Consider the following 67,111-nt stretch of genomic DNA (forward strand, 5'->3'; position numbering starts at 1 on the left):
CCGTCTCCTCTCTACAATTATCCCTAAACTTCGTTTGGCCCGGTTGTATCGGTCCTGGTCCATGATGTTTTCCATGCTGGCTCAAAGATGCTCACCAGCTCTTTGCAGTCCAGCTGTCTGAACTTGGCCTTGCAGCAATCAAACTAACTAGAAAACGTGTGATTCCTGCAGCTGAAGCTTTGCTTTGTACGCTGATGTGAAGGATTGCTCTGAATTGCTGGAGAATCTGCAATCTGGATTTAATTTGCTGAAACACGTTGACCAATCTGCAAGGATGAAGCTCTTTTATTAGAAAACCTTTGAACATTAGAAAGATATGAAAGATATGAAACTGCTGAAGACGAGAACAGTATGAAGCCATGAAGAATACATATATTCACAGTGAATATTCTTTCACGTGTTGAGTTCAGAGACACTCGCCATGAATTGCATAATATTTGCATAATGTGCGGCACAGTGTGGTGACATAAGCTCTGTCAGCGTGCCATCACACCTGATTACACACCTTCAACCGGCCGTCTGTTCTTGTGCACAAACATTCCTGAATGAAACGAGGACTGCTCTGACACACACACACACACACACACACAGAGACACACACACACACACACTCCTGACGGCCATGAGGCCACAAAGGCAGCATTCACTGAGCTCTGACCACATGTCAGAAATAAAAACCTGCAGCCATCCACAGTATTTTACATGTTCACTCAGATTATTGATTATGTGCCAGCAATACTGATAACAACAATAACAAGTCATAATGTGCAGCTGTCTTCCACAATTGTTTCTAAAGCGCCCCCTGGTGTATGGACGTCCTTTCTTTTCACAGAGTCGCTGACGTTTTATTCGGACATCCGGTCCAGAAGATGGCGACAAACGCATTTTACATTAAAACCAACGGCGATGCGCTTTTATTCTGAAGGACCGGAAGTGTAGTTGTTGTTGTTGTTTGCGGCACAGATGCTAGCCGGGCTAACGGAGCTAACACGGCTAACAGGGTCAATATGAGTGAATAACAGATGGCTGCGGACATTTGCGTGACGGTGAGTCCTTCGTCTGTGTCCGTGTCACCGGTTCGGTCTTTTGTTCGGTGGTTCCGTTCCTGTTTATTGATTTTACAGAGAAACTTCGCGCCAAACAAACACACTCCTGCGCCTGCTCAGTGCAGCAGTCTGCTGTGTTTTGTGTGTATCGTTAGCTTTAAGCTAACTCAGCGGACTGTCAGTTAATTTACAGTTTTCCCGCGGTCAGCGTGATGTCACTGTTCACACAGAGCCGTCTGTCATATGAAACCGTCTGTCTGGTAACTGAGGACTGTCTCTGCTGGGGTATCGATCGGAATCGATGGCTGATCTGATCTCTGTGTTCCAGAGGACGGAGAGGCGGCGTCCAGCAGAAGAAGACATTTGTCTTCTAGGGGTTACATGTCCGGGGGAGGATGGAGAGACGAGTGTCTTTAAACAGGATAGAAAGTCACAGACAGAAGACACCACTGAGGACAGACAGGAGGAGGACAGATTATGTGTCCCAGGTGACTTCAACACATAAAGTAAGCTGCAGACAGATGGAGGCGGGGACGTGCTTACACTGTCTGTCTCCTGCTCAGGTGAAGAGGCAGCAGATGCCATGGAGACAAAAGAGTCCAGTGATGACGATGAACTGGGACGTCTGGACATCGATTTGGACAGGAAGTCCAAACAGCACAACCTGACGTCCAGAAACGTCCGCGCCATCCTGCATGTGAGTAACACACACGTTTACTTGTGTGTGTGTGTGTGTCTCTGTCCTCTCTGTGTGACGTGTCTCTTGTGTCCAATGTCAGGAGGTGATTACACATGAGCATGTGGTGGCCATGATGAAGGCAGCCATCAGAGACACTCAGGACCTGCCCATGTTTGTGAGTCTGCCCGCCTCTGATCCTTCAGCCTGCTGTATCGCCCTGTTTCTGTCGGACGTTTTTCTGTAGTCCTTCATCTTGTCTGTCTCTCTGTCTGTCTTTCATCAGGAGCCAAAGATGACTCGGTCCAGACTGAAGCAGGCCGTGCAGCAGGGACAGGTGTCCTCAACCTCCCACAGTCCTCTCTGATTGATTTCTCTGATCAAGACATGTCTCTTTAACCTGTCCTGTCTTTTCTGGTTCCAGCCGCTGAACTGGAGTCTGTCAAAAGTGAACACGGTGAAGGTAAAGTCCTTCTGTCTGTCCCATCTGTCAGTCTGTTAGGACCGTCTGTCCCTTTTAGTTTTTTCTGTCCCCGAGTCTGTCTCACTGTCTGTCTCTTTGACCGACGGTCTCACCTGTAGCCTCCTCAGTTTGTTGACATTGACCTCGAGGAGGACGAAGACTCGTCTGATGAAGAGTATTGTCCAGATGAGGAAGAAGAGGAGGACACGGCCGAGGAGGTGAGCGTCAATACCGGCTTTTATTGTGAAACACTCACACAGGAACGTTCCTTTAATGACTGAGGCTCTGTGCAGACCCTCCTCAGTGACGGAGACAGCTTGGCTTCACCTCCCAGAATGCACCTCAAACCTCCAGTTGAAGGCCAGAAGACCAGCGTACAGGTGCTCTGACCTCTGACCCCAGCAGCTTGCCTGACCTTTGAGCTTTAGACTGACCCTTGGTTCATTGCCATCCTGTTTAGAAACCTCCAGGACAACTGGATGGACAGATGTTGTCCTCCTGTGCTCCTCAGCAGCTGCTCACTGCTCCTGCTGAGTCCTCCTTCCTGGAGAGGCTGAATGCTGTGGAGGAGGAGTTGGACTGCAGCCCCAGCTACACCTACAGCCAGGTAACACGGGCTGTCTCTCTGTCTCCTCCTGTCCGTCTCTGTCTGTCTCTGTCTCTTATCTTTCTGTTTGTCTCGCAGTCTCTGGACAGAAAACCAGATGATGATGACAATGGTGGTGAAAAAGGCTGTTTAGCATACCGCACACGCTCCAAACTCCGCCTGGATGACGTCCCACTGGGTCAGCTGGAGGCGGAGCTTCTGGCCCCTGACATCACTGCTGACATGTATGATCAGAGCGCCGTCCAGCAGGAGGAGGACCGTCATTGGACGAAGTGGCTGCAGGGACTCATGGCTCCTGACAACGAAGGTCAGATGTTTATTTTCCTCTTCCTGTTCAGAAAGTCTGATCCGGTTCTGATCAATATGATTGATGAGCAGACTTGAGGAGTTTGCTTAGAATTGATTATGTACCTTTGCTGAAGCTGGAAGTGTGGGTCTGTGTTTATTTCTGTCAGCTGACTCCACCTGTTGTTCTCTCAGATGAAGCCGACGATGACGACGACCCTGAGTATAACTTCCTGGACGATCTGGATGAACCCGACATGGAGGACTACAGGACGGACCGCGGCGTCCAGATCACCAGTAGGTCCCAGAGTGTTGGAGCTTCCAGACACTGATCATGTCATTATTACAGCTTCATCATCTCATCTCGATCAGCGCTCTGCTGCAGCCTCTCAGTGTGAACTTTCATTTTCTTTCAGAGAAGGAAGTGAACGAGCTGCTGGAGGAACTCTTTGATACGGTGAGTGTGATCGTTTGTTTGTTGATCATTAAACTTTAATTCGTTTTAAATAAGGATGTCCCGATCAGGTTTTTTTGCCCTCGAGTCCGAGTCCAAGTCATTGGATTTTGAGTAGATCCGTTGCACCAGCTCATCGAGGTCTCGAACCCAGGACCTCTCCACCAAAGGCAGCTGTCATACCCCTGCACTACAGGACACAGAGCCACCCTGCACCCAAGGCGTTGACTTTGACAGCCCTGATAAATATACATCCGAGTCCTGATCGGGAGGTAACGTCCGATCGAGTCTGAAGTGCGGGCCCGATTTCCGATCACGTGATCTGATCGGGGCATCCCTATTTAAAAGCTGGTTTTCAGGCTGACAGAATAAAAAGCTCATGTGTGCTGCTGTGTCGCAAATACACAACATGTGCAGAGCCGCTCGCTGATCTCTGTCTGATGTGCAGCTCCAAGAGGAGGATCTGGCCGCTGAGGAGGAGGAGGAGCGTGAGAAGGAGGAGCCCGCATCGCAGGCCGGACCCAAATTCAACGTCCCCAAGGCTTTACGGTAACACCCCGTGGACTGTGTGGAACACAGTTCAGACCTGATCACTCGGATATGAGAGGGTTTATGAGGATGATTGGCGTCGGGTGTATGAACATACTGAACAGGCTGTGGTCCTCCTGTTGGGACGGTGCAGCAGAGAAGTGCTGTGACTGTTTGGGTTAGGAGGAAGAGAATTCCCCTCCGCTGCTGCTTCTTCATTCAGAGCACATGAAGAAGAACCCAGCTGAGAAGGGACACTTTAGGCTGTGTTAACATATATGGATTTATTTCTATTGTGAGTGTCGATGTAAACGAGCAGCTGTTGTATGTATGATGTATGATGTGTGTATGCCGAGGGTTTCTGGTTCAGAGGAAACAGTGTTTTTTGTCCCACTCTGCCGCCCGTAGGTTCGAGGCGCCGTTAGCCAGCATGTTGACGGAGCGACGGCAGACGGTCAGGAAACAGTACGAAGCTCTTCAGCAGAGGAGAGCCCTGCAGGACACGACCAACCACCTCCGCAGAGACGCACCCGGCTCACCGCCAAACACCGTCACCTCCATCTTACTGCTGCCCAGCCCCGTCCTCCACCTGGACTACGCCCAGAAACTGCAGCTACAGCAGCAGGTGCAGCAGGTATGTAAGATGCACCGCAGGCTACAGGAGCTTTTCGTCTGTGACGGCAGCATCTCTGAACGTCTCTCTCTCTCTGTCAGCATGTGCAGCTGCTGACTCAGATCCACCTGCTGAGTCGCCGCATCAACGCCCTGAACCATGAAGCCGCCATCACCAAACACTACCTGGTCAGTGAACCACAACACAAACACTGAGTGCCTGATGTATGAGGCAAATACAGGCTACAACCGTGGTTCTTACCAGAGCAGGTTACCGTGGTAACCACTGTTTGGATAGACTGATAGGGAAGATATCCTCCGGGTGTGTTTGATTTGCCCGTGGGTGAAATAAACATCAGGTCTCCTCCTCTTCTCTACAGGAGGAGCTGCAGCAGTTTGCCAGTCGTCGGGAGGAGGTTGGTCTCCACAGCAGCTTCAGAGTGTGTAACCTGCAGGGGGCGCTGGATCTTCTGCAGGAGGTGGAGCAAAGAGAGGACCCTCCACCTGCTCCTCCCCCTCCTCCTGGCCCTGCGGCCTCCAGGCGCTGGCTCCCCAGGATGAGTCCTGCTACAAACAGTAAGGAGGAGAAATCAAACACTGGAAGTTCAACACCCGCCCCAGACTGTGACCGTGTTTGATGCTCTGTTCAGGCCTCGCCTTCCCTCTGCTGCCTGCTGACGCCGCCTGGCTGTTCGCCACCCGACCCGTCTTTCTCTACCCAGAACTCCTCCCCCTCTGCAGCCTGGACCCGGCTCTCCACAGCAGACACCAGAGGAGTGTTTACACAGCGGGAGAGGATGGGTAAGGATATACATAAAACCAGGGGAGAGACGACCGACAGGAACACGTACTGACATGTTGTTTCCCATGATGCCGCTGTGCAGGCTGATCGTCCTGGGTCTGAAGCACTTTGAGGGGGCAGTGCAGTCAGATCAGCTGATCAGCTCCTACCTGCTCTGTAAGCGCCGGTGGAACTTCAGGAAACACGTCAGAGAGCTGAGCGCTCCAAAAGCTCCGCACAACAACGTCATCAAGGTGACATCACAGTGACATCGGCAGCAGCTGTTACCATGTCTGACAGGTGCAGGTCAACGTTGTATGATCTTTATTTTTTCAGATGTTCCTGACACAGGGAGTCGCCCCCCCACTGCCACTGGCCTGCAGCAGAGTTCAGCCAACAGACCAGCGCCCCCCAGTGGACAGAAACATGTCCAGCATGCCAAACTGGCTCAAGGTCTGACAGACTGACCCTGATCAGGATCCAGTTCAGTGTAAAGCAGAACTGTAGTAACTCAGTCAAGTGGTTTGAAAGCGTTGTTTGAAGTTGAGATTGCAGTACCAGTCTTTTCCAGCAGGTGGTGCAGGAAACATGTGACACAACAATATTCATATATAGCAGTATAGGTCAATAGAAGGTTAACAAACCCATCACCAGCTGATAGATACCAGGCCACTGACAGGCTGTTGGTTGTGTCTCTGATGCTTTCAGAACAGTCAGCAGATGATCCAGACCACTCGGCTGGGCTCAGGTTTTTACCCACCCTCGCTCCCTTCAGGCTGCACGCTCAGGCTCCACCCCTCCTGGATCCCACCGTCATCCCGCCCACGCCCCGCCCCTCAGAGGCGCCTTTTCACGCTGGCCCACAACGCATCTCTGCTGCCTCTCGCCAAAGCCCCCGCAGACAGACAGCTGGACCGACAGGTGGACATCCAGCCAATCGGCTACGTGGCTCTTCCTTCTCCAGGTGTCACGTTACTCTCTGACTCCTCCTCTGTGTCAGGAGCACTACCATCAGCTCCGTCTCCGGTCTGCGGGGCCGAGCCATTGGCCGCCGCTCATCCCATCCCTGACATCATCCAGTCTTGCCTTCCTGTTGGCCAAAATGTGCAGCAGAACGTTCCTGGAGAACACCTCTCTCACCTCCCAGTCCTCTCTCTCCCCTCCCTGTCTGGCCCTAACACTTCAAATACCATGATGCCTTGCTCAGCTACCATGGTGAAGCCAGGATGCTTTCTCCTCCAGATGGTGTACACACCACAGGCTCCACCCACCGCTGTCTCCCAGCATGCTCTTGGGCATGAAATCCACAGATCGGACAAAGCGGAGCTGCAGGAGGCCAGCACAAAGTTACGGCCCAACTCTGAGGAGGACAGGCAGGTGGAGGAGGACAGGCAGGTGCAGGTGGAGGAGGACAGGCAGGTGGAGGAGGACAGGCAGGTGGAGGAGGAGAGCTCTCCTACTGCATCGACACTGAGCCCTCTGTCACCCTGTGCAGGGGAGGAGGATGAGGAGGAGTGTACTGTTGTTGGTGTCAATTTGAATGGAGGAGAAAACAATGGTGGAGAAGAGGAAGAGACGGGAGAGGGAGATGGTGCAGGTGGAGGTGGAGAGGAGGAGGCAGGTGGGGAAGGAAAGGAGGAGCAGGGCGGAGAAGGAGGGGAGGAGGAGGACAGACAGCGGGAGCATGGCGGAGGAGAGCGGGAGGAGGATGGAGACAAGGATAAAGATGAAGATCCGGACCGGCAGGGTGAGGAGGAGGAGGAAGAGGACTTTGATGACCTCACGCAGGATGAAGACGAGGAGGAAGTGATGTCATCAGCATCTGAAGAGTCAGTCCTGTCCGTCCCAGAGTTACAGGTAAACAGGAAGTCCACCAACAGGTGTCCTCCTCAGAAGTTACAGAGTCACTAAGAGTTTTTCTGACCTTTGACCTTTAGGAGACCATGAAGCAGCTGACCTGGCTGGCGGCGGAGCGGCAGCTCTGTGACTCGGAGGAGGATCACTCGCCAACCTCTCCGGGCTCTCAGGAGGAGGAAGAGGAGGAAGAGGAGGAGGGGCAGAAGGGTGAAGAGTCAGGAGAGGGGAGGAGCAGCAAGGCGGGGTTAGAGGAGGAGACGCCATCAGGAGAGGGGATGCCGCGAGGAGGAGGGAGGTGTCCTGGCCGAGGACGAGGTCAGAGCCGATGTCTCGGGTCACTTCCTGTCCTCTTTGTTTGATCACCATTTTTAACATGGTTGGTCTTCGTCCTCTCTGTCTCCGTCGTCTCCGTCATCTCCATCTCCGTCCTCTCCATCTCCATCCTCTCTGTCTCCGTCCTCTCCACCCTCTCTGTCTCCGTCCTCTCTGTCTCCGTCCTCCCTGTCTCCGTCCTCTCTACCCTCTCTATCTCCGTCATCTCCGTCTCCGTCCTCTCTGTTTCCATCCTCTCTGTCTCCGCCCTCTCTGTCTCCATCCTCTCTATCTTCGTCCTCTCTGTCTTCGTCCTCTCCACCCTCTCTGTCTCCGTCCTCTCTGTCTCCGTCCTCCCTGTCTTCGTCCTCTGTATCCTCTCTATCTCCGTCCTCCCTGTCTCCGTCCTCCCTGTCTCTGTCCTCCCTGTCCCTGCAGGCCGGAGCCGGCCTCATCGCGGCCTGCGGAGGAGTCGTCAGGAGCGACACAGTAAAGACGCTGCCAAACTGCTGCTGCTGTACGATGAGAACATTCTGGAGAACGACCCGCACAGAGAGAGCAAAGACGTGGCGTTCGCTCAGAGTTACCTCAGCAGGGTGAGACGCGTTGACGTCACAGAGGTTGGACATCAGACAGGACATCAGGTGGAGAGTGAGCTCAGGATGACGGGCTGTGTCTCTGTGTGCAGGTGCGCGAGGCGTTGCAGGACGTCCCCGGGCAGGTGGAGGAGTTTTTGTCTCTGCTGAATGAGTTCGAGCAGGTGGGAGAAGGAGAGGACGTGATGCTGCTGTTCAGGAAGCTGCACTGCATCCTGGGAAACCGGACCGACCTCCTCCGAGAGTTTGCCGCATTCCTGCACCCTGAGCAGGCGCTGCAGTGTGGACTGGTGAGCTGCTGCGCCGTCCGGGCCCGAGTCTTCCTCGATGCGGATCACAGGCGGTTCCATCCTACAGGTCTGTTCTTCATGTGTGTGTGTTTGTGCAGTTTCAGGAGCAGCAGGCGTTTGAACGCAGCCGCCGCTTCCTGCGCCAGTTAGAGATCAGTTTCGGAGACAATCCGACACATTATCAGAAGATCATCAAAGCTCTGCAGACCGGTCCAGACCTGAGTCCCACCAGCACCCATGAGGTAGGACTGGAGACCAGTCTAACCCTGATCCATACTGAAGACAATAGCATGGACTGACCATATGCAGAAACAAACACCGTCTGTGTTCCGGTTTTCAGCTGAAGGCTCAGATGGCCACGCTGCTCAAAGGCCATCCTCATCTACAAGCTGAATTCTGGGTATTCTTCGATGAACTCCGCCCACCTGCGGCCCGCCCCGGACAGTTTGAGGAAGCTCATTGGCCGGAGGAAGGAGGAGGTGGGTCAGATGGCGCAGAGGGCATCGGACAAGGCTCAGGAGGCGGGGCCAGTGGTGGCTTTGAGGAAGTGACACTGCCTGAGCTTGAAGAGGAGGAGGAGGGGCATAAAATCCAACCAATGACGAGCCGGCGGCAGAAGAGGAAGATGGACAGAAACTATAAGGTATGTAGAGCGCCTGAGAACTTTACAGTTATGGATCCCGTTCTGTAACAAGTTGGGATCGGTTAAATGTTCCCTCTGTTTGCAGGAATGTGGTTGGTCAGAAAAAGACTGGCCCTGCCTCTGCGGCGAGGCAAAGATACGCAGACACAGAAGGAAGGAATGCTCTCGCTGCCATGGCAACAAGGTGTGTCATCACATGGGGTCAGGTGGTGGAACAGGAACAGGTGGGGAGGTCTGTGAACAGCTGAGTCACTCCTCATTTTCCCCTTCAGTCTGCAGGAGGCGTGTCCAGGGCCACGAAGAGTCTGGACCCTCTCTACTCTCAGATACGCTCCACACATGACGAACCAGCTGACAAAGACCTGGATCTGAAGGGGGCCGACGACAGTCCTCAGCCAGGTGTGTGTCGCAGCCTTAAAGGAACAGACAGGTGTGTGTGTGTGTGTGTTTGAGTGTGTGTTTATTGTTTGTGTTGACAGATCGAAGCAGTGCATCATGGGAAGGCGCCTTCGCACTGACTGACGAGAAAGAGGAGGAGGAGGAGCTGGACGACGAAGAGGGCAACGAGGAGGAGGAGGAGAGGAAGAATAGCGAGAAGGAGCAGAGTCCAGCAGTGAAGAGGAGCAGGCGGGAGGAGGTGCCACAGCTGTCGTCTGTCTCCTCCGTCTCCTCCTCTCCCATGGTCTCCTCCACCTCCGTCTTCACCTCTTCACTGCTTACCTCCATTTTGTCTTCCACGGCCTCCGTCTGCTCCTCCTCCACCGTCACCACCTCCTCCGCTGCTCTCGCAGTGTGTCCCTCCTCCTCCTCCTCTGCTGCTCCTCGGCCCAGCCCTCCGCCGGATCTCCCCGTCTGCGCCAAGAACATTTCTCTGACAGCGAGTGGGGAGAAAGTGATCCTGTGGACCAGGTACTCCTCCTGCGGGCGCTCCTTCCGTCTCGTCTCTGCTCCTCTTCCTCAGCAGGATGAAGAGTTCTGACCGCTGTTTGTTTTTACAGAGAAGCTGATCGCGTCATCCTGATGAAGTGTCAGCAGGAAGGAGCCAATCAGAACACCTTCCAGGCCATCTCCATCCTGCTCGGCAATAAGACTCCCAGTGAGGTGATTGGCGGTCCGTTCGTTCGCTGGCCTGTGATTGGTCGGTTGTGTGTCTCTGTTTGACCTGTCCTCGTCTCTGCAGGTGTCTCGCAGGTTTCGTGATTTAATGCGTCTGTTTCGGACGGCAGCTCGCCAGACCAGCTCAGAGGACGAGACCCCGCCCACTGACACAGTACCAGCCAATGAGACAGAAGACTGATGTTAACCAATCAGAAGCAGTGAGAGTTATGTTTGAGGGCTTTTATTGTGAAAGCACTGTTAAGGTCACAGATGTGTTTACTGTCCCTGAAAATATGTAAATATAAAGTTTCAGATTATTTAAAATTTCTGTAAAAAATTTTTTTTTTTTTTACAATAAATCTGTTTCGATCAGATCTTGATCTCACAGAGCGGTGTCAGTGTTCAGACTTCTCTCTGATGCGGTTCAGTCTGGATCCTGGACTGAGAACCTGGTGTGTACCTGATCACACAGCAGGAACCAACTGAACCACAACGTTCAAGCACGGAAAACATGTAAATACCCATTAAAGTTTATCAGTCACACGACAGCAGCCTAATCATCAATAGTTCAGTGATCAATAACATCGCCAACAGTTAATAACTTCAGACTCTGAGGTGACCAAAGAGAATGCTTCCTGTTCTTTGAAGTTACAAAATAAAAGCACAGGTTTCATCTTAAAGTCAGTTTTCAGGTTCTGAGGTAAAGGTGTATCTACAGGTGAAGGGGGCGGGGCTACAGTAACAGACAGGGCGGGGTCATCCCATCGCTTTCTCCCCGGTCTCAGGATCGATGTCGTTGTCGAGCTCTGAAACAGGAAGGAGGACCTCATCAGCAGGAAGTGAAATGAAGACATTTTGAACAGGGTCCCAGACTCACCCATGCGTTCCTCGGCTCTGCTCGCCGGGTTCTGCTCGTTCAGCTGCCGGTTCTCTGCGGCAGGAGGGTCTTCCTCCATGTGAACGTCTGCCTCTGATTGGCCGGGAGAACACGAGCACTGGCACCTGGAAGCAGGTGGGAGGGACTCTGAGCAGACGATGCTGATTGGCTGGTCAGTTGTGGGGGGGCGGGCATCATTCCAGACTCGGCCAGCAGGAGAGGAGGCTGCTGATAACAAGTCTGTTCAACAGGAAACAGGAAGTGACGAAAGGTCAGAGGTCAGATTCTGTTCTGTGTGTGTGTTCCTGCTGCCACCTGTGAGCACACCTGGGACTCATCCACCAATCAAACTGCAGTAACAAACCACCTCAGGTCCTCCGCCAGCTCCCTGTGGTCCAGGCTGCAGACTCTGACAGACCCCCCGCCCTCCAGTCTGCTTCAGCTCTGAAGCAGGGGCTGCACCACCTTCTTCTTCAGCTGACATACAATCATCCACCCTCCAGGAAGCCACAGGCTGCCCTCCACCCGGCCGTCAGACCGGGCGCCGTGCTGCTGCTGCTTCTCTTCCTGTTTGATAAAACTTCACCTCAGGTAAAAGCAGCCGTGTGGAGACTTGTCTGTAAGGTCTGCACAGCTGCTGATGGAGGCGGTGTGTGGACGGTGTGTGGACGGTGTTCACCTGCTCCTCGGGTCAGAGGTTTGACCCGAGGAGCATTCTGGGAAACACTAGTGACACTTCAGTCTGAAGGTAAACACACACACAGGCTAACAACTTGACCTAACTTTATCTTAACTCTTTCTGAGCCGCCTGTGGACGCTACCAGCTCGCCTCAGGCTGGCTCGCAGTGTTTAAAGGTTAAACTGACCGTATGTCTGTCTGCGCAGCTTCCTGAACGGGCAGTTCTCTCGGAGGCGCAGCAGGCAGGACTTCCTCCTCACAGACTCCGACTCCATGCAGACCAGCGGCGGGGTAAGACGGGTCAGAACCGCCGTCCGTCCGGAACACTTCACTCAGCGAGCACGGACACACACACACAGCCTGCCAGCATCTACCTGCGACATCTCACACACCTGATCCTTCAAAATAAAAGCCCGTCTGTGAGGTGAGGTGAGGTGAGGGGAGAGGAGGGAGAAATGAAAAGCAAAAGCTGCGAACTTCCCCCTCACTGTTCCTGTTTCCTGATCAGCCTCTGAAAGCTGAAGTGAGAAACACTCACAGACCAACTTCATCTCAGTCAGCCTGAAGGGCCGAACGACGTTATTCATCCAATGGGAAATAAACCCTCATGTGCTGCCTGCAGGACTCGCCTGTCAGCGGTTAGGGTCATTACTTATTAACAATAGAACACGATAAACACGCATAAATGAAATCATTGCTGTTATAGAATGTGCATTATCAGAAAGAAAAACACATTTTCTTTTAATTTAGCCTAGATAAAAAAATCACATGCTTTTATTTTGAAGGCAGTGGGCTCTTCCTGTGTGGGGATCAGGCAGTTTGACCGGTTCAGCTGGAAAACCCGCTGCAGCTCCTCCTGAGGTCAACAGACTGATCAGTGATCAATACACACTGATCCAGAGTTCCAGTTTAAACTGTATTTAACTCACGCAAACAGATGTTTTAAAGAATAGTTTGTCATCATTTTTTTAAAACTTTTGTTCAGTTTTTATAATGATCGTCCCACACAAAGTGGAAAATGGGGACATTTCCTGTTTTATTGTGAAAGGGACATTATTATTCTACACAAACAAAGAAGAGAAGGTTCATATACACCGAACATAAAACTTTATTTATCATAAAACTGAATTTACAAAATATAAATTTTGAAAACAGGACCAACAGGAAGTAAAACAGGAAACAGGAAGTAGATCAGAGGTTTCAGCTTAAAGCAGCTACGACGATTAAAAAAAAAAAAAATTCACAGACCCCTTTTTTTTTTACAGCATTTTAACGTAAACTTTTTTTTACATTTTGTTTTTATTTGACCTTTAATTCTGTTTAATAAAAATAGAATTTAACTATACAAAGTCAATCACCACTTTTTTTACCTAATGTTATGGATTACTGATCAGCTCTCATCCCCAGAACCTCTGCCTGCCAGCAGGTGGCGTCACCTCCTCCTCAGGTGGAGGTGGGAGGCTGAAGATGGAGCCTGCGGACTCCACTGTGAAGATAAAGTACAAGTTTGCAACCATCATGGCGAGGCTCGGCAGGAAGGAGAGGCCGAAACCAAACCCACGGACGCTGCTGCCGAACGCTGCGGCGACCCAGTACACCAGCCTGGAAGGACAAAACAAACGCACCTTCAGATGATCGCGTTAAAGGTCCGATCATTCTGCTTTGTCGTTATTGATCAGTGTGAACTTCACCGTCCGAAGGCGAAGACGATGGTCAGCAGAGGGATGAGCTTCAGCTGCTGTTGGCTCAGGTACATCGCCATGACAACCAGCTGCAGGAAGTAGATCAGGAACAAGGAGACGGAGTCGGAAATAAAGCAACGGTGAACGGCGACATCATGAAGCTCCACCTCCTTCGTCTCATCATCCAACAGGGGCCGAAAGGCGCCGGACCTGAGTCGACTGACACCCAGAACCAGCCAACCTGAGACGGAGGAGACGCGTGAGAAAGGTCTTAAAAAGTGTGAAAGAACTTCGCTGGAGCTGGACTTACCGAGGATGATGGGCGCAGCCGCGAACACAGAGCAGCGCAGCGTGTAGACGAGCCTGTCGGGGCCGCTGTCCAACAGAGGGGCGTCGAAGGGCAGGAAGACATACCCCCCCCACACCAAGAAGGGGAAGAAGAGCGTCGACGTCGCCACGGAAACGCCCACCTTCAGGACATCTCTGCTGGGACCACACTGCCCACCTGAGACGGACAGAAAGACAGGCGAGGTGACAGGTGTAAACCCCGCCCACCTGAGACGGACAGGACACAGGGTTACTCACATCTGGCTGGAGGCGTCTCCTCGGGCCACTCGCTCTGGTAGCCATGGTGGTTGTAGTCATGAGGGACTCTTCTGGGACCCGGGAAAGGACTCTTTTCTGACTCCCTCTCCCAGAATCCCTCTCTGTCTCTGGGTGAGGGGGGGGAGGGGAGGACGGTCACTGCAGGACTGAACACCTGAGCAGCTTTCTCTGGCAGGTGGTTCTCCTGTGGCTCCTCCTCTTCCTCGCCCAGGTGCTTCCTCAGCCCCGCCTCCTCCTCCATTAGACCCCTCACCTCGTCTTCATATTCTCCTCCCCCTCTCCTCTCCCCCACTGCCTTCAGCTCTCGCTCACTTTCTGTCCTACTGGACGCATCACGGAGGGACGTGTCTGACTTGACGCTCATCCTGTCCCCTTTACCTGTCTGTCTGTCTCCGGGCCACAGGGTACTGAGCTCCATCATGGCGGAGCCCACCACTTCCTGTCCCTCAGCCTGCTTCATCTTTGTCCCCCCACTGTCCTCCACTGTGGTGCTGCCGGTGGCGGGCTGGGTGTTTTCAGTCAGCAGAGACATGTCTGTCAGGACGGAAGACAGAGGAGGAAGCATTAAATCCAGGTTCACAGTGAGACGCGGGACGTCCCTTCGTCCCTTTCGTCCAACACTCTGCAGACCTCAGGTTCATACAGCGTGATGAGGATGATGACGAGCACAGGTGCTGCCGCAGGGAGCAGGTAGCCCCGCCCACTGACCTGGTTTCAACATGGCGGCGAAACGTTTAACTAAATCTGAACATCTAAGTAAACTACAAATAAATGGTCTGTGACGTGTTAAACACCCGCGTCACTGCGCGCCAGCGCCACGGATCAATGTTCACATGCGACCTGATCAAACAGAAGACACCTGCTCAGTGCTAACATGCTACATGCTAACGCGCTGACGGAGCTGAGACTGAAACTAAACCATGAAAACACCCACCGTAAGGACGCCCTGATCCGGATCCAGGACCTGATTCTGGGCCTGACCCGCTTCTCTTCTCCTTTTTGTTGGTGTTGGTTCTTCTTCTTCTTCTTCTTCTGTTGTTGTTGTGAAACTTTCCGGAAGTTCAGCTCAGGTGTGGCACGTAAGGTGAGTTAAAGGGACAGTTCCTGATAAAGGGACGGTTTCGGTTAGCCGACAGTAAACAGGGAGCGATCCGATCCGCCCGTCATCAAACCGAGCTCTCAGGTACTCTGTGTGTGTGTGTGTGTGTGTGTCTGTGTGTGTGTGTGTGTGTGTGTGTGTGTGTGTGTGTGTGTGTGTGTGTGTGTGTTTTATTCCAACACGTAGCTCTGCTGTCAGTGTCAGGGTGAGGATGGACAGATGGACAGGCTGAGAGACAGAGGAAGAGGGGGTCGTTCTGATGAAGGTGAAACCCACCGTAATTTATTTAACTTTATTTAATGTTAATCAGAATCGTGTTTGTCGCCATGGAAGCGAAGAGGATTCACATTACTAGGAAAAAAATAAAATGTATAATTAACATGAAATAAGATAAAAACAAGTAGATAAAATAAGGTAAATAGATAAAATAAGGTCAAGTCAACAAGGTAAACGCTGTGATCTAAGAGTAAAGCTGTAAACTGACAGACGCACAATGAACAGAACAGAGCATGAGTGGTGGTTGTGATGGAACATAGACCCTGATGTGATAGAGTGTAACAGGTACCACATGGGTCGGTGAGGTGGTGCTGGTGTGCAAAGTACTGCAAGATGGAAGTATCAGTGCAGACAGTCATTGTGCAGTGACTGCACTAAAGTCATAGTGTGAAGTGAAGCAGAGCAGTGTGTGAATCACAGTCCAACAGTCCAACAGCCGAGGGGAAGATCTGTTCTTGTGGCGTGAGGTTCTGGTCCGAATGGACCGTAACCTCCTGCCTGAGGGGAGTGGCTCAGAGAGTCCGTGTCCAGGGTGAGAAGGGTCAGCTGTGATCCGAGTCCTGGAGACGTACAGGTCTTGGAGAGATGGCAGGCTGCAGCCGATCACCTTCTCAGCACCTTCCAAAGGTCTACGGTCATCTCCACTGTCTTCTGGGCATTCAGCTCCAGGTTGTTGTCAGCACACCAGGACACCAGACGGTCCACCTCCATCCTGTAGGCAAACTCATCCCCGTCTGAGATGAGTCCAATGAGGGTGGTGTCGTCAGCAAACTTAATCAGCTTGACAGACTGGAGGTGCAGCAGTTGGTGTACAGGGAGAAGAGCAGAGGGGAAAGTACACAGCCTTGGGGGATACCGGTGCTGATGGTCCTTGTTTCCGAGACATTCGTCCCCAGCCTCACATGCTGTCTCCTGTCTGTCAGGAGGTCAGTGATCCACCGGCAGATGGAGTCTGGAACATGCAGCAGGGACAGCTTGTCTTGGAGGAGAGCTGGGCGGATTGTGTTGAAAGCAGAGCTGAAGTCCACAAACAGGATCCTAGCATAGGTTCCTGGGGAGTCCAGATGCTGCAGGATGTAGTGAAGAGCCAGGTTGACAGCATCGTCCACAGATCTGTTAGCTCTGTAGGCGAACTGCAGGGGGTCCAGGAGGGGGGCCGTGATGGTCTTGAGGTGGGACAGTCCCAGGCGCTCAAAGGACTTCATGACTACAGACGTCAGTGCCACAGGTCTGTAGTCATTAAGACCAGTGATCCTTGGCTTCTTGGGAACTGGAACTACGGTGGAGGAAAGGGTCAAACGTTTGTGTATTTTCTTTTGATCATCATGTTAAAGTGTGTTGTTGTTGTTATTTGTGCTCTCGGTGTATTGTGTTATTGGTCTAATGTTTAATGTGAGTCTGCTGCTGAGCGTTCCGGTGCAGTACCCGGTGCTGTCAGCAGGGGGAGGTGTCGACTTTATTTCTCCCCCTCGGTGATCAGCAGGATGACTTCACTTCCTCGTGCGTGCGTGTGCGTGTGTGTGTGTGTGTTGTTCTGTTGTTGCGGGTTGTCATGGTGACAGCGGTGTCGGCCTGTACCAGCAGGCAGATGTGGACAGATGTTTCATTCAGCAGTCACAGGCTGCCTTTAACTGATCACTGTGTCAGGCGTCTGATCACAGATCGATGCTGCTCTGATCAGTGTTGATTGACAGCGAGGTGTCAATCAATGTGTAGCTCAAACATTTGATCTGAAGTCCAGCGGCGCTGACTCTGTGACGCTCCGGCGGCATTTCTGATCACTTTGTATCAGTTATTGATCTCTTATTGACAGGTTGTCCGGGCTTCTTTGTCCGTTTGGATGCTGCTGAAGGTTCGCTCCTTCTCTCGCCAGAGCACACCGCCTGAGCCCCAGGCGGGCGGTGTCTCTTCTCCGAGGTTCCACGTCACACGGCATCTGTTGGACCCCTCTCTGCCGGGTGGGCGGGGTTCATCGATCCGCACCGGATCGTTTATGTGCATCACCCACGTGACCCCCAGCAGCTCATTAATTGGCCGATGGGATCACGTGAGGCACTGACACGTTGTCATAGAGACCGTCTCCACCCAGCCTGCCGACGTGACCGTGCCGGTGTGGAGAACACGCGCCCCCCAACAGCTGTTATCGGGCTGGGCTTGAAGCACGAGCAGTGAGCGGATTGGCTGAGGCCCGCGGCAGCGGGCTGAGCTGTGATTGGTCAGAAGTACAGAACGGCGCTGTCAGTCAGGGAGAAGCCCCGCCCCCGGGCTCAGACTGCGGAGTGCTCTGGGAGCGGAACAAGCACTTTATTATTGGGATTATTACGGATTGATTACTGATTAGTTATTGATCGGTTGGGCTGTCAGGTGATCGGCTGATTCGTCGGAGGGGATGTCCCGACTGCTGGAGAGCAGAAGGCAGGACAGGATGAAGGAAATCAACATGAAGGTGAGTTCACCGGAAAACCCAGACCGAAACGGACTCACGAGCGCGTGCACGCTCACTTTAATAATCAATAAAGATAGATATGGATGAGCCGGTTCTGATCAGTGTGTGTGTGTGTGTGTGTGTGTGTGTGTGTGTCGGTCAGAAAGTGAGCAGAAGTCCGGGACTCCGGCTCACTTTGTTCCGCTTTGTCTTTTTTTTCCACATCTGGCTCCTCGAGCCGTTTGTTCCGCCACAGCGGCTTCTACCGCGCTGATCGATAGTTCGCGGGGCTGATCGATGAGTGATCGGCGCGCTGATCAGGTGTGCAGCGGTCAGTGTGTGTGTGGGAGCAGATGTTGAAACTTGGCGCAGCTCAGAAACGGGAAACACACACTTTTTTCTTTTTCCGCTGAAAATGAAAACCGATCGCATTTTACAGCGTGTGTGTGTCTGTGTGTGTGTTGGTGTGTGTCTCAGCTCACAGCCTGTGTGTTCAGAGCTCGGACTGTGTACCTGTGAGTTTCGGTGTGTGTGAGTGTGTGTCCGTTAGCAGCAGCGTGGCCGCTTTGTCCTGCAGGAGGAAACGAGCGGGGGGAGGGGAGGCAGTGTGTGTGTGTGTGTGTGTGTGTGAGTTAGTGAGTGTGTGTTAGTGTGTGTCATACAGGAAGTGTTGGTCAGGAGTGGTGGTTGATGTTTGACCTCTGACCTCTAACGTGTAAAGTAAAAGAAAAGCCTGAGCAGCTGTTTGATGTGGAATGAGGAGCCTGAGAGTGTGTGTGTGTGTGAGTGTGTGTGTGTGTTTGTGTGTGTGTGTGTTTGTGTGTGTGTGTCTGTTGCTGCTTTAGACTCGGTGGTTTTGGGCTGACTTTCCTATTTTAACCTCGGAGGAGGCGGCGCGGCGCCCACTGGGCTGAGGCCAGACCGACAGACATGACAACAGTTTCTTGCTCTTTATTTTCTCTGCGGAGTGAGACTGTGTCAGTTGATCCTAATGAGAGGATGAAGCGGTGCAGCCTGACGGAGGAGGGTGTAGCTGACCCCCTGCTGTAGCCTGGTTGACCCTTATTGTCCAAAATTGGTTCGCGCATTAAACATCTGACAGATTTTGATTTAAGAAAACTACAACAGGAAACGACCAGGATCAAAGTCAGGACCTCCTTCATATTTGAACTTTTACACTGACGGTAAAAACCATTCTGTGATGTCACCCAGAGCTGTTTTGAGGCTCTGGGACGCTCCAACCGACGCCATGTTGGCAGCGCCACAGTCCAGCAAAACTCCAAATACAGAGAGGGGGAGCTGAGGCGAGCGGGCGGACGCAGGACGTAATTATCATCGATTATATTCCTGTATATATTATTTCTGCTGTGTGTCTTTTTTTAACATGGCGGTCTATGTTAAAGCCCCCTAGAGGCTGCAGCATGAACTGCAGGTTTTAACACTTCCACATGGCTTCAAGTCTGAGCCCCGGAGGCTGCTGCTCTGTCGAGCATGTTATCACAACATCAAGTTCAAAAAGAAGAAAAAAAACACACAGCGCCCTCTACTGACCATAGTTTGTGCTGCACTCTGAGCGCTGAGCTTTAAAAACAAACAGGACATGGAGGAAGAACATTTGCACCGTTCACTTCCTGGTTTTATAAATAGATAGCTAACAGAGAAGCTCCGAGCACCTGCTCCTCCAGCTGATTGGTCTCCTCCTCTGTCCAATATGGCGGAAACTTCACCCAGATTTCAAATCACGGCGCTGCTCATTTGCATGAAGCCTCCGAGCCCTGAACTTTATGTAAACGACACACACACACACACGAGGAGGAGGAGGAGGAGGTGATACCAGCGCCTAGTGCTGAAGGTGTAGTTACTACTTAGTCACATGACCGGGGCAGAGCGGCGTGGAGCAGGCGGAAGCAGCGGCCTCTGTTGCCGTGGTTACCAGTTTCATTGGTTCACTTTATGTTTTTTTCCAGTTTCAGCAGAAACGAGCTGCAAGTGTTTCAGCTCAGAGGAGGCAGACAGGAAGCAGGAGCTGAAGCGACGACCTTTGACCCACCGAGCGGCGTGCACACACGCTTTATTAAAAACAGCTCCGTTTAATCAGCGCTGCAGTTTGAACAGCCTGATCTGATCTGAGCTCCTGTTTGATCTGAGCCTCGGTCAACAGCTGACGTCAGAGAACCAACTGTTAACCTGCACCGAGAGGACTCTGAACCACCTGACCCGCCAGAACCACATCACAGACCCGCCCCCCCCACAGCTTCCTGTGGCTGCTGTCTGTCAGACCAGTGACAGGCCAGGATGCTGTCAGCTGGATGTAAACCTGAGCGGTCTGAGTTCAGGTCTGAAGTCTGCGTGAGGTCCCGGGTCATACGTGTGCCGTGTTCTCCGCTCAGTACCGTCAGTGTGTGAGGTCACATGACTGGAAGACAAACGCTCTCAGATTGGCTGCTCACTGAGGCCGCTGTCTCTCTCTCTCCTCTGTAACCTCGGCTCCCTCGCCCTGTCTCATGACACACAGAGGTCTCTTTCTTCCTCTCTCATCACTGTGCTCTTTATTTATTGATCAGCTGATCGCTGGCTGTCACCAGTTTACTGAGGCTGTTTTAAAGCCTCTACACTGAGTATGTGTCAGTTTATTGATCAACACCGTGAGCGTTCATTTATCTATAGGCAGCGATGGGCTGAATGTTCAGCCGGGCAGTGGGGGAGTATAAACTCAGCTGTAGGAACATCTTGAGGATGAGGAGCAGCTCTCTGATTGGCCAGCTGTGTTGGCAGTGAAGCGCTCGGTAGTTGGCGTTGACTTCTCTCCCTCAGAGTAACCTCCTCCTGTCAGCTCTGAGCTCACAGTGAGTCAGAAACAGGATGTTCCTGTTTTCATCTTATCGATGCTCACCAACACATCAGGTGCTTATATTACCTGTCTTCTGATTGGTCGACGCAAACTAAGAACAGGTGGTTTCAAAGGAGAATGGTTGACACGGATGGTACGTCACATCATGTCAGTCTATGTGTCTGCGGAGTGAAGGATTATGGGACGCCTCTGTTGACTGACTGTGGCACAGCAAGGCTCCTTTGTTTCCCTGGTAACGAAGGATCAGGTGGAGCCTGTGTGGCTCAGCGTGTCCCAGGATTCACTGCACGCTGCTGATGGTTGGATTCTTTATACAAGTTTAAATGTTAGCATCAACAGCAGGTTGCTGGGTGACGGTGAAGGTCACACCTACATAGACCACGTCCTTCCACAGTGCAGCTCACCCCTCTGCTGGAGGCCTCTGTGTGGCCCATTGTGAGGGCTTGATATCAGTGGCAGCCATCTTTAAAGACAAGGAAGAGCACGGAGAGATTAAATCTAAGAAACAATCCTCTGCTCTTTGTTTTACTGAGCCGTGACCAGACAACAGGAACGATCATATCACATCCTTACAAAGACAGTAACCGGTTTTAAACAGATACTGACCGGTGCTGGTGTCAGAACCTGGAACCTTCTCGACCTTTCAGATAGAGGTGATGGCTCTTTGTGTTGGTCTGCACTGGGTCCCCCCTCTGAGTGGACCAGAACCTTCACCCCCTCGGTTCCCCTCAGGGGTCGAGCTGAGCTGTTCTCTGGTGCACACCACACATGCACTCGCCCACACATGTAAGCGCCCACTTGTCGAGAATCTGATGAAAGATGAATCATCTGACGATAGCACTTGTTTCCTCTGTAGACCGGTGCCCGGGCTTCATTACATAACTGGGCTCTCACACATTTATCTCTGCTAGAACATCTCCTCGACATGGTCTGTGTTTTGCTGACGCTGTCGGATCACACTGAGGACGAGCTGTTTTCCTGACATACTGTTCGACTGCACCAAAATCCACTGCAGGACAGTGAAGGTCTAATAAATCAATAAAGCAATATCTCCACTCTCCTGCAGCCTGATAAGCCACCAGGTCTCACCTTGCTGTTGGTCTCTTTCTGCTCGAGGGAAGCTCCTGCCCTTTGTCCATGAAAGAGGAACTATAGAGGACGTTCCTGCAGTGAGACACGTCTCCATATAACCAGCTTCCTCCATCCACTGTGAGCATTACAGGGTCATGGGGGACCTGGATCCTAACATAGACTCAAACAGCCCCCAATTAACCTAACTTTATTAACCTGACCGGCACCTCTCTGGAATGTGAGACATCTTTGGAATGTTGGGAGTACCCAGAGGAAACCACACAGGCCTGAGGAGAACATGCTCACAGAGAGCCGGAGACCTCCTCCTCACAGAGAGGACCTCTTCCTCACAGAGAGCCGCAGACCTCCTCCTCACAGAGAGGACCTCCTCCTCACAGAGAGGACCTCCTCCTCACAGAGAGCCGCAGACCTCCTGCTCACAGAGAGGACCTCCTGCTCACAGAGAGGACCTCCTGCTGGCTGCTCTGAAATGACTGAGAGTAACAGTTCTCCTCATTTAATAATCATATTAAAGATTAAACTCTGTGATGACGTCCTCCCTCATACTGTCCTCATAAAAAAAGACTAAAAATGTTTTGTACCAGGCTGTAAATGTTTATTTCTGCTGTAAAGCAAGAACGTGGAGCTCTGTGGGGACTGATTCACCACCTCAAGTGGTCACTAGAGGAACTGCAGCTCTGACATTGACACACTGGCCTCATTTGTCAGTCTTTACGTTAGTTTAATGGTTTTTATGCAGATAAATAATATATATATATAGTATATACATACAGAAATACAGATATAAATACTGTAAATGTTGATGAAATTAATCATTAGATCCTGTGGAAATTCATCATAAGACATTGGAGGTGATGTCATGCAGTTTCAGTTTCGTTCAGACGTGGTTTTCCTCATTCTGGACGGCGACACGTCAGAATCAGCAGACTTCTGCTTCACTCCCACCAGTGATCTAGAACCACTCAGCCCGGACACCGGCTGATCCTCAGCTGCAGACGTGTTTGCAATGTCCCCATTGTGGGACTAATAAAGGTTTCTTAATCTTAATGTCAGGAGAAACGGTCCCACTGTCCCCGTCTCTGTGAGGACATTCATTCCTGACCCCATCCCCGAAGGCTGTGAGGACCAAACAATATGTCCACAACACAAACAGTGGTCCTCACAAAGACGGACACACAGGCGCACTCACACACTTCCTCTTCCTGCTCCTCCCAGTTCACAGAAATAAGAAAAGAGAAGTTCAGATTCTCAGCTGCAGAAAAACTAGCGCTGCTGCACGTCTGGTTCACAGCAGCTCTGTGGAGTCTCTGCTGTTGGACGTCTGACAGACGTCTCTGTGGACTCAACAACTCAAGACCAGTAGAAAACACCTGTTGTTAGGCATACGCTCCATGTCTGTGTGTCTGATTGGTTGGTCCGTTGGTCCATCCAACGGAGGCCATTTTCAGATGAGCAGTGAGGACTGAAAATGGATTCAGCTTCACTTCTGTTTGAGCAGATTTGACAGATCTGAACACGTTCAGGAGCGTCACGTCCTCTGGGTGTTCTTACACGTCACGCCTGGAGTCATTCCAAGGTGGTTTCTCACGTCTTCCTCTGCAGACGGGGACATTATTTTCCATGTTTGTAGACATACAGGGAGGATGTCCGTGCAGTATGTCTGTGGTTTACTGGCGTCTTAATCAGAGGTTTAATTACAGAATGTCTGCAGAACAAAGCCGGCTAATACTCCTCTAAAGTCCAGATTAAATGTCTCAGACAAGTTGCCGTGTGTTGTCAGTGTAATCTCTGTGTTGTGGGATTTGTCGGGTCACGGCATGCACTTTATGAAGTGAATCATTAACAGGCTTTATGTGTTGCCTTGAGGTTCTTCGGTCTGTGATTGGCTCTCAGGGAGTCAGCTGACTTCTCCTGCTCAGGTGTAGTCATAGAGTCCAGGTGTCCAGGTTTCATTTACACTCAACAAAAATATAAACGCAACACTTTTGTTTTTGCTCCCATGTTTCATGAGATGGACTTGAAGATCTAAACTTCATTCCAGATACACAATATTACCATTCCTCTCAAACATTGTTCACAAATCTGTCTAAATGTGTGATAGTGAGCACTTCTGCTTTGCTGAGATAATCCATCCCACCTCACAGGTGTGCCACATCAAGATGCTGATCTGACATCATGATTAGTGCACAGGTGTACCTCAAACTGCCCACAATAAAAGGCCACCCTGAAATGTGCAGTTTTGTCTCACAGCAAAATGCCACAGATGCCACAAGCATTGAGGGAGCGTGCAATTGGCACGCTGACAGCAGGAATGTCAACCAGATCTGTTGCTCGTGCATTGAATGTTCATTTCTCCACCATAAGCTGTCTCCAAAGGCGTTTCAGAGAATATGGCAGTACATCCAACCGGCCTCACAACCGCAGACCACGAGTAACCACACCAGCCCAGGACCTCCACATCCAGCAGGTTCACCTCCGAGATCGTCTGAGACCAGCCACTCAGACAGCTGCTGAAACAATTGGTTTGCATAACCAAACAATTTCTGCACAAACTGTCAGAAACCGTCTCAGGGAAGCTCAACTGCATGCTCGTCGTCCTCATCGGGGTCTAACCTGACTCCAGATCGTCGCCGTAACAGACTTGAGTGGGCAAATGCTCACATTCGATGGCGTCTAGCACGTTGGAGAGGTGTTCTCTTCACGGATGAATCTCGGTTTACATTGTTCAGGGCAGATGGCAGACAGCGTGTGTGGCGTCGTGTGGGTGAGCGCTTTGCTGATGTCAATGTTGTGGATCGAGTGGCCCATGGTGGTGGTGGGGTCATGGTATGGGCAGGCATCTGTTATGGACGAAGAACACAGGTGCATTTTATTGATGGCATTTTGAATGCACAGAGATACCGTGATGAGATCCTGAGGCCCATTGTTGTGCCATACATCCATGAACATCACCTCATGTTTCAGCAAGATAATGCACGGCCCCATGTTGCAAGGATCTGTACACAATTCTTGGAAGCTGAAAATGTCCCAGTTCTTGCATGGCCAGCATACTCACCGGACATGTCACCCATTGAACATGTTTGGGATGTGCTTGACCTGCGTATACGACAGCGTGCACCAGTTCCCACTAATATCCAGCAACTTCGCACAGCCATTGAAGAGGAGTGGACCAACATTCCACAGGCCACAATAGACAATCTGATAAACTCAATGTGAAGAAGATGTGTTGCACTGCATGAGGCAAATGGTGGTCACACCAGATACTGACTGGTTCTGAGTCCCCAGACCGCCAATAAAGCAGAAACAAAATGCACATTTCAGGGTGGCCTTTTATTGTGGGCAGTTTGAGGTACACCTGTGCACTAATCATGATGTCAGATCAGCATCTTGATGTGGCACACCTGTGAGGTGGGATGGATTATCTCAGCAAAGCAGAAGTGCTCACTATCACACATTTAGACAGATTTGTGAACAATGTTTGAGAGGAATGGTAATATTGTGTATCTGGAATGAAGTTTAGATCTTCAAGTCCATCTCATGAAACATGGGAGCAAAAACAAAAGTGTTGCGTTTATATTTTTGTTGAGTGTATTTGTCCCTTTGGTAACATTATCCGGCTAACAGCTAGCCTGGCCAGCTGTTTACAGACACTTTACAGTCAGTTAGCTGTGTTAGCATCAGCTAATGTCCTGAAGTAATCATACCATATGCATGTGGTGAAGCTACAGCTAGCTGGCTACACATACAGGTGATGTCATCACTAGCTAAATGCTATGTGTGGATAGGATAGTTAGCTAGCCTGCCCTCCATCACTCTGTCGGTAGACTTAAGATCCACCACTGGTCTGATAAAGACGCCGTGTGTTTTCTTTGCCTTCAGTCGGATCAGAGGTCAGTCTCTCTGGACTACATCTCCCATGAGGCCTTGCTGCTGCTGCTGCTGCTGTGTCCTGAAGCAGAGTGAGGCTTCATCTATAATGTATACAAGCCCCTCAGCAAGGCACCTGAGACTGCCAATCCACCGCCTCATACACAGAACGCAGTCACATGACCAGCAGTCACATGACCAGCAGTCACATGACCCTGACCCTGTGTGTGTTTGTTCCTTAAGCTCTGATGTTTGGCTGCTGTTGGTTGGTTTGTTTGATCGAAGCTTCTTTGCTCGACACAGCCCACACTGTGTGCGACCAGCACAAGGTCCTCCAACCAGAGGTTTCACTACAAGAGGACCCTCTGGCGTGGTCAGATGGAGGTGCTGGTGGTAGAAACTGTGCACAGACTGGACTCCTTTGTTTTGTATCTTCTCCTGTGAGCCCCCCCCCCCCCCCCCCCCCCCCCCCCGCAGGCAGCACAAAGCAGGGTCCAGGTATTAGGCCGCCCCCTCCTCCTCCTCCTCCTCTGCTGGATCCTTTGTTCACCTCCACAAAGAAGGAAACTGAAAACCTGCAGCCCTGCAACACAGAACTCCCTCTGCCCCTCTGCTCACTCACACCACACCTGTGGTCACATGATGTGAAACAGTGAATAAAACCAACAGTGGCCTTCTTTGTACCTGACTGAAACCTGAACCATCAATAACTGTACGGATCCATCTGATGTCTCTGTGTGATCAGAATAAGGAGAAGGAGAGGCTGAAGGAGAGGGAGAAGGAGGCGAGAGAGCGGGAGGCCCGGTCCAGCAACGGGCACCTGTTCACCTCCCTGACGGTGTCCTCCACCACCCTGTGCTCCTCCTGCAACAGGAGCATCACGGCCAAGGAGGCGCTCAGCTGTCCAGGTAACACAGACACACAACATGTGACACACAACATACGTGTAGCACAACACACGACATACATGCAACATACATGTAGCACAACATACATGTAACATACAACATGCATGTACCACACAACATATGTGTAGCACAACACACAACATACATGTAGCACATGACATACATGTAGCACACAACATGCATGTAGCACACGACATACATGTAGCACACGACATGCATGTAGCACACGACATGCATGTAGCACACGACATGCATGTAGCACACGACATACATGTAGCACACGACATGCATGTAGCACACGACATGCATGTAGCACACGACATGCATGTAGCACACGACATACATGTAGCACACAACATGCAACATGCATGTAGCATACGTGTAACACAGGAGGGGTGTAGGCCTTACCGTCTGCTGCTGGAAGCTTTTATTGTGAAGAAGCAGCAGGACATGATGGGAGGAAATTGATCAGCTGATTGATTGGTCATTTCTGCACACAAACTGTATTTCACACTGAAAAGCAACAACATGGAGAACGGACTGCGAGTGTGTGTGTGTGTGTGTTGTCTCTTTGTCTTCTGTGTGTGTGTGACAGACGGTGTGTTAATCCTCCTTCACAATGAACAGATGCACCTTCAGATTAACACACACACACTCTGAGACACATGTGTCCCCTCGACCCAGTTCTCAGGGTTCCTCTGCAGCAGCAGCCAATCAAAGCAGAGGACAATGGGGTCTCACACACACACACACACACACACACATTAAGACACACCCTTGTGATCACAATGTGTTGTGTTCACACTGGAAGATCTGTTAGAATGATCTCAGCTGACCTCAGCACAAACACACTGACAGAGTTTGTGTGTGTTTCTATTGTGGCTCATTACCGCCCCCTGTTGATAGAAACTGTCATTTCTGCCCCTGATGGTAGAAGCGTCACTGCCAACAGGGGGCAGTGATAAGACGGGAGCAACTGTCCCTAGATGGTAGAAACTCTCTGAGAGCCAGTCAGTTTAAATCTGACATTCAAGACAGACACACCCAAAACACACACACACACACACACAACCAAAACACACACACAAACAACCAAAACACACACACACAAAACACACACACACACACAACCAAAACACACACACAAACAACCAAAACACACACACAAAACACACACACACAACCAAAACACACACAGTTTTTTTTAGCTGTCTGTGTTTTGGTTTTAGTGACATCATTTGGAAAAAGTGAAGTCATATTTTTTTAATAGTGACTCTGTGTGTGTGTGTGTGTGTGTGTGTGTGTGTGTGTGTGTGTGTGTGCTCTCCAGGGCCTGTAACGTGCAGTTTTAGAGCATCATGTGTTGCTAACCTGTCTCTCTGTCCACCTGTCTGTCTCACAGGCTGTAATGTCACCATCCACAACCGCTGCAGAGACAGTTTGGCCAACTGTGCCAAGATGAAACAGAGAGTAAGACCTGTCTGACTGTTTGTACACCGCCTGTCTGTCCCTGTGTCTGTCTGTACTGACCACCTGTCTGTCCCTATGTCTGTGTCTCAAACAGCAACAGAAGCTGGCGTTGGTGAGAAACAGTTCGGCTCTGCAGAACGTCGCCCTACGAACCAAAAGTGAGTGTAACACAGAAACAGACCGTGTCCTGTTGCATTGTGGGAAATGTAGTCTGATGTCTAGTTGGTTCTTCTCTGCTTCTCTTTAGCTCCGATGATGAAGGAGCGTCCCAGTTCGGCCATATACCCCTCAGACAGTCTCCGCCAGTCTCTGCTCGGGTCCAGACGGGTCCGCTCAGGTCTCTCTCTCGCCAAAAGTGTCTCCACCAATAACATTGCAGGGTGAGGCTGAGCAGACAGGGACATCTGCTCTGTACCGACTGACTATTGGAGACTAATCTGTCACCTCTCTCCTTGTCTCTCAGGGGGACAGAGGATTCTGTAGGTCTCAGGAGGATTCTGTCTCAGTCCACAGAGTCTCTGAACTTCAGAAGCAGAACTTTGTCAATGGAGTCTCTCACTGACGACGGTCTGTCAACCGCTCGTCTTTTATATCAATATCTTGACATGAAGTCCTCCAAGCAGCAGGAGGCGCTGCAGGCTGGTACTCATTAGGTCTGTGTTTGCAGGTGAGTACTGGTGGAGCTCCCTGCTGGAGGAGCTGCAGGCGGAGGGCCACTGCATTCGAGCCGACAGCTGGAGTCTCGCTGTGGAACCCAAGTTCCTGCAGACGCTCCACAAAGACGTCATCAAACAGCAAGACGTCATCTATGGTACACACACACACACACACACACACACACACACATACACAACATAATGCATAACACACACACAGACGATACACACTCCACTGTGTCTCTGTGCCTCAGAGCTGATCCAGACAGAGTTCCACCATGTCCGCACGTTGCGGATCATGGAGGGGGTGTACCGGCGGGGGATGCTGGAGGAGGTGATGCTGGAGGCGGGCGTGGTCCACACCATCTTCCCCTGTCTGGACCAGCTGCTGGAGTTCCACTCCAACTTCCTGTCAGAACTGCTGAAGCGGAGGAAGGAGGGGCTGGAGGAGGGCAGCTCCACCAACTTCACCGTGCGCAGACTGGGCGACCTGCTGCTGCGACAGGTAGGCCCGCCCAGGTCGGACTGACCCGGTGCTGACGGATACCACAGACCATCAGTCTGAATGTGTGTGTGTGTGTTTGCAGTTTTCAGGTCAGTGTGCTGAAGACATGAAGAAACTTTATTCTGAGTTCTGCAGTCGACACCCAAAGGCCGTGAAACTCTACAAAGAAGTTTTAAGCCGAGACCGAAGGCTGCAGCAGTTCATCCGGGTGAGACTGACGTCCGGCTCAGACCATTCACACTGGTTCACACCTGCATCAGGTTTAGATCCAAGAAAACAGACCCACATGTGTCCACGCTGGTGCTGAGTTTTTCCTTTTGTCCCACAATCCTCAGCGTGCCTGTCGTGGTCCTTTGTTGCGTCGTCATGGTGTCCAGGAGTGCATCCTGCTGGTGACACAGCGGCTTACAAAGTACCCTGTCCTCATCCAGCGAATCCTCGACAACACCAAAGGTACCCTTCAACATCTGACCTTTAATAACCTCTGAACTTTGACCTTTAATGACCTCGGACCCTGACATCTCTGTAACGCCCTGCAGGCTGCGAGGAGGAGGTGCAGACTCTGAGCAGGGCGTTGATCCGCTTAAAGGAGCTGATCAGCTCAGTGGACCAGGAGGTTCTGGAGCTGGGTCAGAGTAGGAGGCTACAAGAAATTCAGGCCCGTCTGGATCCCCGGGCCCAGGCGGAGGCACGGGGAGGAGGAGTCTTCAGAGGCGGAGAGCTGCTGAGGAGGAGACTTCTTCACGAAGGGACGCTCCACTGGAAAGTCCAGGGCTCCAGGATGAAAGGTAGTGGAGGAGGCGGGGCTTATAATGACTGTGATGTCATGTCATGTCATGTCATGTGTGGGTGGAGCCTACACCTGCTGACAACCTCCATGTGTTTGTCTCCAGAGGTGCAGGTCCTTCTGATGTCGGACATCTTGGTTTTCCTTCAGGAGAAAGACCAGAAGTTCACCTTCGCTTCACTGGTGAGTCACATGGACCCACATCTGAGCCCTGATCAGCTGGTGTCAGTCCAGTACCTGTGTGTCTCACCTGTGTGTCTCTAATGTCGGTCCCAGGACAAGTTTCCGGTGGTCTCGCTGAATAACCTGATCGTCAGAGACATAGCCAATCAGGAGCGAGGGATGTACCTGATCAGCGACTCCACCCCTCCAGAAATGTACGAGCTGTACGGTTCATCAAAGGACGACCGCAAGACCTGGATGAGCCGCATCCAGCAAGCTGCTCTCAGGTAAGACTGTCCACCAGCGGCGTGACCTCACAGTACTGTGACCCTGCAGTGTGACCTCACAGTACTGTGACCCTGCAGTGTGACCTCACAGTACTGTGACGCCGCAGTGTGACCTCACAGTACTGTGACCCTGCAGTGTGACCTCACAGTACTGTGACGCCGCAGTGTGACCTCACAGTACTGTGACCCTGCAGTGTGACCTCACAGTACTGTGACGCCGCAGTGTGACCTCACAGTACTGTGACCCTGCAGTGTGACCTCACAGTACTGTGACGCTGCAGTGTGACCTCACAGTACTGTGACGCCGCTCCTCCTTCTGTCTGCAGTTCTTCACGGTGTCTCTGTTTCTCTGCAGCTGTCCGTCCAGAGACGAGTTTCCTCTCATCGAGACTGAAGACAAAGCTTTACTGCGCAGGCTCAGAGGTATTACACCACCTGCTGCACCTCTCACTACACCTTCTACTAATCGGCTTCTACGCCTCCTACAGCTGTTACTGTGCCTCTCTCTCTCCTTCTCTCCCTCCCTGTGTTACATCTCCTGCATCTCCTGCTCCACCTCCAGCCTTTACAGCTACAACTACACCTCCTCCTGACTAACTTCCTTCTGCTTCTGCTTCAGCTACACCTACTAGCTTCTGGTGCACCTCCTCCTCCTCCTGCAACACATCTGTTACTACACCTCTTCCTTCATCTTCTCCTGCCGCTGTGCCTCCTATTGTTCCTCATGACTCCTCCTACTACTGCTACTGCTACACCTCCAACTAATCATCCTGCTGCATCTTTTCCTAGTGCTTCACTCTTTCCTCACCTCCTCCTTGATCTGTATTTCTGTCTAAAAGATAATATGAAAATAATCGTGTTTTCTTGAACTTACATTGTGTTCCTGCTCCTCTTCCTCCCAGCTGACATCCAGCAGAAGGACAGGGAGGTGCTGGAGCTCCTGCAGGAGCGCGTCACTTTATTTTCTGACCTGGTGGAGGCAACAGGAAGAGGAGCAGATAAGGAAAGAGGAGTGGAGGTCAGGACCACCTCCTCCTCCTCCAGCAGGAACCTGTTCAGAGCTGACACTCCTCATGCTCCTAAGGCGGAGCCGCTCCTGCTTGCGGCCATCGGTGAAGGTGAGGAGCTGCATGGAGGAGCTCCAGGTTGAAACGGAGTCACAGTGAACTAAGCATCGTGCTTTGTGTGTTTCAGTCGACAGGCTGGCGGAGCTGCTGTCCGACTCCATCATCCAGAAATCCTCCGTAACCAACGGCAACCAGGAGCTCAGCAGTGAGTCACTGTTCTGTCTGTTCTCTACTTATTCCTGTCCTGCTGTCCTGTGTGAGCCGCCTCCTCCTCCTCCAAACTACAATCACTTGCAGTTTTTCCTCCTGCTGATGTTCCTCTCTCTCTCTCAGACGGTGACTCTGGTTCTCTGAACGGTTCCTTTGACTCAAACGAAAGCTCTTCAAAGGTAAATTGCTCACACAGGAACACACAGGTTCCAGTGAAAGTGTCTAAATCTGCTGTCATCATGTGAAAATGGACTCATTCTGTATGAAGTCTGCTGATGAGTTCGTCTCCTCAGACTGAAAGAAGTGACCCGCATTATAAAATCTTATCATTTACCAAAAGCAGATGAATGTTTTCTGGATGTTACTCTTGTTGCTAGGAAACTGGAGGCCATGTTCAGCTGGCAGAAAGTGTTTAAAGCTCGCTCACTCTTTCTGTGACTTTATCTAACATCGCGTGTTGCAACACTGTTTTGGTTTACGTTGTTCTCATGGTAACGGTATCATATGTCAACAGACCAGGTTAGCGCTCAGAAATATGTGCATGTAGCTGCTACACACAGGTGGAGTAAAGACAAGGCTTTATAAGGAGGAGCAGTGTGTGACGGCGTCACTCCGTCTCACTGCTCAGATCTGATGGTGGCCGGGCGGCGCCTGTTTTCTTTTCCTCACTTGGTCGATGGTCCGAGAAGGTTTGATTTGTCTGCGATGTCTGTCTGCGCATACCTGACCCCCCCCCCCCCCGCCCCCCTCACAGCTGCACAGATGTGTTAATTGAGTGTGTGGGGGAGCAGGATCCTCTCTCAGATTCTGACCTCAGCAGTCGTTTTTATCAGCAGAGCCACGTTTCTAAGTTTAGTTCGTTTCTGACACAGAAAAACGAACTGCAGGCCGCTGCTGCTGCAGTGCTCTCTGCTGTGGTGTATCTAAAACAGCTGTCAGCCTCCTACAGCCTGTTCAGGATGCAGCAGCCTGAGTGCTGGTGGAAACTGAGCACAGTGCATATTTTAAAGCAATGATCCAGAACTGATTTGCAGGTTTTCCTGGTGTTTGGATCACTAAACGTGTCATTCAGAGTCTCTGAGACATCAGATCAGATCCTCTGCTGCAGGACTCCTGGTGGCCCCAAAGATCAGAGTAAAGACACGTGGAGAGTCCACTGAGCGTGCTCTGGTGTGTGAGCCTGACGTGCTGCACTAAAATGTCTGCAGATCAAGTGTAAGCTGTCCATGGCGACAGTGTTAAAATAAGAATGCTGCTGGTTTGACAGGAAACGGAAAAGAGTCTCCAGTTCACGGAGTTTCCACATTTTTCTCTTTCAGGACAGAAACGGTAACCAGCTGCAGGAGCGAACCCTGAACGAGGTAACGTCCACTTCCTGTTCCTTATCCGACTGTTTGGGCTGCTGTACTGGCTCGGTTCTGGTCATTGTCCGGCTGTGTTCCAGCTCTTGTCTTTGATCAAGCAGTTCTTAACAGTGCTCCATCTTTCTGTCTCTCTGCAGGAAGCCCGTCAGCAATTGGTCAACCTGAGCACGCAGCTGCACGCCCTGCAGGTCTGACAACAGGAAGTGATTCATTCTACATGTTTACATTCATGTTACATTTTGCGGTACAGCAGGCTAACTCACTGACTCCACCCCCAGGCTACTGTGATTCACCAGGACTCATTTCTGGAGCTGTTAGTCTGTTCAAGCCCCGCCTCTTCCACAAACCCCAGCTCCGCCCCCCGTCTTTGTCGCTCGGTGTCAGGGGACGCGATGCTAGACGCCGGCGTGGAGGCAGTGTTGCTGCGGCGCCAAGTGGAGCTGCTCCAGGAGGAAATATCACGTCTCCGTCTGAAGGCAAAGGAGCCTGTCAGGGAGGGGGCGGAGCCATGTCACAGGAGGCGGAGTAACAATGGAGATGCCAGCGATGTCATCAAGGGAGAGCAGGTGTGTCAGGTGGTCTAAGAAAACAGACCCAGACCTAACTGGTCATTCCAACATAAGCTAAGCTCCGGTGTGTCGCCTGCAGGTGAACAGGAGGCGTGGCAGCAGGGAGCTGGAGGTCCGCCCTCTTGCCCCTTTGGCCACCCAGGATCCAGTGGACCAATTGGATGGCGTCCAGGAAGGAAACGAAGAAGAGGAAGATGAGGAAATCATGAAGATCTCTCCTCGTTCTGACAGCCCCAGAGGTCGGTAACTCCTGATCAATAATCATTACTTATGATTATTATGAGACAGTCCTTAATGCAATACTTTAAGTGTTTTGTTGATTGGTACGGGTTACCATGGTAACCATGGCTTCTTACCTCTCAGACCTGCAGGATATCCCAGAGGAGAGCGAGAGTTAGCCTCACATCTACGCCTGTTGACCTCAGGGACCTCATGATGTCACCATGATGTCACAGATGGCTCAAGCGTTCCACTTCATGTACTGTCAGACTTTTATAGTGGAAGGGGCTGAGAATGATGTCATTTCCTGTTTTTAAAACCAAATCTGACATCAGCTCTCTGCTGTTCCTGAAACATTTTCTGAATGTTGCTGTTAGGTTAGAAACAGGAAGTATAACCATGTGACCTGTTTACATCATCTTGTCTGCTGAAGCTCCAACCAGGTGTTGCTGGAATGGGCGGGGCTTATAAAAAAGGGAGGGTTTTAGGAGGGTGGGAGCGCATGCAAGGCATCATTGGATTTATTGAGGACTAACGGGTGGGTGGGGCTTAAGATGAGTGGGCGGGGTTTAGCAAGTCTGTCTCAGTCCAAAGTTCAGTTTAACGTCTGCTACAAACAAACATGTAAACACTTAAAGATGTGATTGATCGCCAAGTTTCAATCAGACTGATGAAGGAGAAGGCAGCCATGTTTGTTTGCCTGCATCGCTGATATATGAAGAGTAGCACAGAGAACATGAGCAGCTTCTGATTGGACGAGATAAAACCGGCCCTGATCTGGGTTTGTTGTGGTTTTAAACTGTTTGTTTGAAGCAGACGTGTTTTATTTATTCTTCGGACGTGAGACACAATAATGGTCACCACACTACATTTCCCAGGATGCCTTTGGATCTACAGCCACAGTCTCAGTTTAAACTCAGAGATTATGATCAGTGTATTTCTACAGAAACAGTAGTTTTAGAAATGTTTAGATTCTGTTTGTGGAAGAATTTCCAGTAAGAAAAAAAAACAGGAAGTGTTTTTTTTTTTGCTTTTTATACGTGAAGCCAAAAAATCTGTTCAGTTTAGGAAGTTTAAAAATATTTAAGTTTTATTCGCAGAATAAAGAAATGCAGGGAGTTTGTTCAGGTAAGCTCACCTGGTGTCTGAGCAAACAAACTGCTGACTTCAGAGACAGACTGGGAGGAGGCGGGGTTTAGGGTGGGGGTGGGGGGGTTGTATTATAGTGCTGAATCGTAGATCAGGTTTGTTTAAGGGGCAGGAATGCATGACCTCTCTGCTCCTCTCTGTTAGCATGTTAGCATGGCTGTGTCTTTTATACTTATGTAGGACATTGGTTGATTCGACCAGTCAGCTTGTTCGTGTTGGAACATGGCTGGTGATGAGGTCAGCTCCTCATTCCGTCCAGTGATGATGATGATGATGATGATGATGAGATGTGTTGATGAAGGAAAACATGAGAAAAAACCTGGCGTGTGCCACAAATGTTTGCTTTGAGCCTGTGAGTGTCAGCAGGTTGCTGTCGCCATCACGCTGTTGCCATGGACGCCGTCAGTGATGGAGATCCTCCCATCAAACCAAAGCGGCCTGCAGAAAACCTTCAACATGCTGCGAACGCATCATGTGACCCACGAACCTACACAAACACTATTAACACATGTCCTCTGATGATTGACAGCTGTGGTAACAGGAAGTGTTTTACTCTGTGTGGGCGGCTTCAGGAGCTCCTGAGAGTTTTAACTTCTGATTCTTCTAACACCAAACATCCCATCATCTAAAAACAGGAGCTCTTTGTTTTTATAGGGGAAAAAAAAAGAATTTTAATGACGTGATGTTCCTCGTGTATCGTCACAGAGATGAAATGCTGCCTTGTTTTTGTTTGTTTTTTTAAAATGTGTGAAGCATCGGGTCCAAACGTTTCTGAGTGTTTACACAAAAAGAATCATTAGCAGCAGATGAAGAAAACATCCAGATGTGATGCTGTGACATCCAGATGTGATGAATGCTGTAACATGCTGATGTGACGCTGTAACATTTCATGTGAACATAATCTAATAGTAGTGAAGCTGGACTGAAGTGTGTTTATTTCGCTCTCTGATCAGTGTACATGATTCCTGCTGATGATTTCTACATGACTCCTTATCAAGCTAATCTGCTGCTCTGTGTTTTTATTCCATTGATCCTGTTGGAATTTTATTTGTCTTGTTTTTTTATGTTTTTATTTTGAACTGCTTCTTATCAATAACCAGTTATCACGTAGAGCTATTCAAGCAAGTCGAATGAGTCAGTGCAGATATTTAATCACATTTATATTTTTTAATTATTATTATTAGCCTTGAACACTGAAGTTAAGACTCAAGAGATGACATACTGAGAGAAAAGTGACAGCAGACAGCAGGTGAAGAAACCTTCAAAGTTTTAAGATGAATTAAAGGATACATTTGAAATCATTTGAAGAGTTTGAGCCCATTCTGTGTGAAGCTGGACGGACCGGGTCAGGGTCTGGAGTGGACCTGTTTTGGCTGAATAACAATAGAACATAGGAATCAAGAGAGAAACATGAAGGCAGTGTGATAAATGGACAGAAAATAAATTCCTTTTAAGAAGACAACGTTATTGTTTATATTATTTCAATCTCACAATCATTTAAAAACTTTATAAACTACATCTATCAATCAAAGACAAAAACACGTTACTGTGCTGATCAATAATTTGTTTGGTTACAGTGTAGTGATGATGTAATGATCATCAACTGTCTCATAAATTAAACTGCCGCGATTATTTCAAATTTCAAGGACTTTTAATTTGGAGTGTTTTTAACGAGCAGAGTACGTCACTTCCTGTGGAGGGAATTTAACCCGGAAGAGGGTGTAGTCTTCCTGAGTTGGGAGTTGGCTGTTTGAGGAAGCGGCGAAGAGCAGAACCAGAACCCAGGCTGACAGTGACCAGGACCCGAGACCACCACCAGGACAGCGACAACTACAGACCAAAGTCCGTGCACCGGCTCTGAAAGACCCCGACCCGCAGTTTGTAAAACTTTATTTAGTTCGTAACAGCTCCGCTCCGCTAGCCGCTAACAGCTAACAGATAGCCGCCTGCTAATCGGGAAGTGACGGTGGTTGGTCTAGTCGGGCTCGAGCCTCAGGTGTGTTTTCTTCAGAGAACTCAGGCAAGTGCGAAGGCTCGCGCAGGTACACCTCCACCATCTATGCTAACGCTCAGCTTTGCTAACGTGCTAGCAGGGCGGTGGTCCGCTGCTAGCGTCGGATGCTAACATGCTAACTCAGAACGACAGCACGAACGATTTAATAAATGATCAATACCTGGTAAAACACAGGAGGCTCTGTTGGCGGGAGTCTGACATGTACTTTGATGTAAATGCCTAAAAGCGAAATCTGTTGACTTTCAACTTTCAGAAAAGTAAAGTTTATAAAAGTATTTAAAGAAACAAAAATAAAGATAAATTCACAGAACTATTACAGCAGTAAATGTCACTTTAAAATGTTATCCTGACGGCTACTGTAATAGTTCAATCAATCAGTGCTGATCAGTTTTATTTCAGTCAGGTAGCTGATCAGGCCTGTCATTAACCCACGCTTTTACAAACCTGGTGTAAGTATTAGAACAGATCAGACGGTGTTTGTAGAGTTGAAAAAAAAGTTGTGTTTACTAAAACTGATAACTCTACTGCGAGGTGAGCTGATGGAGGCATATCCTCTGAGTTGTTCAGGAAAAAGAATTAGTGGATTTCATCATCGTGAGTCAGAGATTTCTCCTGAATGTTCGTGCCCTCAGGGGGCACTTGTGAAAACTCGTCAATGAACACAATATCACTGCATTCACACATGAGGGTGAAACTGTAACGAGGAGCAGGGAAGAACACCGCTGAGGTGAAGTCATGGTTGTTCCATCCTCAGGGCTCAAGAGGAGGGACACACTGACGGATCATTTAGTCTCTAAATTGTCAATAAATCCAGAATGCTGTCTGAAATAAACAAACAAACATCTGTTGTCTGCAGGAAAAGAAATACAAAAATGAGTGGAGGAATGAACAGCATCGAGGCAGTGAAGAAGAAGATCAAAGTGCTGCAGGACCAGGCGGAGGACGCCGAGGAGCGAGCCGAGAGGCTACAGAAGGAGGTGGAGAAAGAGAAGAGGGTTAGAGAGGAGGTATGCACACCACACCCACACAGCTGTGCAGATCAAAGAGGAGGGTCTGTAGCCTCTGGTAGATTCTGTCAGGTTCTTTGTTTCAGGTTGTGGCAGATGCCATAAATACCTGAAGAACGTCTGTAACGCTCTGCGGTGCAGGGATGTCAGCGCTGAGGTGTCAGGCTGTGGCTCTGTGTGTGTGTATATATAAACATTACACAACAGCAAACATCGACACGAACAAGGGGGACAAATGTATGTTTATGTAGGAAATCACACAAATAGGATTCATTTTAAAAAGTCTTTCATTAGATGAAAAACATTGTTTGATGGTGGAGTTCCTCTTTTACTCTGAGTGCAGTCTTACAGTAATAACTGTAATGTTGTGTAAGCTTCTGCCAGCAGCAGCGGCTTCGACACTCTACACACTGCAGCATACGGCAGCGAAGTGTATCAGCGCAGGACACGTTGTGAGATAAGGACACATGCAGCCTGTGATAACACACACACAGTCTCTAAGGCCCCGTTCACACTGGAGAAAGTCATTCCAGCTAGAGTAGGATTGAGTCCAGACAGCCTTTAAGCTGGATGCGTTCAGACCTATTTTCAAATCTGGCTAGCACACAGTTGTGTCCGCACTCAATCCGGCTTCATCCAGCATGTTTGCTGTCCTCCAAACCACTACGTGGCGCCTCGTAATATACAGAGTCCGTTCAGGCCGCGGTAGGACCGTGCATGCGTCGTGTGGTTTTTTGTCCCGTGAACCAGAAGTAGCATGTCGCTAGCCGGATTCGCTCGCCACATTTGCGTTCACACCTGAGCCACATTTGAGCCAATCTGACTAGATCCACCCACAAGAGGTGGATCTAGTCGGACTGAAATCAAACTGGATTCTGCCAAATTCGAGGTGTTCACACTCAGAAAAGACACATCTGGATAGGCCCGAATCCCGCTTTAGCCAGATTTTTTCCCCCAGTGTGAACGGGGTAATAGTGTGTCTACATGAGGACACTGCAACTCTCAAAGACAGCTCCACACAGTGACAGGAACGCCCTTTGCTGATTGTCTATGATAACCTATCATACAGATCTGATTCATATATTGATATACATGCTTTGAGCAGCAGCCTCTGAACAACAGAATCTATCAATCTATTGATCAACTTGAGCTGCTGATCTGATCAGAAAAAGTCCTGATGTCAGACGGCACCTTTTATCAGCATCATATTGACCCGTTATGATGCACATGGATCAGTTCACCGCCTGCGTGTGAGATCTTGTGTCCCATGTCTGTGTCTTGCAGGCGGAAGGTGAGGTGACATCTCTGGGTCGTCGTCTGCAGCTCAGTGAGGAAAATCTGGACCGGGTTCAGGAGAGACTGGCCACTGCCCTGCGCAAACTGGATGAGGTGGAGAAGGTTGCCGACGAGAGCGAGAGGTCAGCGTGTGCTCGCACTAAAACACTAAAACCTTTGAGAGGAAAAGCTGGAATGTAAAGTGCAGCTTCAGAGAGGAAGGAGACACATTGTCCATTTAAACCCATTCTGTTTTCTGTCTCCCACCAGAGGGATGAAGGTGATCGAGAACAGAGCTCTGAAGGATGAGGAGAAGATGGAGCTGCTCGAGGTTCAGCTGAGGGAGGCCAAGCAGATCGCCGAGGAGGCCGACCGCAAATATGAGGAGGTGCGGTAGCTCTGCCGGATTAGAATGGAGGCTTTTTTATTTACCGGTTGCCATGGTGAATCTTTGTATCAGTGCTTTTCTCACTGCCCACGCATGTGCTTCACTGAGGAGTGAACACACTGCGGTCCGTCTGTGGGAGCCGCACTGAATATATTCAAGTGATTTAAAGGACTTCACTAGTGCTGCAGGTCACATGATGTTCGTGTTTGATTGACAGGTGGCTCGGAAACTGGTGATGGTGGAAGGAGAAATGGAACGAGCTGAAGACAGAGCCGAGCAGTCGGAGAGGTTCAACACACACACACACACACACCTCATACAATGTCACACACACACACCCCTTCATGTGTAACTGCAGGAAGGCGCCGCTCTGCCCCCACTCTCAGACTCACATATGTTCTGACCACATGTGTCAGATGATGTCACTGCTTCACTAACAACACCTTAATCTTACTGCATCCAACTTTTTTCTTGCTGTCTGTTTCCATGGAAACACGTCGCTGCTGCATGTCCTGCTACCCGTCTCTCTCTCTCTCTCTCTCCGCCCGTCTGTCTCTCCGCATGTCTAACAGTAAGGTGCGGAGGTTGGAGGAGCAGCTGAGGAGTTTCGACCAATCACTGAAGAGCCTGCAGGCATCTGGGGACAAGGTACTTAAGGGCACCTGATCTCCCACCTACCATCAGTGTTAGGTAGTGGAGCTTCTCCTCCTGACCTCCTGCTGCCTCCATGACCTCTGACCTTTATCTGCTGCTTCAGCTCCTCCTCCTCCTCCTCCTGCTGCTTCTTTGTGCATGACTTTACCTGCTGCAGGCCCTGAATAACGCCTGCTGCCAAATAACACACCGCACCTGACAAAGTAACACCTGACGCTGTGTAACACACCAGACGTGACGCCAAATAACATGCTACACGTAGCGCCTGACTCCAAATAACATGCTACATGTGACGCCGGGTAACATCAAACTCCACATAAGATAAAGAGAAGCTTTAATGGGAAATTGTGTTATAGCATACAGTAGTAGTAAAATAGGATAAGAGAAATAATATGCAGTGTAAAGTATCAAATAACACGCTACTCCTGACACCAAATAACACCCATGCTAAATAACATACTGCACCTGACACCAAGTAACGCCTGATGCCAAACATGCAGCCCCTGTTTGATGCAGTGTGTCCTTTGTGATGTGACCTTTGACCTGCAGTAAGTGTCGCGTGTTGGAGGAGGAGCTGAAAACAGTCTTCACTAGTTCAAAGTCTCTGGAGGCCCAGGCTGAGAAGGTAGGAGGAGAGGAGGAGGAGGAGGAAGGATCCGGTTTCAGATTTCCAGAGTGCAGTTGTTGGTGTAAAATTTCCTCCACTCATACAGCAAGACCTCTGATTGGCTGCTGTGTCTCTTACAGTACTCTCACAAGGAGGACAGGTATGAAGAGGAGATCAAGAACCTGAGCAGCAAACTGAAGGAGGTGAGGAGCCCATTCAGATATTCCTGTTCACCTGGAAGCCTGCTGACTTCCTGTTACTAACCTGCTGACTTCCTGTTACTAACCTGCTGACGTCCTGTTACTGACCTGCTGACGTCCTGTTACTGACCTGCTGACGTCCTGTTACTGACCTGCTGACGTCCTGTTACTAACCTGCTGACGTCCTGTTACTAACCTGCTGACGTCCTGTTACTGACCTGCTGGCGTCCTGTCACTGACCTGCTGACTTCCTGTCACTAACCTGCTGACTTCCTGTCACTCACCTGCTGACTTCCTGTTACTAACCTGCTGACTTCCTGTCACTAACCTGCTGACTTCCTGTGCTCCAGGCTGAGACCAGAGCTGAGTATGCAGAGCGTTCTGTGGCCAAACTGGAGAAGACCATCGATGACCTGGAAGGTGAGACGAGTTTCAGTCAGAAGGGTTAATAATAAGGGTTAAATATGAAGAGTCGCTCACTCATCTGTGTGTGTTTCCAGACGCCCTGACTTCAGCCAGGAATGCCAACATGGAGCTCCAGACCACTCTGAATCAGACCATGGAGGAGCTGAACTCCTGCTGAGCATCTTCTTCCTCCTCCCCTCTCGCACTGCTCCTCCCCTCTGTCCCTCACCTCCTGACAGGTGGGCGTCAGGAAACTCTGTGGCCAAAATATTGTGCTTCTGCTGAACCTCCTCTAATACGCTGATACTCCTCTTCCTCCTCCTCCTTCTCCTCCTCATGGTTGGATGTGTGGAGGTGACATCCTGCCAAACTCTGTGGCCAAATCATTCCTCCCCCTTTCACCTCCCCTGCTGCCTGCTTGTTGGAGGTCAGGAGACATAGTAACCCAAACATTCCTCCTCCCTGCTCCTCTGCGCCCTCTGGCACTGCTCCTCCTCTCCTGTGGATGTGAGGGAGGCGTTCCCTCCTCCCTCCTTCGTTCTTCCTGCTTTCACACATTCCTTCTTTAAACATTTGGAGTGTTGCATTATTGTACCCCCCCCCCCCCCCCTCCTCCTCAGTATTAGGGAGGCCGGACACGGAGCAGCTGGGAACCTGTTTTGTCTATAAGGGAGTTTAACAGTGACTTACAGCCACCCCCTCGTTAGCTACTAATGATGACTAATTGTCTTAACGGTTTGTTGTTAGTTTACTTTGCCACAATAAATATTGATTGCTTGATTGATTAGAGCCATCGTTCCTGTTGGCTATTGTTATTTTCTTCCTAACGAATTGATTTGATTTAGCCAATCTTAGTGAGGCATTCCACTGCCAAATAAGGTAAACCAGGGGCCAATCAGATGCCAGAACACACCCCCCCCCCCCCCCCCACCCACATTCCTGCAGGTGACCTTTGACCTGGTGACACAATAATTAAAGTTTAAAGATGTTTTTACCTGAAAGGCAGATGATGTCATCATTGTGCCAACATCAGTGCTCATTGTAATAAATCATGACAGGATTTTATAAAATAAAAGCACCGTCACTGGTTTGTAGACCCAAGCAGACTCTGGTCTCATTGATTTATCTTGATTGATTGATTGATTATTAGAAGCTGGTGGAGGTGAGGTGTCTGTTTCATTGATGAGTTTTGCTGCTGTTTGTGCTCAGCGGGTTTGGACTCTGGTGTGGCGGCTGGCACCTGGCTCACACCGACTAAAAACAGGAAGTGATGTCACAACAACACGCTATGCTAAAAACTGAACAGAGAAGACATGGAGGTTTGATCTGGTTGGCACCAGGTTTCCCAACATGCAGGATTGTTGCACATCATGTGACTGTTAAACTGTCAGTGTGACGGCTGAGAGAACGACGACTAAAGGATCATTTTATTTTTAATTTGCTATAAAACACTTCTTTAGTTTGTGTGAACTCAGAATAAAACTTACATTTAATGCATTTTCAAGGCAGCAGCAGTTAAACATGGAATCTGTTTTACCTGTGTGGGTCAGAATGACGCCACCTGCTGGTCACTGCCTGCAAGCTGCTGCTGAAATCCTGACATGACCAGCGGACAGAATCACACACACAGAGCTGCACCGTGGCTTTTAACTGTAAGACGAGTTTTATGTAGTTACACATGATCACGGTGCACTCCATCACCCATCAGCCTTTGCTCCCAGTGGTGATGTCACCAGGCTGAGTGCCGTGGACGCATCACTTCTGATCCACATGTTGGTCTGTTGCGACCTGATGCTGACACTGAAAGCCATCATTCAGGTCTTATTAGCAGGATTATTGATCGATGATGGGGCGGCTTCCAGGGCTAGGTCCAGGATCGGCCGCAGCTGCTCGTCCAATGACAGGGCGTCAACGTCGTTAGTGATGATCCAATCAAATTCAACACCGCTGTCCAGCCCGCACTCTGACTCTGCATCATCCACACCTGAGAGAGAGACAGGTGGACACACACACATCTGAGAGAGAGACAGGTGGACACTGACACATCTGAGAGACAGACAGGTGGACACACACCCACACACACATCAGAGAGAGACAGGTGGACACTGACACATCTGAGAGACAGACAGGTGGACACACACACACACACACATCTGAGAGACAGACAGGTGGACACTGACACATCTGAGAGAGAGACAGGTGGACACACACACACATCTGTGAGACAGACAGGTGGACACACACCCACACACACATCAGAGAGAGACAGGTGGACACTGACACATCTGAGAGAGACAGGTGGACACTGACACATCTGTGAGACAGACAGGTGGACACTGACACATCTGTGAGACAGACAGGTGGACACTGACACATCTGTGAGACAGACAGGTGGACACACACCCACACACACATCAGAGAGAGACAGGTGGACACTGACACATCTGAGAGACAGACAGGTGGACACACACCCACATCTGAGAGACAGACAGGTGGACACACACCCACATCTGAGAGACAGACAGGTGGACACACACACAGAGAGAGACAGGTGGACGCTGACACATCAGAGAGAGACAGGTGGACACACACACACATCTGTGAGACAGACAGGTGGACACACACCCACACACACATCAGAGAGAGACAGGTGGACACTGACACATCTGAGAGAGACAGGTGGACACTGACACATCTGAGAGAGACAGGTGGACACTGACACATCTGTGAGACAGACAGGTGGACACTGACACATCTGTGAGACAGACAGGTGGACACACACCCACACACACATCAGAGAGAGACAGGTGGACACTGACACATCTGAGAGACAGACAGGTGGACACACACCCACATCTGAGAGACAGACAGGTGGACACACACACATCAGAGAGAGACAGGTGGACACTGACACATCAGAGAGAGAGACAGGTGGACACACACCCACATCAGAGAGAGAGACAGGTGGACACACACCCACATCAGAGAGAGAGACAGGTGGACACTGACACATCAGAGAGACAGACAGGTGAACACACAAACATCTGAGAGACAGACAGGTGGACACTGAGCGGGACAGCTGACAGTCTACGGGCTGTCTGACCTGCGGTGAAGCTCCACCCCCTTCCTCTCCGGGTTTCTTCCGAGCTTTGAACTCTGACGCTTCGAGTCTGTTGAGGAAACTCGGTCCAGAACCACTGCAGGTCCGACAGGCGCCGCGCGTCACTCACCACCTGACGAATCACAGAGTAGAGAGTTTATCAGGTGCCCCCGACATCCAAGAGACGAAGCTCAGCTGCAGACCTACCCACACCGGCTGCCATGCTCCTCTGACCGCTAGGCGACAGAAGAACCCGGGGTCCTGGTTCCGGCGGGTCTCACCCCAGCGAATCATATCCGCCCGGTACTGCTCCTTATAAGGACCAGGACCCAGCAGCTGGTCCAGGTCCAGACCGTGCTCCTGCGTGCCCAGCAGAACTCAGTAACCATGGTAACAGGAGGCGGCGGATGAGCGGGTGTGTCTTACCTGAGCGTACCGCTGCTTCAGCGGTCCAGACAGGCGCAGGACGCAGCAGACCTCCGAACCCAAACTACAGAGGAGCAAACAGGTGAAACAGCACGTTCACAGGCGGCCTAGTGACGTCAGCTAGCAGGTAGACGCTGCTAACCGACGTCACAACAATAAGGTTACAGACTGACTGTCAGAAGGTACCGCGTCTGGATGAGGTCGGTCACATAGTCTTTCCCGGACTTCCGCTTTCCGCTAAAAACCAGAATCAGCCCTGGTCTAGAGACTCGATCCTCCATCTGTCATCGATAATCACTCATCAGTTCACTGATGATCGATCAGCCGCTTCTTTATACCTCACTGTGTTCCGCCTGTCGAACCATACCCGGCCGATACCGTAACTGTCCGAGCAAACAGGTAGAACTTCAAAATGTATCAGTTGGAGGACGGTTATCAGATCAGTGATCAATAAGTAATCAATCAGAAAGTGATCTGATGTGGATCCAGTGATATGTGACGTTTGTTTGAAGACAGCATCAAAATGTAAAAGCGGAGTTTTTTTTTCCGCGCAAGACACTTTAGCAACATTACGGTAACACGTGATCATGGTTGGATTTGGACTAAACCATTAGAGGAGGGGTGTTCACGAGTGTGTGTAAACGGAGCATTATGTAAATATGTCTGTAAATTCAGGTTTGTAAACATATCAATCAATGTTGTTATTTAATTATTTATGTATTTATTCATTTATTTATATTATGTCGTGAATTTAAGGTAAAAATCTTACCTGACCCGGAGTCAGTATAAAGTTTGTATGTGCGTTTCCTCGGCCCCTGTTTTTTCTCTGTTTTTGTTTGATCCACTCAAAACTCATCAGACTCTCAGCAAGATGGCAGCAGGTCTGTTTTGGAGGAAAGTGGAGTTTGTGGGAGCAGGAAAGTCTTCAGTTCTGCGGGTAAGAAACTAAACTCACTCATTAAAAACGTAAAAACAACAATCTCTGCATAATGACGTGTTTTAAAACATCAGAGAAAAGGAGCGACACTCTCCAAATGATCAATGCATCATCGATCATCCTTCTGCACGCGGAGTCAGGGAGGCTGAGCACCAACATGTTTATTGTTTATTGTTATTTGCAAATTAATTGAATAAATAAATAAATCCCAGTTTGACCTTTCCCCCAGTTTTAACACACCCCCCCTCGCGTGCATGCGCAGAGGCAGCACCTGGGTCACGAGCACCGATTACAATGATCGAAGTTTCTGCAGGATTTAAACAGACTGAAAAAAACTGAGTAATCAATACAAATATTAGATTTTCTGACACTAAAGTAAAGCTGACTCATTGATCTGTTTCTTGGTTTAAGTTTATTGTTAAGTTTTATCGATGTGTCTGGATTGATTGATCCTTTGCCTAAGAAAATAATCAGCAGATTTATTGATGAGGTCATCATTTATTAGTCCCCCACAGGAGAGATTCTCATTGATCCTCATTGACTGATCATTTAATGATGCTCCAATCATACCTGTGGCTCTGTTGATCAGGTTCTGGGTTTCAGCTCACAGACCGCACAGTAAGGACACACGAGCACACAGCTGAACACGTTATTGATCGTGTGTGTTTTCTCTCAGTCATGGTTCCACGGGTCCGCAGGCCTCCAGTCTGGTTCTCAGTCAGGGTTCTTCCCTCCGGTTGAAGGCGCCATGCTGCCAAAAGGAAGCTTCGACAACAAAGTGGCCTTCATCACAGGTGGGGGGACGGGTCTGGGCCGCGCCATGACCACCACCCTGTCACAGCTGGGAGCCCAGTGTGTCATTGCCAGCAGGTCAGAGGTCACCTGACGGCTTCCTCCGCCCCTGTTAAATATAATCCTGATCCAGTCTGTTTGTCGTTCAGGAAGCTGGACGTCCTGCAGCAGACAGCTGAAGAGATCAGCAGCCAGACTGGAAACAAGGTGACACCAGAACCAGGCTGACCCCAGCTCTGCTGCTCTGACCTGGACTTACCTAAAGCCCCTGTCTCTTTGTCCTCAGGTCCATGCGGTCCAGTGTGATGTCAAAGATCCTCAGGCCGTGTCTCAGTGTGTGGACCAGATGGAGTCTCTGACTGGACTTCCTGATGTAACTACACACACCCTCTCACGCCTGTATTTCTGTAAGCTGTCTCATCACAGTGTGCAGACAGCACAATGTGATGAGACACATCGCCTGATCACCTGATTGGTCCAGGTGATCATCAACAACGCAGCAGGAAACTTCGTCTGTCCATCAGAAGGTCTGTCGCCAAACGCCTGGAGGGCCATCACCGACATTGTCCTGAACGGGACGGCGTTTGTCACCCTGGAGCTGGGAAAGAGGCTGATCCAGAAGCAGAAAGGTGGGCGATCCAGGACCAGAAAGATAATCCAGAGTCAGGCTGGTTCAGAGAGCCAGACGTTGTTGTTGTTTATGTTTGTTCAGGTGCGTCCTTCCTGGCAATCACCACCATCTACGCTGAGTCTGGTTCTGGTTTCGTGGTTCCGAGTGCGTCGGCGAAGGCCGGAGTCGATGCGCTCTACAAGTCAGTCTCTCCTTCAACCATCGACATGCATGAAATGCTGAACTCGTGATCAGACCGATGTCACCATGTCAGGCGGTCGCCATGGTAACTGTGTTCACCTCTGTCTCAGGTCTCTGGCTGCAGAGTGGGGGCGTTACGGCCACAGGTTCAACATTATCCAGCCAGGACCAATCAAAACAAAGGTAGCAGTCACCTGACCGCAGCTGCTCGATGTGTCTCTGTTGTTTACGTTCGTGTTGTGTTTGCGGTGTTCAGGGAGCGTTCAGTCGTCTGGACCCGACCGGAGTCTTCGAGAAGGAAATGATCGGTCGCATCCCGGTGGGTCGGCTCGGAAGGCCGGCTGAGATCGCAAACCTGGCAGCTTACATCAGCAGCGACTTCGCCACCTGGATGTCTGGAGCTGTGAGTCCACCATGACCCCGATCCAAAGTTCAGACCGTTCCTCTGGTCCAGAGTTCAGCAGATCAGTGTGTCTGTGTCTCTTTTTAGGTCATCCGGTTTGACGGGGGAGAGTATGTGTGGATGGCCGGAGAGTTTAACCACCTGTGCTGTGTGAGTGTCCCCCTGAAGCGGTTCCCTCAGAAACGTGTCCCTCAGAAACGTGTCCCTCAGAAACGTGTCCCCTCAGAAACGTGTCCCTCAGAAACGTGTCCCCTCAGAAACGTGTCCCCCTGAAGCGGTTCACTCTGAAACGTGTCCCCCTGAAGCGGTTCCCTCAGAAACGTGTCCCCCTCACTGAGTTCTGACACTTCATCTCCTTCTGTTGCAGGTGACTCCAGAGCAGTGGAAGACCATGGAGGCGATGATCAGGAGCACTAAAGGATCGTAAAGGACTTCTCATTGGACCTCAGCCACCAATCAGAATGCTTAATGCAGAGGACCCGCCCCCTGACCTGGTCATGAAACCTGACTCTGTTATGTGACTGCACATGCTCAGTGTAATACATGTTTTTCATAGAATTAAAATGATGATTGTTTTGAACACGCTCGATCAATCAGGATCTTTTTACCTCAAACAACTTCCTGATGGAAAAGAAAAGAAAAGACGACACTTCTGAGAGTTTTATTGTGAAGGGACGGCGGCTCAGTGAGGACGCTGTGTTTACAGGCATCATCAGCAGGTTTGATGCGTTCAGGTGTTTCCGGTGACAGTTCCTAATGAGTCCTCTCGGTCAGGTGTGTGTGTGCACTGATGTGTGTGTTGTCGGTGTCAGTGTGTGTTGATGCTCTGCTGCTGGCAGCGAGTGATCAGCTTGGTGACGATTTTCTGCAGAACCTCTGCCCTCATCTTACAGATCTCCAGAACCTCCTCGTGGTTCACCTTCTCCTCCCGGCTGTAGTCCAGAGACACCTGCAGCACCGCGCACACACACACACACACAGTAACATCGTGTCACACAGGAACGTCACACTGACTTTGTTGTGGTTTTAATAACCGACCTTGTTGGTGATGAGCGACAGTCCGAGCACTCTGAGTCCACAGTGTTTGGCCACCGTCACCTCAGGAACCATGCTCATACCTGAAAGCACAGAGGAGGTCACGTGGAGGCCGTCGCTCCCTCCTGTCCTGTCCTACTGTCCGTCTTTGGTGCTGTCTTACCCACAGAGTCACAGCCCAGGACCTGCAGCATTCTGGCCTCGGCGATGGTTTCGAAGTTGGGGCCGCTCACCATGCAGTACACGCCCTCTCTGATGAAGTCACTGCAGCCCAGCTCAACGCCGACGTCCAGCACCAGTCCCCTCAGATCTTTACTGTGCGCATCCGACATGGAGGGGAACCGGATCCCAAACCTGCAGACGGAGACGCATTAGGCAGCCTGTCTTCAGGGACCGTCCAGTCACAGCAGACGTCTGGTGTCTCACCTCTCGTCGTTGGGTCCACACAGCGGGTGTTGTCCAGCAAACCCCGGCAGGTTGATGTGGTCTTTGATGATCATGATGTCGCCAACCTTAAAGTCTGGACAGATTCCTCCGGAGGCGTTGGTCACCAGCATTAACTCCACCCCCATCAGCTTAAAGATCCTCACAGGGAACGTCACCTGAGACGGACAGACGGATGAACATGAGACACTGTTTGTCCCAGAAGACATTATCATCAGTCAGCTGGACCCACCTGACAGAGGGAGTACCCTTCATACAGGTGGAAGTGTCCCTGCATGAAGACACAGGGAGTGTCCTCGATCATCCCGAACACCAGGCGGCCTTCATGACCTGGGACTGAGGAGGGAGGTCACCGAGGTTACCGAGGCAACCAAGAAAAAAAGAAACAGCAGGTTCAGCCTCAAACTGTCAGGTCTGATGGACGGGGACGGGTGGGACCCACTCACCTGTGCTGACGGGGAAGTGGGGGATGTCCTGGTACTTGAACGTCTGTTTGTTGGCAGCTCCGTCAGCCAGCAGGCCGAGTCCGGACCCACAGATCACCGCCACCTTCGGACGGTGGCTCGTCTGGTTCAGCAGCCACTCGGTGGTCAGTTTGTAGTCCTCGAAGGAGCAACAGCTGACAGGGAGACACACAATAAACACACTAACTGGACCGTGTCCCAAGTCCGCCCCCTTTTCAGACAGACGAGCTAAAAGTCCAGAAAGCAGCGTCTGTGTTTCTACACTCACTCTTCAAACTCTGCACTAGACGCCACGAATCCACTGATAAAATCATTTCTTTTCTTTAAAGTAAATAAACGGTTAAATCCGCTGTGACAGACGGACAGAGGCGGATCATGGCTGCTGTGGATCAGGAGGAGGTGATGATTAACAGACACCAGCCGCAAGACGCAAAAAGAAAAATGTGACGACGGCAGAAACTGTGAAAATCTGAGTTTAACTGCAGGCCGAAGATCAACAGGCAGAAAGTCAGCCGACATGGAAACAAGGGTTCTGACTAAATATAAATATATAAATACCAATACCAAAAAGAGAAATGTGTGAGAATAAAAAAAAGAATCTGGTCCAAGATCAGACAATAATCAGAATCTAAAACTCACCAGGTTCCTTTGGTGTGCATCCTCGAGCAGCACAGACGACGGCAGAAGAAGAAGAAGAAGAGGAAGGAGCAGCCACACAGTGAGCGCGTCCTCTCCTCTGATTGGCTGATTCCTGCTCTGTAAACACAGACGAGGTTATTGACTGAGTGTGTCTGCGACCTTTGACCTGTGCAGTTTGCGCAGTCAAGGGTTAAAGTTCTGCAGGTGGAACCAACATCTGATGTTATTCTTTTTTTTTAAAACCACAAATCTAAAGTAAAACATTAATGTAGTGTTATTTAGAGACCGACCACTGTGAGGCGCTGTCACTGAGCGCTGCTCACATGATCAGCAGAAACACAGCAGCTGATGTCCAACACAATGTGGAAGATTAAAGAGGAGGACACAAGAGAATGGACAGAATGATACACAGAGAGGAGGACACAGGGGAGGACATGAAGGAGGACATTAAGGAGGACATGGTGGAGGACATGAAGGAGGACATGAAGGAGGACATGCTGGGGGACATGAAGGAGGACATGAAGGAGGACATGGTGGAGGACATGAAGGAGGACATAAAGGATGACATGAAGGAGGACATGAAGGAGGACATGGTGGAGGACATGAAGGAGGACATAAAGGACGACATGAAGGACGACATGAAGGAGGACATGGTGGAGGACATGAAGGAGGACATAAAGGACGACATGAAGGAGGACAGGAAGGAGGACATAAAGGACGACATGAAGGAGGACATGAAGGAAGACATGGTGGAGGACATGAAGGAGGACATGGTGGACATGTGCTGCTCTGTGGCTCCTTGCCTTGGTTTTGGGGATGTTTTGGTGCCATTTAGTGCCCGTTTAGGACGTTATACCTTTGACAGTCTGCTGTAGCGCTTTGTGTCTGCTACTGGACTCAAGGATTGTGTTTTTGAAGATGTTTTGCTGCTCAGAGCCTCCACAGAGCCTGTGTGAGTGGTAGCACTCCTGCAGAGGTCCGCTGAAGCAGACGAGGCACCTCGTCAGGCCCATGTGAAGAAGAAGAAACAGCCCATCATGTATGTCCAGCACACACAACAGAAAGAAATTAGTTCCAGAGGGACCCAAACTAAGCAGGATGTCAGATCCAGACAAAGGACCTTGGACCTGTTTGCTGAGTGATGTAAGAAGAACAGGTTGAAGTATTTAGAATTTAGTTTTGGTTTGTTTTTTGTTGTCTGTCCCTCTCAGGCTCCAGTAGGTGGCGGTAATGCACCTGAGAGTGGGAGGCCACCCGCCATTAAACTAGAAGAAGAAGAAGACGAGGCAGCAGCGTTTGGAACAGAAGAAGAAGAAGAAGAAGAAGAAGAAGAGTCGCTTCCTGTGCAAGGTGACACATATTTACTCCACACAGGTATTAAGCGCTGTTTGCTCTGTCTCACTGTGTATTTTCTTTATTTCTTCCTTTTCTGTCTGTCGGAGTGGAGGGAGTTAGCTAACTAGCAGTTTATGCTAGCAGTGATTTAGCAGACGTTTAGCTAGGTTGTTAGCTGATAGCTAAACTCTGCAGGTTTATCACGGTAAACAGCTGAGATCCACAGACTCTGTTCACCTTCTTCATTTGATTGTAGCTGAGTGCAGATGTTTTATTCGTGTTGGGCTTTACAAAGTTCAGGACGTGTTTGTTAAGCTGCTATCCACAGGCTGGACACCAATGAATAACTGACAGATGGCTTCATTCAGAGGTCTAAAGTGGAGGCTCGGTGAATGAAAACTATATTAAATCAGGCAGAACGTGCATTTCAGAGCGAGTTGCTTTTTATTTTTTATTGCTCTGCTCTTCCTGGTTTTGAGCACGTTGTTTGTTCCTGTTGGTGTTTTCCTGTTTCCCGATCATGTCCATGTTTCTTATGCACATATTAACATGTGTTTGGTGACCGCCGGATGTCACGATGTGCTGACAGTAGCTGCTTTACAAACCTGCCTGTTCCTCTGTGCTTCTCCTAGGCGGTCTGCTGCCACAGCCTCTGATGCTTCCCGGTCTCCTCCGCTGTGCTCGTCCCATCTCCACCCGCCTCGCCTTCATCCGGCCTTTGGCCCACTTCAGACCACACATGGACCCGGACCCCAGCCGGCCCGTGGAGAGGTCGATTAGAACCAAACTCACCAACACGCTCCAGCCAGACCACCTAGAGGTCCACAATGAGAGCCACATGCACGCCGTGCCTCCTGGTTCTGAATCCCATTTCCGTGTCCTGGTTGTCAGCTCCCGGTTCGAGGGTCTGCCGCTTATACAGCGGCACCGCCTGGTCAATGAAACGCTGAAGGAGGAGCTGAGTAGCTGCGTTCATGCACTGGCGATCCAGGCAAAGACTCCCGAGCAGTGGGGGAGTAACCCCGCGCTGGCTAAGAGTCCACCCTGCATGGGCGGCTCCAGAGGGGATCACACGGTGGAGGAGAAACTGAAGGGCGGCCGAGAGTGAAGTGCCGGACTGTGGAGCTGCTGCTGCTGGACTGAAATGTGCAGAACGCAGGTGAATGTTTGAGGAGTGTAAAGAAACGAGTTTCACAGTGGAGGAGAAACACTAATGTTACTGTGGGAATCGCACATGTTGGTGTTTAGTGTGTCACCATGATGAAGGCCCAGTATTCTTATTAATATTTCATTTCTGACATTAAAGACAGATCCGGAGTTTGGATGAAATGCTGTAAATGGGTAGAACATTTATTCAGTGTTTATTGATGCTTTGCACAGCCCCCCCCCCCCCCACCAGCCCAGCTGCAGTGTTCCATCAGGACCCAGGTGAGCTGTGAGACACAAACACCCCACGAAAACAGACAGAAACATAAACCGGAGTACAAAGAATGTGGACAGTTAAAGCCTGATGAACGAATCCACACACACAGTTGTAGTAATGACTGTGTGTCACAAGAGGGCGCCCAACACAAGGCAGTATGTCCTTAATGAAGCCGGCTGTGAGTGCACTCCTCACTGTGTGTGTTGGGAGCTGATTACTGACCAATGATCATCAATAAAGAAGAATCAGAACAGATGAATTCTAATATGAGTGCTGTCCTACTGTAACCTCCTCGTTTGTTCATCACATGTCGGTGTACGTTGATGGATTAATCGTGGACCATTAATCAATAATGCAAACAGCTCCAGTAGGCTGCAGTGTTAAGATTCACACCTTTATAGATCTGACTGCTCATGGCGTCCATTGACTTTTGCTGACATAGTGCTGTCAGCACTGCGGCTCACCACACGAGGGCAGCAGGCGCACAAATGAACCCACAAGAAAACGTGTCTTCATTCTTACCTTTAGAGAAAAATATCAATTATTTCAATTAATCCGACACAAAATGAGTTTCTGTTTCAGTAGTAGAAGCATTTTTGACCAAAAGGAAGAAACACCAGCGATCAACATGAAAACATTTAACATTTAAGACTTCTCCAACCTCCAGGTTTGCTCCACAGCCCTCCTCATGCTGTATTAATGTGTTTTTCATAGAATTTTTTAATAATAGTTTGTTTGTTAAATAGTCAAAAAACACAGACTGAGAGGGGGGGGGGGCGCTTCAGGACAGAAACGGAAAATAATGTCTTCTAATCTGAGTCTGAACCACCGCAGGACAGAAGTACAACATGTTCTGTAGTCTGTTCTCAGAATAACACTTCACTGTGTGTGTGTGTGCATCTATTTTTGTAGAGTCTTGTATGTGTCAGTGCGAAGGTCTTCTTGTCCTTAACCCTGATGACGGCTGAGCGTCTGTCCTCGGCCCGGCCTGTGTGACCTGATGACAGCAGGATCTGTCTTTCTTCTGTCAGAGGTTTCCTTCAGATATTCTTTTATGTGGCGGTTATTGCGGAGCAGACTCTCCGTGCTTTGCGGCGGAGCTGTCGGAGGTTATTGTTGGCTCATGGGGACAGGCCTGCGGTGGAATGCGGTGTCACCTCGAGGTGATGCGTGTCGTCTTCTACAATCATCCTCCGCCTGGAATTGACAGCCTGTCAGACCTCACAAAGGGCTGCGGTGAGGAGGGTGAACAACTGGTGTCACTGGTTTGGAAAAAGGAAAACAGTAATACAACCACTTTATGACCCCCGCTCGTCCATTAGAGCCCGAGGGTGATGGGAGGGGTGGGGGCAGGCGGCGCCCGGGGACCTGCAGACTGTCTCTGGCCGGTAGATTTATGTGTCACCGTTCCAGGTGCTGTTATGATGGAGAGGGGAAAGTCATCCGGGATGATGAGGGGGAGTGCAGGGACTTGTCTCGCTCTTTAAAGGCCGGCCTGTTTTACATGTGTGAGTAGTACATCACCTGTTGGGTGGTGGCAGGTATACAGCAAAATTACAGGCTGCTCAGTCCAGCTCCGCGCAGGGTGACGTGTTTTGGCCAGAGGTGAAACTGTCAGCGCTCCGATTGAGACGCCGCAGATCGTCACACACTTCTTACCTTGGATCTAAATGTTTAGCTGCTCTCTGCACACGTGAAGTGATAAAGTGAAGATTTATTCTGTCCTGTGTCACTGCACAGCTGAAAGATGCTAATTTACATAAAACCACACACACACACTGCAGACAGGTGAGAGGAGGTCATTTAGTAAAACATTCTTATTTTAAATCATCATTTTTAGTTTTATTTCCGATGTATTCAGACTCTCTTTGTCCGTGGTTTGTGCTGCTGATTCTCACAGAGCTGAGCCACCAGGACTCCAGCAGTGATGGATCTGTCTCTGGTCCCTGGTCTGGCCCGTGTGACACGGAGGGTACAGCGGGTCAGTGGGAACCCACCTTGGCAGCGCTGCCTGTGCGTCAGAGCCCCAGGACAGATGGTGCCAGGCTGGGCTGGGACCCCAGGCAGGGCAGGGTTCCCGCGATGGAGCAGCCGCTGATTTACGCAGCGGCTCCGGACCCCGAGCCGGAGCGCGGGGGGCTCCTTCTGCACAGCTGACCCCTGCTGGTTGCGGGGTCATCCATCGGTAGGAGGGGGTGGTGGTGGTGGTGGTGGGGGGTACGACAAATGGGTGTCTGAGAACGGGTGGTTTGGTGGTCCCAGGGGACCAGCGAGGTGCTCTGGCCCCCCCGGGCAGCTGCAGGATCTGTGCAGCATGTGTGCAGGGAGAGCAGCCTGTTAAACACATTTCAAACCCTCTGCAGTCACTCACTGTCTCTGGACCCGCGTGTCATTCAGAGGACCGACGGGAATCTGGGACACTTCCCACACACAGCTGAATAATTACACTCTGATCATAAGGAGTGATTTCTGCCGGGTGATTAATCTTTAGCTGGTTTCATGCTGTAAAAACACACAGTGGAACTTAAAGTGATGGTAATAGGCTATTAAGGCCTTTTAATTGGAAAGCCCCCCCACCACCACCACCACCTCCACCACCTCCCCCCATAGGCTCCCTCTCCCAGCATACAGCTGACTAATGAAATCAGTGAAAAGCTTCCTTGAAAGGGAAGGACAAAGGCAGAGATAGAGAGGAGACAATATCCTTGTGTGGGAGAATTAGTTACACTCAGTAGTCTAAGTATTCAAAGCAAAAAAAGAGTAGGGGGATTAAGAGGAAAGTCCACACAGGTGGGTTCCTGGGAGGGGGAGGGGGTCACATGACAGGACGTTACCTCGTTTGATAAACAGCAGCCGGGGCCCACAGGAAGGAGGAAGGGAGGTATTTTATAGGCGGAATTAACTGCTTCAGCACATCAGGTATTCATTAGGGTAAATCTCCCAGGTGTGCTGCTGTACATGCAAGTGAAGGCAAACAAGGCGGGGAGCCGGCGAGCAAACAAAGAGTTAAAGATGTCACCTACACACAGTTTATTGGACAGTTACAGAGTTAAATAGAGATAATAATAAACACGTGCAGCGTCTCTGATTCCTGCCATGACTCCTTAGTCTCTCCGGCGTGAGTCGGAAGTGTCGGGTTTAAGATTTGTTTTCAGATCGATATGAAGATAATTCGTCTTCAGGGTTTTATTTATTTTAGAAGTCGGTGCCTGTGGTCATCAGACGTCCCTCCTCCTCCTGCTCGGTAGCAGTGACGGATCAGCTGACAGCTGTGATGATGATGATGATGGTCAGGGGAACATCTGCATCCTCGCAGCCTTTTTTTTTCTGTTAAAGTGTTTTTTGTTCCCTGGCTGCAGCTCAGTCAGTCACATGATCGCAGCAGTAAGTCATGGGAGTTTGTCCTGCGGGGTGTGTGGAAGGCATGGGGCTGGTTAGGCTGGTTTTTGGGGCCAGAGTGCACAGGCCAAGGCCTTAGCCCTGAGCCCCCCCCCCCTCCTCCAGGCACTAACCAGAGGAGTGTGCATGTCAGGACAGATGGGTCGCAGATAAGGCTCCTTCAAGGCCCTCTTTAGGCTCATTACCCACTCTCCAGTCTCCTGCAGCCCTGTGATCTTCCCTCTCCTGAAACTGCATGTGCTTCATTCCTGCCCCCCCTCCCCTCCCCCTTGCTGTCAGTCACAGCAGTTCCTCCGTCAGCCCGTGGCTTCTTCCTCTACCTCACGTTTAAACTGGCTCCATGTTGACCCCCTCTCAGCCTCTCCAGGGTTCCCAGGTACTCATGGCTGATTACGGCAGCAGTGGCTCAGTGGTAGAGCAGGGTTGTCCAATAACCGGAAGGTCGGCGGTTCGACCCCAGCTCCTCCCTAGTCATTGTTGTGTGTCCTTGGGCAAGGCACTTTACCCGCATTGCCTCCAGTGCACTCACTGGTGTATGAATGCGTATGAATGGATCGGCGGTGGTCGGAGAGGCCGTAGGCGCACCTTGGCAGCCACGTCTCTGTCAGTCTCCCCCTGGGGAGCTGTGGCTACCACTGGTAGCTCACCACTGCCACTGTGTGAATGTGGTGTGAAAGAATAATGCATCTCAATGTAAAGCTTTGAGTGCCTGCCCAACAGAGCAGAAAAGCGCAATATAAGACCAATGCATTATTATTATTATTACGTTCACTTAACCCCTCCAGAGTCCTCAGCACCATCTATGATCATGTTTATGCCTGGAGCGGTGAGCATGTCAGCGGATCGTGTTAGCGCTCCCTCCCGTGGGCATCACTCGCTGATGTTTTCAGTTATTCAAACATCAGTGTTCAGAAGATTTTGTGCGATGTGACTGGCAGGTTGTGTAGGAGACGGCAGACCCACACAGCTGCTGTTATAGCTGCTGCGGGGGGACTCTCATAAAGCTGCACTCCAATATGTGTATCATCATAAAACCAGAGAGACAGAACCCACAGATTGATCATGTTTATGGTCCAGCTTCATAAAAAAAAAGGACGATTTGATTAGTGTCAGGTTTTCATGTGCGGTCCCGCTGCACCTGCTGTTCAAACAGGTCGGATGACACACGTGAACGTTTTGACTGAATTAAGGCGCCGGCTGCGTCGCTCTGCACAGGCCGAGGGCGGCGTGTGGATTTTTACTGACTCTCTGTCAGGCAGAGGCCTCGTCTGAAGGATGCACGCCTCCTTGTTCTTTTGTAGTTTGATGCAACATAACCCGAGATTCATGGTGCATCACTTTTATCGCTTACAGGCGCTGCCATGTTGGAAACAGACGCCATCTTGGAACCAGTGTCTGTTCAGTAGACAGAGCGGGCCCCTCCCTCAGCTGTTTGCATGCTGTGGCTGCTCCTCAATGCTACTTGGCTGGGACTGTTTTCAACCGAACAACACCCAGCTAACGTCGGCATACACTGTGCGATTTTCGGTCCGATTTTGACCCGAATTTTGAGTCTTACGATTTTTTTTGGTCGGCCGAATTTCACCTTTGTCGTGCGTCTTTAATCGCACAGTGTACACGGCCTCATGAGAGGCGATTAACATCGCACGGCGATCGGATGATCGGTTGAATTTCTGACATGTTTGATATTTTTGTCGGCCCGTCTGAGTATCGCACGGTTTAAGCAGAGGTACGGCCCGATGCTGAGGCAGCAACAGGCAGCACAGACTGTGACGGACTTTTCCTTTGAAACAGCAACAGCTCCGGGTTCGACATGTTTGATTTCAAGTTTAATGTGATCATCTAAGCACATGAAGTCGTGTGTAGTGTGAACAGTGACGTCGCAGCCGACCATCGCACCGCACAGTGTGAGCACATGCTCCGACATCGCATGCGTTATATTCGTACTGTGTATTGGAAGGAAGCGGCTCCATCCTCTGAGCTCAGCATCACCCTGAAGCAGCAGCAGTGAGCCGGTTTCACCACAACGCCTTTATTTCTGTCTCATGTCGGACATCTTTGAGTCCTGAATTAACCCATAAGTGACACTGAAGGTTTCGTGCCGGGTCAGAGGGGTCAGCCATATGTGAGGCCGGTGAACGCAGCTCCTCCAGATGCACTCGCCAAACTCAGAGGTCCTGTGAGGGCTCCGCTCGGACTTCCAGCGAGCTCGATCTATTGTTCGTCTGTCAGCGGCTCTGTGATATATTCTGTCATATCCTCGTGGACAAAACGCACCCGGCCATTATACGAGCGGGGCCGGTCGCCCTGTGACCACGCCAGCGCGGGGACTGTGGACACCAGGCGGCCTGACCTCAGGGTCTCCTGCTCCTTTGTTTCCACTGACCTCTGTTTCTCTTACCCCCCCTCTGAACCTAAAACCTCTGCGACCCCCCCCCCCCACACACACACACACACACTCTTCACACATAAATAAAGAAACGGGGCCCCTCCAGTTTATTTTATTAGCACTTTGAAAACTGGGCCTTTTACAGGGGAGAGGAGGGAAAATAATAGGAGAGAGCTTTAATTAGGAGAGTTATTAGGACTCTAATAAAACAAGAGGGTCAGGGGGAAGAGCCGGGTCAGCCGGGAGTGTGTGGAGGACTTCTTCGGGTTTGACCCTTCACAGAACAGGGATCTGAGAGAGGAGTGGACTCTGCTGGTTTAGCTGAGCCTCATAGGGCAGTCTGTACACTTCCAGCCGTGTGTGTGTGTGTGTGTGTGTGTGTGTGTGTGTGTGTGTGTGTGTGTTTGCTCAGTGCCAGGTGTGCTGTCTCTCCTCCTTTGTGATCCGCCCATCTGCGGGTTGTCACATGATGGAAGCGCCCCCTCCTGCAATTTCCTCTTTACTCTTCCGACTCCTCCGGTTCTCCTTCTGTCCCCCTTCTCGCATTCCCTCGCCTCCACTTCCTGCCCTCTTCAGCTTTCTCACTGTTTACCAAAACAAACCCTCCTCCTCCTCTTCCTCCTCCTCCTCCTCCTCCCGTCTTCCCTCCTGCACATGCATGTCTTTGTTTGCGCTCGTCTGACTAGAAAATGTTCCCAACTATACAGTGTGAGGCAGGAGTCCTTAAGTGGTGCTCGGCCAGGGAGGTGGAGGTGGAGGTGGTGGTGGTGGTAGTGGTGGTAGTGGGGGCGACTCTGGATACAGGAAAGCAGGAGACGCTCCATCTGCCTCCTCTGGGAGTGAGGGAGGGGTGAGGAAGAGGAGGGGAATCCCCAACGCTCGGCACAAAGAGAACCTGCGCTGTGATCAGTGAAGACTTAATATCATCAGAGGCGAAGCAGGAAGAGGATGAAGAGAGTGAAGTCAAAACCCAGAGATGAGGCCAAATATTCATAAAATAAGAACCGGCAGGTCCAGAGAGAGCTGGACTGAGACAGCACCTCAGAGAGCGGAGAGCAGAGCTTTCAGACAGGATTCAGCCTGAAACGTTAGCACCGATCTGACACACAAGCACAAACACACAGGTGTGTGTGTGTGTGTGTGTGTGTGTGTGTGTGTGTGTGCGCCGCTGGGTGAGATGTAGGTATTATAAGTGGCTTGCTCCAAGATGACCAAGTAGGTCAAGAGAATCAAGGAGGGAGTGAAGGGGCTCACAGAGCTGTGAGGGGAAGGTCAAGCGTGAAATCCCTCCCTCCTCTGCCACTGTGACCCCCCAGGGAGGAGCTCCAGACACGCAGTGAGGCGTGTGTGTGTGTGTATGTGTGTGTGTGTGTGTAGTTGAGTGGATGTGGGTGCACATGTGGCACCTCCTGCAGCCTCTGTGGAGGTGGTATAAGCTTCGACATAATGATGATAACAATGATAATAATGTTTAAACGTATTCAGTAGAGATGAGCAGAGTGGTCACAGTTTTCACCACAGTCAGCGAGCGTTTTGCCACTCAGTGGGTGGAGCCACAGTGACGTCTGCGTCCTGTGATGTCATGTTTGCCGCCTGGTACCGAAGCGGTTTGGCTGTGGATTAACTGGGAGTTTAGGTGGACTGTGATGTTTCCAACATGGCGGCGGTTTGAGCCTCCTCTTCAGACACCTGATGGAAGCGTTCTGTCCATAGAGGTCAGCGGTTCTGTCGTCCCAACAAACCCAGAGGTGTGGCGGGAGCAAACTGAAGGCGATGTTGTGATGTAGCTTTGTCACCCAATGACAAGCCAGCTCCACCATTCTGCGGGCGGTCAGTCAGAAAGCCGCCCTGTAACGATGCGTCCAGATACTCATCACTGTAACGAGTGCCGATGCTCATAGACGTGTATCGGAGTGAAAACCTTCACACTCTGGAACACTTTCACATACAGACAGACACATGGAATGCTTTTCGGCGCGTGTTTGTGTTTCGGTGTGTGTGTCTTTGTGTCTTTGTGTGTGTGAGTGAAGGATTCCTCGGGCGCTCGCTGCAGTTTGACGGCTCGTCCTGTCACACCCTGTCGCCCGCACGTCACCGCAGCACAGAGGCTGTTCTCTCCACCTCAGCGCCCTGCAGCTCCGAACCTCCCACCGCCACTCACGCACCACTTAATGCTAAATGCTAACAGCTAATCACTGAAGGTCCACAGCTGCACCTTCACGTTATTTAAACCTCCTCCTCCTCAGTGGCCCCTTGGTTGAAGGCGTGGGTTTCTCATGAAGTGATGTGAAGTTTTGGATTTTGTGTCTCACAGGATTTGAAGGAAAGTTCCTGTTCTGTACTTCGGAGCAGAAAGCGGCGGACTGTGGACACAGCAGGCGTGTTTGCGTCTGCCACAGCACCTGTTCTCTGGACCAGAAGTCATGTGACAGGATAAAACAGGAAGTGTGCAGCCGGAGTGTGAAGGACGAGGAGGAGGAGGAGGCCTCCCCTCTCTTCATCCTCAGCTTTCTCTTCCATTGATCCTCTCTCCTCTCTGCCTGCAGGTAATGGAGCTGTCACAGGTTTAATTGCTAAACTAGCCAATGAGAGCTGGACTCTGTGACCGTGATGCATCATCATCACACAGACGGACGTCACATGACAGCAGAGAGGCTGATTTCCCCTGTGAGGAAGGTGCTTCCCTTAATGAACGGGCAGGACTCATCTGTGCCCTGTGACTCCTTCAACACGCCGTGCTGCAGCGTAATGCAGCTGTCTCAGGGGAACGTCCAGCTGAGTGTAGGTGTAAAATGGTTAATGCCTTCAGCTCTCAATCACCTCCGAACACAGGTGAAAGGCGGTTTTCATGTCAACAGCCGTGGGCTGTGTGCGAGGTGGGGTTACACGTCACACTTAGACATACTCAGAGGTTTGTGTGGAGTCAAATACAAAACTAGAGGCTGAATCCTGTGAACAGGTTACAGCTGCAGGGCCGGCTGTATGTTCTATACACGAAGGATCAGCTGTGTGGGTTTGAGTCCCAGGGATCAGTAGAGAAAAAAGTCTACCTTTGAACACGTCATTACTGTCACACAACCTCATGAGGGGTGATCCTGGGAGGAGGAGGAGTCTGAGAACGAGCTGTCGGCATCAGACGGAGCTGCATGGTCACGCCTGTGGCTGGCTAGTTGGAAAGGTTGGGACTCTTTCAAGGAGACTAAAGGATAACGGACGCTGAGAAGATGTGCAGGACGTGCAGGTGGTGTGGTGTTAGCAGTCTGGGTTTGTGGTGTCCAAACGTGAGTCTGTTGGTCCCACAGGCTGTGACGTCAGAGCTGCACATGGACAGAGCAGAGCTGGATCCAGAAGAAGCAGGAAGAGACAGACGCAGCACAGACTGAGGGCCACAGACACAGAGTCTGTTAGTAAACTGGAATGACTCTGCTCAGTGCATTCTGGGAGGTGGAGTTCCTCCCCTTCATACAGTCAGCGTGACACAGTGAAAGTGTGTATGTGTGTATTAGTGCGGAGGAGGCGGAGCAGGTCAGCAGGCAGAAAGGCAGCGGGCCGGGCCAGGAGCCGCAGCCCCTCCTGGGGGTCAGGGCAAAGAGGATGAAACCTGTCATTAGGGAGGTGAGGGGAAGAAAGCTCTCAGCGGGGGGGCGGGGTGGGGGGCATTGTCCTTGGGGCGGGCGGGTGGGACGGCTCTTTAGTGCCTCAAATAACACGGCCCCCGGCGGCCATTGTCACACAGTGAAAGGGACCAATCGGGAGGGGAGGGGGGTCACAGGGGTGAGGGGGCAAATCTGAACAGTGGTCAGTGGGAGAAAAGGGGGGAGAAGGGGGGGGGGGCTTTTATACAGTTGTTTCCCTCTTCTTTGTTGACAGCTCATCCAGAACCAGGTTCCTATGGACTCATCCTCTGTGTGTGTGTGTGTGTGTGTGTGTATTTCTGCCTGTGTGTGTGTGTGTGTATTTCTGCCTGTGTGTGTGTGTGTGTGCGCCGCCCGCCCCCGTCAGCGTGCAGGTTGAATAGCAGAGGTGGAGCTGGAGCTCGGTGCAGTCAGGACCTTTCACTCTGCAAAGTGTTTTAAGGGGACGGGTCACACAGATAATGGGGACCCAAAGAAAAGAGACTAAAGACCAAAGCTTTCCTCTTCACTGGAGGTCGCGGCCGGCCTGTCAGCCCTCTGAGCAGGGGACGCTTTATCTGGATGGTTTCATCTGCCGCTCGTTCTCTCGGGTTTATACAGCGGAGGATGAGGAGCGCTTTAACATCTTTAACATGTTTCCTTCAGGTTCTGACACGTTGGCTGGAAGCTGTCACTAACTCCTCACACGGTCATGTCAGACTGACGTTTCCTTCAGGCGTTTCTTTTGGTGTTGTTGTCTTTGCAGGATGTATACTCAGCATTATACGTCCAAGCTGGTCCCACAGCCAGGCCACCTAATAAACTGATCAACTGCACCAATTACTGACTCCATTAGAGGCCTTTCATCCAACCCCAAAGCACTGATGACTTTAGAGGGCCCATAAAACTGCTGGGTTGTGACCTTAACGTTAAGCGAGAGGGGGACAGGCGGGGGTCAACAGCATCTCACACTTGTCACAGCCCGGCGTGAAAGTGTGTTTACGTCTCATTCCTGCCCAAAGTTAGTTCAACATGAACCATCATGTGTGGTTTGTCTGGAAGGATGTTTGTATGTTTACTGTGCAGACCTCAGCAGCAGGGAGGACAGTGGTGCTAACATGTGATGCAGCAGCTTGACTGTGAGGTAAAAAAAGAAAGAAAATGGAGGGAACAAGGTGGAGGAGGAGGAGGAGGAGGAGGAGGAGGAGGACTAATCACTTTCCCTGCTGACTTCACAGGAGGGAGGGAGGTAAAGATCACAGCTCCAGCAGCACATTGCTGCTGTCCTCCTCCTCTCCTCCTCCTCTCCTCCCGGCCTTTTCAAACAGAGCCCGGGGTGCCTGCTCCTCTGCCCACTATTGAAGCAGGTGATGGATGGCTTCATAAGGAGGCTGCATCCGTCTCTCAGAAAGTCGCGCTCTGTCTGAAGGCGGTGGCAGCGGTCCATGGTCTGTCCTCTGAAGTCTCACTTTGCTCCTGCAGACTCTTCCTTCAGAGAGCGGTGGTGGTTTTTTCTCGCTCCCTCTCTGGAGACAGACAGATGTGGCGGCCTTCCTTTCCCAGCATTCCCCAGGGACAGTGTAGGGACGGATCTTAAAACCCTGCTGTAGAACAGAGTGGAGGAAGGGCGGCTTGTTGTCCGAAGGGTCACATATTGGGAGTCAAGTGATGCATAAGTAATGCTTTGTTTGGACGTCAGGGGAGGAATTTCCTTCATTTTGTGTAATTGGGTTATTTTTGTCCTTTGAAACTTCGTATGAAACAAAAAAAGGTGGACAGAGGTCACATGATCAAAGTCTGCACCGTGCACATGCAGCGCCCCTGTGGTGTGGGCTGCCAATGCACAGGCAGTAATCAGATTACTTTGAAAGCTTCTTTATCTGTGTGTTTGGACTTTGACGTGAGCTGTCAGGGACTGACAGAGGGCGCTGTGAAGAAACTTTATATTTAAATAGTTTCTTCTCGTGGACGTGGGTTCACAGGATGTGGATGCAGTTCACTCGCCAGCCACAGGTGTCACTGTTATTTTTTCTAAGAAATAGTCCCCGTTCACACTGGAGAAAGTCAGTCCAGCGAGAGTAGGATTGAATCCAGATCGCCTTGAAGCTGGATACATTCAGACCTATTTTCAAATCTGGCTGTCACACACACACGTGTGCGCGCTCAATCCAGCCTAACCCGGCTTGTTGTCCTCCAAACCACTAGGTGGCGCCTCGTAATATACAGAGTCCGTTCAGGCTGTGGTAGGACTGCGTGTGCATGCATGCATGTGTATTTTTTTGTCCCGTGTCGCTCGTTCTTTAGTTTAACCCTTTGTAGTTTAACCCTTTGTAGCCCCGTGGAAAATAAACTCGGGGCAAAGCTGTCGTAGTTCGACGGTTGTTTACATAAGACACTGTCCCAGTGAACCGGAAGTATCACGTCACTAGCGGGATTCGCTAGCTGCATTTGCGTTCAGACCTGAGCCAGATCTATGCCAATCCAGCTAGATCCACCTCCGAGAGCTGAAATCAATCAGACTCAGAAAAAAACTATCCGGATATATCCAGATACGGCCTGAGTCCCGCTCCAGCCGGGTTGATTACACTCTAGTCTGAACAGGGTCTAAGACGTCTCTGTCCTCACTGCAGAGCTGTGAGCGGTGACAGCCGGCTGTGGCCGCTCTGTGAGGAGCCTTTCAGGCGCTCTGCACGGGCGTGAAAATCGACTACATTTAATCAGCCACGGTGGAGAATTTAAAGAAGAGGATGCAGAGAGCTTTGTCTTAATGGATTGGTTACAGTCAGAGCGGGTTAAAGGCACATCACTCGCTCACTAGATAACTCAAACCACATGGACCGTCCCTGAGACGCTGTCCCCCGCTTTGTCTTTTCTGGAAGAAGAGGAAAAAGTGGATCAATGTTTTTTTGTGGGTTTTGAGTAGAAAACACACACAGAGTGGAATTTGATTGATTGATCAATCAATCATTTCATCCACGTTCAAAAAACAGAGAATTAAAGAATAAAGGAGCGTCTGTGCATTATGAGCACATCGAGTGAGTCACGCACACAGACGGACGATTCTCTCGGTCTGTCTGTACGTTACAATTTCAAGCTTACGTCCCGCGATACAGTAAGGCTACACAGGACGGGGCCGCAGTCAGAGAAGGGCCAGTGCAGTCAAACAAAGCAGTAAATCAAGAGGCCTGACACATGCTCAGCAGACAGTTTGCCGTTTGTCACAGCGCCTGAATGGAGCTAAAAGCAAAGTTGTGGACGCGTCGGGCCGATCGGCATTGCTCAGATACTGCACAAGAGGCCTTTTCAGACAGCTGCAACACTGATCACATTGTGTGAAGGCCAATCAAAGGGGAACATGACGAGAGCAGTCAGGCCGGACACACACAATGCACAAATGGCAGCGGTCAGATGGTGGAGGAGAGAGGTGGTGCTCCGGGGATTTTAAAGGCGCTGTTTGGGATGCGGGGTCAGGCGCATGGGAAACTCTCCCACACCCGGCGTACAGTAAGAGGCGCGTAAACACCTCGGGGTGAGAGCACAAGTTCCCTCCGAGGACTCACTTCATACCACTCATGATCAATCACTTATCAGCAGTCTGTCTGAGTTTACTGCAGCGGCTCCACAGCCGGACCCTGGAGGCGGCGTGGCGATCATCTTCGAACACCTCCATTTTCTGACGCTCCCAGCACACAGCTACAGATTTTAACACTTTATTGTCTCCTCGGAGCGGCTCTGAAGCTGAACCCCTGCAGGGTGGGTTCCTGGGGGTGGACAGGCACAGACAGGCACAGATGTTTCCAAAAGGCCCAGAGTTCCTGCAGTGGGAAAACACACAAGACACACACTTTTTCACTTTTTCCTACAAAAGCTGGCGAGTTTGTTTAGACGGCTGTCAGCAGCAAATGTAATCAATTGTTGGACACGACGACTATAGTGTAGCTTGGCCTGATGTCACTCCCAGGTGACGGACCCGGCTGAGATATGCTAACATGGACGTGAAAATAAATCTCATTTTAACTTGAAAAGTTAAATGAGCAGCAGCTCTGATGCTCTTTCTCTCTGGAACCTTCCTGTTGTGTTGACACCACAAACAGAGAGTCAGGGGTTAAATGATGGACACACAGAGCTGTGACGCTCCTCGGTCTCTTCTCCTCTGCTGAGGAGGACAATGAAGACGATTGTGATGATGATGATGGTGACGATGAAGACAAACGTCCATCATGTTGGTGCCTCTTCACTAAAACTCTGAAAGCTTTAAATGGCTTTAACAGCTCACACACACACACACACACACA

The 67,111-nt window shown here is 50.5% G+C and overlaps 8 protein-coding genes across 13 annotated transcripts; 5 read left to right on the forward strand and 3 right to left on the reverse strand.

Moving 5' to 3' along the window:
• Positions 1–929: 929 nt before the first annotated feature.
• gon4lb (gon-4 like b) lies at positions 930–10,635 on the forward strand. The gene is made up of 30 exons (XM_028425608.1): positions 930–1,046; positions 1,375–1,534; positions 1,610–1,743; positions 1,826–1,900; positions 2,009–2,059; positions 2,147–2,185; positions 2,305–2,403; positions 2,479–2,565; positions 2,646–2,792; positions 2,871–3,099; positions 3,273–3,374; positions 3,494–3,534; positions 3,980–4,080; positions 4,468–4,693; positions 4,774–4,860; positions 5,052–5,247; positions 5,322–5,472; positions 5,556–5,706; positions 5,789–5,905; positions 6,161–7,309; positions 7,390–7,624; positions 8,060–8,217; positions 8,310–8,507; positions 8,606–8,749; positions 8,848–9,150; positions 9,236–9,334; positions 9,423–9,549; positions 9,630–10,059; positions 10,149–10,251; positions 10,331–10,635. Exons 1-30 carry the CDS (start codon positions 1,023–1,025, stop codon positions 10,445–10,447), a joined length of 5,280 nt encoding a protein of 1,759 aa, XP_028281409.1. The 5' UTR covers positions 930–1,022; the 3' UTR covers positions 10,448–10,635.
• Positions 10,636–12,894: 2,259 nt separating this feature from the next.
• On the reverse strand, positions 12,895–15,169 carry LOC114448285 (transmembrane protein 79-like). Its single transcript, XM_028425150.1, has 5 exons — positions 15,027–15,169; positions 14,072–14,626; positions 13,797–13,991; positions 13,496–13,727; positions 12,895–13,406 (listed from the first exon to the last, which is right to left on the reverse strand). Exons 2-5 carry the CDS (start codon positions 14,622–14,624, stop codon positions 13,202–13,204), a joined length of 1,185 nt encoding a protein of 394 aa, XP_028280951.1. The 5' UTR covers positions 14,625–14,626; positions 15,027–15,169; the 3' UTR covers positions 12,895–13,201.
• On the forward strand, positions 14,851–35,094 carry arhgef2b (rho/rac guanine nucleotide exchange factor (GEF) 2b). Of its 2 annotated transcripts, none has more exons than XM_028425147.1 (22): positions 14,851–15,176; positions 26,448–26,610; positions 28,013–28,080; positions 28,175–28,238; positions 28,328–28,460; positions 28,544–28,647; positions 28,748–28,891; positions 28,991–29,241; positions 29,324–29,449; positions 29,577–29,694; positions 29,781–30,029; positions 30,135–30,211; positions 30,305–30,477; positions 30,833–30,900; positions 31,380–31,595; positions 31,672–31,749; positions 31,878–31,933; positions 33,074–33,115; positions 33,256–33,306; positions 33,397–33,684; positions 33,767–33,926; positions 34,051–35,094. In XM_028425147.1, exons 1-22 carry the CDS (start codon positions 14,967–14,969, stop codon positions 34,083–34,085), a joined length of 2,874 nt encoding a protein of 957 aa, XP_028280948.1. In that variant the 5' UTR covers positions 14,851–14,966; the 3' UTR covers positions 34,086–35,094. The 2 variants fall into 2 exon arrangements, with proteins under 2 accessions (XP_028280948.1, XP_028280949.1); XM_028425148.1 differs by lacking the exon at positions 14,851–15,176 and adding an exon at positions 17,689–17,913.
• A 1,664-nt stretch (positions 35,095–36,758) lies between these two features.
• LOC114449172 (tropomyosin alpha-4 chain-like) lies at positions 36,759–42,706 on the forward strand. Of its 4 annotated transcripts, none has more exons than XM_028426610.1 (9): positions 36,759–37,075; positions 37,926–38,076; positions 39,361–39,494; positions 39,622–39,739; positions 39,957–40,027; positions 40,943–41,018; positions 41,141–41,203; positions 41,551–41,620; positions 41,701–42,706. In XM_028426610.1, exons 2-9 carry the CDS (start codon positions 37,942–37,944, stop codon positions 41,781–41,783), a joined length of 750 nt encoding a protein of 249 aa, XP_028282411.1. In that variant the 5' UTR covers positions 36,759–37,075; positions 37,926–37,941; the 3' UTR covers positions 41,784–42,706. The 4 variants fall into 4 exon arrangements, with proteins under 4 accessions (XP_028282411.1, XP_028282412.1, XP_028282413.1 ...); XM_028426611.1 differs by having other exon boundaries at positions 36,759–37,051; XM_028426612.1 differs by having other exon boundaries at positions 36,759–36,932.
• Positions 42,707–43,255: 549 nt separating this feature from the next.
• pmvk (phosphomevalonate kinase) lies at positions 43,256–45,504 on the reverse strand. Its single transcript, XM_028426614.1, has 5 exons — positions 45,318–45,504; positions 45,132–45,195; positions 44,913–45,065; positions 44,709–44,838; positions 43,256–43,589 (listed from the first exon to the last, which is right to left on the reverse strand). Exons 1-5 carry the CDS (start codon positions 45,410–45,412, stop codon positions 43,420–43,422), a joined length of 612 nt encoding a protein of 203 aa, XP_028282415.1. The 5' UTR covers positions 45,413–45,504; the 3' UTR covers positions 43,256–43,419.
• Positions 45,505–45,921: 417 nt separating this feature from the next.
• Positions 45,922–48,654, forward strand: decr1 (2,4-dienoyl CoA reductase 1, mitochondrial). Its single transcript, XM_028426607.1, has 10 exons — positions 45,922–46,068; positions 46,745–46,938; positions 47,010–47,067; positions 47,147–47,233; positions 47,342–47,489; positions 47,573–47,672; positions 47,782–47,854; positions 47,928–48,074; positions 48,162–48,224; positions 48,442–48,654. Exons 1-10 carry the CDS (start codon positions 45,928–45,930, stop codon positions 48,499–48,501), a joined length of 1,071 nt encoding a protein of 356 aa, XP_028282408.1. The 5' UTR covers positions 45,922–45,927; the 3' UTR covers positions 48,502–48,654.
• Positions 48,655–48,719: 65 nt separating this feature from the next.
• Positions 48,720–50,809, reverse strand: pnp4b (purine nucleoside phosphorylase 4b). The gene is made up of 7 exons (XM_028426609.1): positions 50,657–50,809; positions 50,000–50,172; positions 49,786–49,889; positions 49,536–49,711; positions 49,273–49,463; positions 49,113–49,192; positions 48,720–49,023 (listed from the first exon to the last, which is right to left on the reverse strand). Exons 1-7 carry the CDS (start codon positions 50,674–50,676, stop codon positions 48,883–48,885), a joined length of 885 nt encoding a protein of 294 aa, XP_028282410.1. The 5' UTR covers positions 50,677–50,809; the 3' UTR covers positions 48,720–48,882.
• A 1,124-nt stretch (positions 50,810–51,933) lies between these two features.
• bola1 (bolA family member 1) lies at positions 51,934–53,325 on the forward strand. Of its 2 annotated transcripts, none has more exons than XM_028426615.1 (2): positions 51,934–52,030; positions 52,624–53,325. In XM_028426615.1, the coding sequence occupies exon 2, from the start codon at positions 52,647–52,649 to the stop codon at positions 53,097–53,099; it is 453 nt and encodes a 150-aa protein (XP_028282416.1). In that variant the 5' UTR covers positions 51,934–52,030; positions 52,624–52,646; the 3' UTR covers positions 53,100–53,325. The 2 variants fall into 2 exon arrangements, with proteins under 2 accessions (XP_028282416.1, XP_028282417.1); XM_028426616.1 differs by having other exon boundaries at positions 51,938–52,006.
• The last annotated feature ends 13,786 nt before the right edge of the window (positions 53,326–67,111 follow it).

This window comes from Parambassis ranga, chromosome 16 (assembly GCF_900634625.1).
Source record: "Parambassis ranga chromosome 16, fParRan2.1, whole genome shotgun sequence".
Taxonomy (NCBI): domain Eukaryota; kingdom Metazoa; phylum Chordata; class Actinopteri; family Ambassidae; genus Parambassis; species Parambassis ranga.

Coding starts and splice junctions, on each gene's coding strand:
- pmvk (XM_028426614.1), bottom strand. CDS start 45,412: ATGGAGGATCGAGTCTCTAGACCAGGGCTGATTCTGGTTTTTAGCGGA. Junction 45,196..45,317: donor ACCGACCTCATCCAGACGCG/GTACCTTCTGAC, acceptor GCTCCTCTGTAG/TTTGGGTTCGGAGGTCTGCT. Junction 45,066..45,131: donor TGAAGCAGCGGTACGCTCAG/GTAAGACACACC, acceptor CTGGGCACGCAG/GAGCACGGTCTGGACCTGGA.
- LOC114448285 (XM_028425150.1), bottom strand. CDS start 14,624: ATGTCTCTGCTGACTGAAAACACCCAGCCCGCCACCGGCAGCACCACA. Junction 13,992..14,071: donor GGAGACGCCTCCAGCCAGAT/GTGAGTAACCCT, acceptor TGTCCGTCTCAG/GTGGGCAGTGTGGTCCCAGC. Junction 13,407..13,495: donor ATCGTCTTCGCCTTCGGACG/GTGAAGTTCACA, acceptor TTGTCCTTCCAG/GCTGGTGTACTGGGTCGCCG.
- pnp4b (XM_028426609.1), bottom strand. CDS start 50,676: ATGCACACCAAAGGAACCTG. Junction 49,890..49,999: donor CCACTTCCCCGTCAGCACAG/GTGAGTGGGTCC, acceptor CTCCCTCCTCAG/TCCCAGGTCATGAAGGCCGC. Junction 49,193..49,272: donor CCTGGGCTGTGACTCTGTGG/GTAAGACAGCAC, acceptor CTGTGCTTTCAG/GTATGAGCATGGTTCCTGAG.
- arhgef2b (XM_028425147.1), top strand. CDS start 14,967: ATGCTACATGCTAACGCGCTGACGGAGCTGAGACTGAAACTAAACCAT. Junction 15,177..26,447: donor GCTCAGGTGTGGCACGTAAG/GTGAGTTAAAGG, acceptor CTGTGTGATCAG/AATAAGGAGAAGGAGAGGCT. Junction 30,030..30,134: donor CCAGGGCTCCAGGATGAAAG/GTAGTGGAGGAG, acceptor GTTTGTCTCCAG/AGGTGCAGGTCCTTCTGATG.
- gon4lb (XM_028425608.1), top strand. CDS start 1,023: ATGGCTGCGGACATTTGCGTGACG. Junction 2,404..2,478: donor AGGAGGACACGGCCGAGGAG/GTGAGCGTCAAT, acceptor GGCTCTGTGCAG/ACCCTCCTCAGTGACGGAGA. Junction 5,248..5,321: donor GATGAGTCCTGCTACAAACA/GTAAGGAGGAGA, acceptor TGCTCTGTTCAG/GCCTCGCCTTCCCTCTGCTG.
- LOC114449172 (XM_028426610.1), top strand. CDS start 37,942: ATGAGTGGAGGAATGAACAGCATCGAGGCAGTGAAGAAGAAGATCAAA. Junction 39,495..39,621: donor GTTGCCGACGAGAGCGAGAG/GTCAGCGTGTGC, acceptor GTCTCCCACCAG/AGGGATGAAGGTGATCGAGA. Junction 40,028..40,942: donor AGAGCCGAGCAGTCGGAGAG/GTTCAACACACA, acceptor TTTGACCTGCAG/TAAGTGTCGCGTGTTGGAGG.
- decr1 (XM_028426607.1), top strand. CDS start 45,928: ATGTGCGTTTCCTCGGCCCCTGTTTTTTCTCTGTTTTTGTTTGATCCA. Junction 46,939..47,009: donor CAGTGTGTCATTGCCAGCAG/GTCAGAGGTCAC, acceptor TTTGTCGTTCAG/GAAGCTGGACGTCCTGCAGC. Junction 47,068..47,146: donor GCAGCCAGACTGGAAACAAG/GTGACACCAGAA, acceptor CTTTGTCCTCAG/GTCCATGCGGTCCAGTGTGA.
- bola1 (XM_028426615.1), top strand. CDS start 52,647: ATGCTTCCCGGTCTCCTCCGCTGTGCTCGTCCCATCTCCACCCGCCTC.